Source organism: Vidua macroura, chromosome 3, assembly GCF_024509145.1.
Source record: "Vidua macroura isolate BioBank_ID:100142 chromosome 3, ASM2450914v1, whole genome shotgun sequence".
NCBI classification, from domain to species: Eukaryota; Metazoa; Chordata; class Aves; order Passeriformes; family Viduidae; genus Vidua; species Vidua macroura.
The window spans coordinates 43,849,015-43,921,103 of NC_071573.1; the positions used below are offsets into that span (position 1 = coordinate 43,849,015).

General features: G+C 40.8%; 2 protein-coding genes across 4 annotated transcripts in view; one reads left to right on the forward strand and one right to left on the reverse strand.

Moving 5' to 3' along the window:
• Positions 1–10,688: 10,688 nt before the first annotated feature.
• FAM120B (family with sequence similarity 120B) lies at positions 10,689–58,497 on the reverse strand. Of its 3 annotated transcripts, XM_053973527.1 has the most exons (10): positions 57,478–58,497; positions 52,946–53,126; positions 46,267–46,362; positions 41,093–41,265; positions 37,188–37,280; positions 21,836–22,042; positions 17,866–17,974; positions 16,487–16,600; positions 12,447–12,495; positions 10,689–11,606 (listed from the first exon to the last, which is right to left on the reverse strand). In XM_053973527.1, exons 1-10 carry the CDS (start codon positions 58,495–58,497, stop codon positions 11,519–11,521), a joined length of 2,130 nt encoding a protein of 709 aa, XP_053829502.1. In that variant the 3' UTR covers positions 10,689–11,518. The 3 variants fall into 3 exon arrangements, with proteins under 3 accessions (XP_053829502.1, XP_053829506.1, XP_053829505.1); XM_053973530.1 differs by lacking the exons at positions 10,689–11,606; positions 12,447–12,495 and adding an exon at positions 13,991–14,366; XM_053973531.1 differs by lacking the exon at positions 16,487–16,600 and having other exon boundaries at positions 11,515–12,495.
• An 8,148-nt stretch (positions 58,498–66,645) lies between these two features.
• Positions 66,646–72,089, forward strand: part of DLL1 (delta like canonical Notch ligand 1) — an 8,060-nt gene continuing 2,616 nt past the window's right edge. The window contains exons 1-8 of the mRNA XM_053973526.1: positions 66,646–66,728; positions 66,941–67,252; positions 67,458–67,518; positions 67,756–68,013; positions 70,435–70,495; positions 70,968–71,098; positions 71,244–71,413; positions 71,542–71,758. Of these exons, the coding sequence (XP_053829501.1) occupies positions 66,669–66,728; positions 66,941–67,252; positions 67,458–67,518; positions 67,756–68,013; positions 70,435–70,495; positions 70,968–71,098; positions 71,244–71,413; positions 71,542–71,758 (1,270 nt within the window). The 5' untranslated portion in view covers positions 66,646–66,668. The remainder of the gene's footprint in view (positions 66,729–66,940; positions 67,253–67,457; positions 67,519–67,755; positions 68,014–70,434; positions 70,496–70,967; positions 71,099–71,243; positions 71,414–71,541; positions 71,759–72,089) is intronic.

The following is a 72,089-nucleotide window of genomic DNA, read 5'->3' on the forward strand; positions in this document are numbered from 1 at the left end:
GTAGCTTGCCCCAAAACTTGCACCTTGAATTTTGACTGCGCTCCCCACCCAGGCGCAGGAAAGTGCAGGGATGGGGTAACCCCTGCCATGGCAGAGCTGCCATTCCAGAGCACAGATAAAAGTGAAACCTGAGCAGAAAATGTTTGCGGTGCCACTGGCAATAAAGGGCCGGGTTGTCCCAGCAACGGGAACACTTCATCAGCTCAGCTAACAGATGGTCAGTGAGCAACAGGCAGCATATGTTCCAATAAGCATTGACATCAGCACAGATGGAGGGTGGGCAGGAGGCTGGCCCTGAAACATAACCTGACATTTCCTTCTCATTTGGTGCTGCATTGTTATAACTCACACAGGAAGATTAGCAGGGAAAAGTGAATAGCATTAGGGAATCTGCTCAGGAACCGATTACTAACACTTCACTGCAGTTTGAGATTTTTACTTAACCAGAGTGCAACATTGTTAACAACATTCAGGGGCAGAAAAGGAAAATGCACTGGGTTTTAACGACGGGGCTTTATTTTCATCACAGACAGGTTTTCCCAAGAACACTAGTTAACAGATTGCCACCTTCTAGGAATCTAGATTTCCAGTTCCACTATTTCTACAGCTTTTTCTTTTACTCCTTCCATCCGTCCCCCAACAAAATGCACCCAAAAACCCCACAGAATTAAATAAAGCTCCACAACACATTGTCACAAAGGGCATAGCTTTCCTCAGCCCAAAATAAACTTTAATGCTTGCTACAAAAGACAGAAAAAACAGCCACAAAAGGAAAAAAAAAAAAAAGAAATAAAACATATATTCCTGCTGATGAACATTAAATAAAAATAGGATTCAAAGGAGACTGCAGTCCTTAGAATTAACAACAGATCAATCTGGGATTGAGGGGCAGTATACAAACAGTTTACGTGCAAGTTGGGTATTTATAGCCCTGCACTGACGATAGTGGGCAAGTATGCTTCATGGCTCCAAAGTGCCTCTTTGTGACAGACAGCAAGATGTCAAGTAGATACATCCAAGCGATGTAAATGTACAGCTGTATCACAGGCAGATATAAAGAGAGGCAGCATGTGCAGCCACAGCCTTCTGTTACCTCGTGAGATACCTTTAGAAGCCTTTTCCTCCACTAGTTCATGGGAAAGTTTAGCAGGCACCTCCCTTCAATGCTAATGGGACTCATATGTACATCCATCTCTTGTGTCAGCAGAAGAGCAGACCCTCCAGTGAAGCTTGTCTGCAGTCCTGGGGGACTGCCAAGCTGTTTTGGAAATGGCAAATGCTTCCATCTCTGCTCCTTGTGCCTTTCTTTGGAGAGCATGAATTTGGTCAGAGATTTGCAGCCTGGAAAACCCCCTGTACATCCTCCTGTTTATTCACAGTTTCTTCTCGGGAGCTTTACCCAGATGCTCTGCAGTTCTATAGCCCAATTCACACAAGGATCTCCTGCCCTTCTTCAAACTACAGTATCTCTGAGAGGTGAATACAGCTTTTTAGCAAAGAGGTGCACAAAGAGTCATCTGCTGATATTTTCAAGTGGCTCCTAGTTTTGCACAGCTCAGTATCTGGCCTCAGCACCACAGCATATTTGGGGTAATATTCCACACATTTAGTGTGGAATACACACTGCAGCAGTCACTTTCCATGTCTCTCAGCTTCCTAGAAACTTCTAAAGATGGATCTGTGCTCCAGCTGATGACAATGAGTGTCATAAGATTCTGGTATATCTTGAGCAAGGTCACAGGGTCAGTAAATGACAGATCTAGGAAGGTGCAGGGGAATCAGTCAGAATTCCTAACTCTGACCCCCATCCTAATGATTAGACAGAATCTTCTTACAGCAGAACAAATTAGATCCTCATCAACTCTGAACACGTGTTCAGTGAGAGCTCCCTAATGAACCATGTGTGCCAGTGAGTGGACAGACACACACACACTGCAGATCACTGCATAAGGAGCAAGGCGTCCCAGGACTGTGCTCTTGCTGCTAGCTGCTAGAGGCGAGCACTACAACTCTAGCAAATCCACTTAAGAACACTTTTAACCTAAGAAGAATGAGTAGCTGAGCCATTTTTGATAAATTTCAAGCACAAGGATGGCAGACTGCTGGAAGATGCTCATTTTATGCTCTGGGCTGTGTTATGCTTTATGCCATCAATGACTTTCAGTATCAAAAAGGCAATCTGCAAGTCTGGGACTGTGTTCTTGGAAGTCCACCTCTCTTAGTGCTGTTTGGGGAATGGTGTTCCAGTCACAGGGGATGTTTTGTTCCTTTCCTCCACTGCATGTACAACCAGAGCTGGTACATACTAATTTGGTGCAGCCTCACTCTCCCAGTTGCACCAAAGACTGTATTTCAGTCATCACCATTTGGTCCTCTGGCAAATCTTCACTATTTTTAAAGCAGTGCAGTTCACCTTTATGGTGAACAGTCTTCTTAAGTGGAAGTTGGAGATGGTCAATGATAGCCAAAGTCAAAATGAAAAATCCAAAGCATGTGTTTTAATTGCAGCAATAATACTGACTGTTTACAAAACAGCTGCAGGGTGAGCATATAGAGCCAGTTTCTGCCAGTTAAGAACATTTGGAATCACATTTAACAATTGAAGTCTTTCAGGATCCAGAAGGATTGGTTTGGCTTCATATAAATGTGCTCTTTATCAGTAAAAAAAAATTCTGTATCTCTATTTGCACTACATATGTTCCAAAAAATGAGGCAAGTGGGGCACTGGGAATATTTATCCAACAAAGCAGGCCCTGAGCGTGCTATTTCTGGACAGAGGTAGTTTTTTCTAGGAAAACCAGCAGCTGAAGGATGTTAATATTGCTTAGATCTCCAGAAGTTCCTGCCTCTAAGTCCATCAGTTAAGAAATCAACCTGTCCAAGGTATCTGAGCATTCCCTTCTAATGAGTCCCTCAGTTCTCTGAAGCAGCATGGATAATCTGATAGGTAAGGAGATGGGTAATCTGAGCAAGGAACAGAAAGAGGGGAGACTGCTTCCACCTTTCCTTCACTCTCCAACTTTCTGATCCTCAGAATGAGCAGGATATTCATGTTTACTGAAATAAGAAGACAAGGGACAAGGAAAGTTTTCATTTCAATATAGTAAATAAATTCTTTACAATGAGAACAATCATTCACTGGAACAACCTCTGCAGGGATGTGATATGGTCCTCATCACTGGAGGTTTTCAAGGTGTGAGCAGACAGGATGCTAAATAATCTCATCTGGGCTCCTTCTCTCAAGGAAGGTTGGGTCAGGTGATTTTACAAAGCCCCTTCAAACCTGGGCTGTTCTGTGATTCTGCTTTAAAAACCCACTGCTTAAAAAAACCCACCAAACAAGCTTTACAAAATGCTTTTGTGAAGCGAGATTGGTTTCGCCTTAATATTGAGCAAGTCCTTCTCCTAAATGGAAGGGAAGCTCCTGTGCTCTCTCACCTGCTTCCACCTACCACTGTCTGTCCCTTCTTTGTGCTGGCCACAACAGACAGATTAACTGATCAAAAACTCATTATCTGAATTTGTTGTTAGTTTCTTGGGGAGGTTAGCTCTCAGTCAAGCTGACTCCCTAACTCTGTAAACAAGGCATGAGCAAAGTGAGCCTGTGGACAGTAGTTTTCAATTAGCTGTAAAACAGATGACTGGAATTTTCAGGACAGACAAGAGTAGTGTCATTTGGCTTTGACTTCTGTGGACACACAGCAACAAATGTGACAGACGCTGGTGGGTCTTGTCTTCAATTCCAACCACTGAAGCTGCAGGCAGGACCTGTAGTGGATGTGCTGCACCCACAAGTAAAATCTCATTCAGGCAGAGAAACCAAGGCATTGTCAATCCATAAAATACAGAAGAGTCTTTACTGAGAGCATATGCTAGAGCACATCCTGAAAAAGCAGGGTGAATGGTGCAGCTTCTTCTCCTGATGTCCACACCAATATGATGGCTCCAGTGACAGGTTAGAGCTGCAAATAGAGAGATCCCAGCAAAACTTGCTCTGAAGCAGCATAAACAGAGCAGTTCTAGCAGGAATCATGCAATGTTAGGACCTATTTGTGCAGGGACTGGCAGTGTCTTACAAATAATTTCAGGTGCCTGATCTTAATGCTAGCAACTGCTTCTTTTTGTCTGTACTGTAGCCAGGACTTGTGAGCGTGAGAGAGATTGAATGCTTTGTAATGAAGGTATATTGTAACATTTCTCTCCAGGTGGCACTTTGTTAACAATTAGATCCTGATTCATCTTTGAAGGGGTAAATCTTATGTGGTTTGCAAGGGTCCTACAAGAAGCAAGTGTTGAGTGGGGGCACTTTAAAAGTATTAGTGTGTGTGGGGGGGGGGGAACAATAGTGCCATAAGAAATTTGCAATACAATGCCCAAGCCTCCTTTGCACCTCACAGTAATTTGTTCTTATTCCTGGTATTATCCTCTCGGGCACTAATGGTCACTTTATTACTTAGTTGAAAATTGCATTCTAGGTCAAATGGCAGCTTTTTTCCCTCCCATTGTTGCAAATTACTAGTGGTATGGCCCAGTAAATGACAGTGTTACTGCAAAATGGGAAAGATCCTTTGCTTTTCAAGATAAAGCCTATGGACCAGCTGCACTTTCCATGACATTTCTAAGCAGAGCATTTCCCCAGGCCTGCTTTTAAGCAGTTAAGAATTAAACAGAACTCACTGTCATTGTTAAGATTTCTAATCATAGGCTGTTACTGTATTTGCTCTCACTCTCCTCACCCTCCCCCCCCATTTTAATTCTAGCCGAGCCTGGTTTCTAAGGTGCATCTCTGCAGTGCTTAGCCCCATTTTCCAGCAAAGTAGGCAGTGTGTTTAGGTGCCTTCATTTCTGGTGCTCTGATGGAAATACTTTAGAGAAATCTGCTTTTGCAGAAGAGGACAGATGCTTAGCTTATTTCTGAGAAATAAGGCCATGTCTGTGGCCTCTGAAGTTAGAGTCACGAAAATTACAAATCACTTTTGAAAATGTTTGCTGGCTACTGAATGTAGAAATAGAACAAACCACAGTTTCAGAAAACAAAATGGAAATTACAGATTTTGTGAAAGTTTTTTCATAAAGAAAACTACTGGAGACAATAGATGTTTAGCCTTTAAACCAGAGGATCAGCCCACCAGAAGTGAACATCAAAGCAGTCTATTTCCCATTAACTACTTTCTGCAGCCTACTGTGCTGGATGCAATCTGTCATGCCAGCTTGTAGTCCAGCAGTCAGGGAAACTACCAGAAGTCAGAAGGCCTGGGCTTATTTCCCAGCATTGTCAGCCTAACACATCTAAAAGGACACAGTTCTTTTAGATGCATAGCCTTTTCGTTTTTCAAGCAACCCTGGCCTCATATCTGCTTAATTTTCTTCCATAAAATTACTTTTAAACTTCTGTTCTGGTACTCCCAACTTAAAACCAACAGAATTCAGGAAAAAAAAAAAAAAAAAGACCCTCCTTCTGGCCCTTCAGGGATCTTACTGAAGTCATATAAAGAGCAAGAAAAATTTTCATATGGGAGGAAAATGCTACCAAGTCCCTTACAGAAACTTCACACATGCTACCCTCACATACCTAAAAGCACAACTGTTTTGTGACTGAAACTATGTCCCCTCAAAGGATAGATCATATCTAGCACACAGAGAGGCATCTTATCCTCCAGCAGGCTGAACACTCATCCTCTCAAAATCTAAATGCTTGAGCTGGCACCAGCTGTAAGCCTCTAGTAACCATTACACACAGCAGTTAAAAACCCCCTGAAACACTGCACTCCTGGATCACCAGGACAGAGGAAAAGCTTTATTTATCTTTTTTCTTTTTGCCCTCTCCTCTCCTCCCTCCCTTCCTATTTTCTAACATCATAAACGATCAGCCTTGCTAAACTGAACTCTTTCTCCAGGGAGATGGGGGTGTTTATGAGGGAGAGGGATGGTGGAGTGATTAAGCAATAACACCTTAGTGTAAACAAATGCACAGTGACAAATTTGAGATTTCTTTCCTGCTCCCAACAAGGAAGTATTAAGACATGCAAACTGGCTCCTGTTAGCACTTAATATTTTTTCTTTGATGCTATTTTTTAACTTGCTTGGAGCAAAAGTTTCTTGCAGCACTATTTATTGCCAAAAATTAATATAGTAACCAGCAATGCAAATAAGCAAAAGAATTCCCACCTCAAAATGCAAGAAGGCTGAATTTGCAGGTTAATATTTCTTTTGTTCACAAACTTCAGGAAATCATGAAAATCTAATCTTTATTTAAAGCATAAACCACTGTCACTGCCTAGACTTGCACTGGTGTCACACAGTTACAAGATGAGTCTACATAGACAGGTAGTCAATAAAAACCACAAACAAAACTGCATTAAGTGTATTCCAAACCAGTATATGCTCAAGGTTTCTGATTTGTTTTTAAAACCTAGAAGTTTTGGTCTTGATGCACTGGCCAGCTTCTAAATGCTCTGTGCTACTGTATATCAACTGTATAGCTGCTCTCCCTCTTCTGTTTGGAAATGCAATTTCGTAGTGGATTTGTTTGAAAATCTCCTATTTACTCCTTTGTGAAACCCCCCTCCTCTGCACAGGGAAAGTGGAGTAGAAATCAAATCATATCTACAAAATTAAGGCTTTGTTAAAGAGAGGAGTATTGCAAGTTCCTCAAAGATGGTGAAGATTTGGGGGCAGCCTTATCACCCTATTTAAATGTGGTGTCTTTCCTATGTGTATTATGTAAAAAGAACTTCAGCCTTGTCACCAGCACCCTGCCTCAGACCTCCATAAACTTCATTGGAATTGAAAATGCTTCAGCAGAATGCAGATCAGAAGGACTGAAGGACCTGATGGGTAATTAAACTAGAAGACAAAAATAATTACCAAAAGGCAGCACATTATACACTTACATCCCTTTTAGATGAGCTGTATCATGATCACAAGTGTTAAAAAATCAAAGTTTTATCAGGAAGTAGATACAGAGCCTGCTGGTCTTCTGCTATTTATGAACAACCTCTTGCCTAAAATAAAGCTGAATGTGATGAAGGTAACTCCTGAATGGTTACCTTGACCTAAATTTTCCAAATGCCGTAACTGCCATGCAAGTTTCTCATCACTTTTCTAAAAACTATGATTGCTTTCACTAATTAATGAGTTTTTAAGCCACTTAAAGCATATTTAGGAAACACATCTGATATCAGCACAGCTCTTACAGTACAGTTTTACTCTTTAATATGAGTCCAAAAAACAGCTGCAGACTTGGCTACGTAATTTTTGAGACAGCACTATTTCCTATTAAAAAGCCTGCAGATATCAGGCATCTTCAGAGAGCTTATGTTCAGGATTGGTTTCTGTGCCTAACATTTCTTGTGTCTTCTGGCATGAAAAACAGAAGCTTAATACATTTGAAATATCAGTGTATTAATATAAAAATAATGCCTAGATTAACCATATTTACAGTTAATGTATCCATTTATCTATGGGTGCACTACTAATAAAAGGTCATTTGATAAGTCATCTAATGTATAACTGGGAAGATAAGAACTAATGCAAAGACAAAAGCCTCAGAATACTAAATTGATGGGTTGTGTGCACCCATATCTTGTATTCTGTCTTGTCCTTGCCTGTGTAACTTTCAGGTGTGTGCTTGTATCTGATCACCAAATCAAGTCCTTCATGTCCAAAGGAATGGTAAACAGTTACTATAAATGTCATCACTGAGAAGAAGAGAGTCTTTTGGTGAAGCTTATTGGCAAGATACATTTTGATATCAAACACCCAGTGCAGAATACAACACTGTGTGACTGAAATTCTGCAAGCAGAACAGTTCTTTGCCCTGAAGAAATGCCTATCTCCCTATTTCACAGAATCACAAAATATGTCCAGTTGGATCATTGAGTCCAACCCCTAGTCCTGCCCAGCATCATCCCCAAGAGGCACACCACATGCCTGAGAGCATTGTCCAAACTCTCCTTGAACTCTGCCAGGCTTGGTGCTGTATATTTGTATTTGTAGTTTTTAAAGGTATAGGAGACAGCAGTTGCAACTGCTACAGCTGATGTCCTGCATGCACTCTGATTTCAGGGGTGTTAGTGAGTTTTAAGCTGTGCACTACCATAGCTGCTACCCAGGCAATGAGCAGCACCCAGTACAGCATCAGTCAGTAACTGGTTTGGATTCCTTACCTGAACAAATATTCCAGACTCTAAGGTCGAGGGGTTTTAATACAATTAATACAATATTTTCCCAGTTGCCACAAGCAAAATCAAACATTAGACCTTAATTTTGTATTAAGATTAAATAAATTTAGGCTGATGAGCACTGAGAATACCCTGCCAGCTGCCCTTGTCTTTTACAGACCATTTTTCAACTCATCATGTGTTGCCTCAATGCCATATTTCTAGGTAAAAACTGTAGGCTAAACTTAATGACTGATCACCAACCTAGGGCTTCAAAAACAGTACAAGTCAGAAAGCTCTATGAGTATCGGTTTCAAGAACATATTCTAACAAATGACCTTCTATGTTCTGAACCAGCTTCACGTTTGTGGTGGGCACAGTTGAAACACAGTGTACCCATCAGCCTGGCTATGGGTGAGAAAGGTCTGGGTGTCAGCTGTAAGGTTTAAGAAAGCAATGAAAGCAAGGTCCTAATTCTGCAGGGATACACAAAGACACTTGGCTGGTTTGTAGCCATTTTCAGTTTTCCCAGCTGTTTTCAGCCCACAGGCCATATCTATTGTTTTGACACTATCCAAGTACTATGGTAGTTTCAGCCAAACTTCCTGACCCCCTGTGCTGTCAGGGTCTTAAAGCTGTCATGGAGCAGCAAGGGGGGCCTGCTCCACAAGGGAAGGCAAGCCAGCAGTGGAGGGGCAATGTAGGGCAGTGGCCTCACTGCTGAGGATGCAGTCCCATATTACCTGAAGAACAGCAGAGCAGGTCTGATGGTGGTAACCAGCTTCACACAACAGTCTTGTGATCACTGAACAAGTCCATGGGGAGGAGGGATGTCTATGTCACACAAGGAAGTCAAATAATCAAGGCAAAGGCAGAATCAGACAGGCACAGGGCTGAGTACAAAATAGATTAGGCAAGCACCAAGGGCAAGTACCTGGGCTTAAACATTGCTCTTGAGTCAAGAGTCTCATGAGATTCCCAGGAGGCTTCCCACAGCTCTTTCACACAAGTCTTCCTCACTGACCAGCTAGATCCACGGTCACCCAGCTGTAGGCAGTCAAACCCCTTTGAGAACCAGGAGGAGAGCCTGGCAATGCCTTCAGGATGTAGGCATGGAACTGTCAGTCACCTCTGCACCAGGGACATCAGGAAACACTGGTGCTTGTAATAGTCATCATCACGAGCCCCGTCCTGAGCAACCTCAGCCATCCTGAATGACCTGCACTGATGAGTTTGGCAGGCCATCAAGCATGTACCCAAGAGGGCAGCCTCACCAGGCTCACAGAACCCCATGGCATTCCTGTGCTCTCAGGCATCACGTGCCTTTATGGCAGAAACATACCAAGGTTTCTGGACATTTACTGGGCTGACCATGCTTCCACAGAACCAAAAGATGCTCTCTAAGAGAAAGAGGCTCTGCATCACAGAGAACTATCCCATCAAACTTCCAAGTGAAAGAGCACATACTAGCCTGTTTCCCAGTTTAGCTGCCAATGGGGAGTCAGTGTTTAAATGTGAACATGCAAACTTTTGATTTTCCTCCCCAGCATCTAAATAAAGATCACCTCTGCAATATAATACCGTATGTTGGAGTATCCTTATACTTTTTCTCAGACAGCATGGCACAAAAAGATCTGTAGAGCTTTAGGACAGCTGTTCCCGTCCATCCAAGCATAGCACTTGCTAAGATAGCAGAGCAATTAAAATTGTAGTCTCCTGTTTTATAAAAGAGGCATAAACTATATGTTTTGATACTTGCAGTGCCATAGCATCATAAGATTAACTTGTTGTTTCAGGGTTTTCTTCAGTCCAGATTCAGATTCCCAGTGTGATGGTGTCACAAATGAGCAAAGTAATTTGAGAGGAAGGACACATAAAGAGGAAAGCTGATAGATGTGTTCCTGTCAGTCACTCTCTCACAATGACCATGTCACAATTTCTGCTGAGTCATTGTTGACTAAGTTATTGATGTAATAGAATGTTCTCTGGATCCCCTTCTAGAAGGGAAACACATAAAGCTAATAAATCAATCGACAATTTCAGTGAATATTTGAGTCAGAGAAGACTAAGCAGTACAGCTGAACAAGAATGCTTTTCTTCACAAAAATATGTTCCTTCACTTCAAATCCACGTCTGTCTGTCCTCTGTTCTGTAACCATTCAAAGCAACCCTGTGGTCCACATAATAAAGGAACCCTATTAAACTAGAACCTTTACAGTCATGTTCTCTGATATTATTTCTTTCTAGATTCCATAAGATGTGTGGTATTGTGAACAATTCAAAGTTCAGTGAGACAGAAAAGTAGCACCTCTATGTTTCAACGTCATGCTTCTGCTTTCCCTCTACTATTCCTGGTGGGAAAAAAATCTTTTGGCTTGGAAATAACAATAATAAGCAGCTTCTGCTTATGGTCTAACATTAGGAAAAAAAACAACCTCACAGAGACGCTATCAATTCTTCAGTAATCAGGGTAATTATTACCAACAATTCATAGCACAGGTAGCACAGCAAAACTCCCACTCTGACTGTATTTAACTTTGTTTATTGAGGACAACAGACATCTTTTCTCATATCAAAGCCTGAAGAGGGAATTACCAACAAATTCTGCCACACAATCACATTCTTTTAAAATACACTATTATACATTATGAGATCCCTGAAACCAGTGAAGTTTCCATAAAATTCAGACCACATTATTTCAAAAGGTTTGGAAGGGAGGGATAAAAATGACAGTAAAAAAATTATGATAATACAATTACAGTCAGTGGAAAATCGATTGAAAAAGGAAGCAGGAATACCCCTATGATGACAGTGCATTTCCTGAAATGCAAATCAAGACACCGTGTTGTGTGAAATGGTGTCTGCTCAGACTTTTAATAAAATGAGAAATCCTTATTGCTTATTTATTTAGTTGGACTGTTGCTATATACAGAATATGAAAAATATATTTATTGGGTTACAAACAGAAAAATACATGGGAGGAAACTGAGAATGGAGTTATAGATGTCTGACAATGCTATTCACTTTGACATAATATGGATACTAAACAGGAATGAAGGTCCACTGACAGTTGACTCAAAGGAGTCACCTGCACAAGGCCTAAGAAACAACATTACTGAATAATCACAGAATCACAGAATGGGTCAGGTTGGAAGGGACCACAGGGGGTCATCTGGTCCAGCCTCACTGTTCAGTCATGGTCATCCTAAAGCACATGGCACAGGATTAAGGCCAGGTGGTTCTTGAACATCTCCAGCAAGGGAGATTCCACAACATCTCTGGACGATATGTTCCAGTGCTTGGTCACCTCCACAGTGACGAACTTCTCCTCATAGTCAAGTGGAACTTCCTGTGCATCATTTTCTGCCCATTGCTTTTTGTCCTATTGCTTGGCACCATCGAGAAGAGCCTGGCTCCTCTCTTGACACCCCCTTGATTTTAGAACTAAACAAATACATATATTACTGAAACTGAATCACAAAGTGAAACATACCAATTTTTAAGAAATAATTTTAAAGGTAAGTGTTTAAATTAGACTTCTGGACAGAAAAGAAATATTAAATTCTCATATGTATTATTCATTACAGAATATTATAGAAGTTTATAGAAGTAGAGCATGATAGATTCTTTCCTCAGTTGAAAAAATTATTAAAAGTTGCTTAACTAACAGTATCAAATGTAAAAGCAAATTTTTCCCTTTGTAAAAAGGTGTTACATTTTACAAGAAGGTCACATTGTTTCACTGGCAAATAATGCTTGCATCAGTGATGTCATGTTTCAAACTCTTCAGGGTTTCAGTAACAATGGTATAACCCTTAAGACACAGATATAATCCACAATCAAGACATAAACCACAATACAGCATAGACATGACATATTATTCATGGTGAGGAAAGTATTGTAATATAAACAACTATTACAAAAATATGCCAAAATTATAGTTTAAATCTTGAATTTACACTCAGTAATATCTCACAATGTTATAAAAAACAATTCAGACTTTCCCTTGTCAAATGGACAAAACAGTGTACCCATACTGGGAAGCTACTGTGCCTCAGGTACCTGTAACTTAAGTTTTGGTGATTCTGGTCTCATAACAAGCTTAGACCTAACATGGTAAGTGATTAACAAGCTAAACAGCCTCAGCTTTGTGTGATTTCCTCCACAGTCACACTATCTAATTACTCTGCAAAGTTCATAAAAACAGGCTTTCATAAACAAAAATTATCCCAGTGGCAACTATTCCACCATCCCATTTGCCACTTGTAGACAGGAATTCTTTACCAAGGAGGAAGGTGATGTCTCCTCCAGTGTGGATGTCCTGATCCTCCACCTGGAGAGAGTAAGAAAGGAATTAAATACATTATTATTATATTAAAAACAAGGGCTTATTAAGATAGCGTGCAAGAAGAGTTACAATTATACATATCTTAAAAAAAAAAAATATGTCTCTGTCCAGTTGGTGTGTAATTATGGCTAGTATTCTGAGATCCTGGAGGATAAAGTGCATGGTGGCTCTTTTTAAAACTCTTGGTGACTGTAACTTTTAAACCTAGTCCAATTAATGGGTTGGGATAATGAATCTCATCTGTGGCTGGCAGATATGACTGTGTGAATTCAGGTAAGGATAATATGCTGTTTAGAACCAGACATAAGCTATATTTACAAATATTTTCATACTGGTTTAAGTGTGCCTGTGCACACAATACTGCTTTAGTTAGAGAGCCCTATTAGCAAAGCAGTACTCACAATGTAAATTAAATCATTTCTCAGCACTGACATTCTACTAGGTCCCATCTGCATTACAGTTCTACCAAAATCCTATTAATCAGAAGTATGCTTGAAAGCAACACCAGTGTGGAAGACTTGACTAAGTATCTTGCAAATGAGAGGCTCTTTGTATTATCAGCAGTTATGTGTTTTGCAGTGTGCTAAGACTGAAATGAATGTACCCTTTTGATGCAATTACATTATGTGAAGAAATGGATAATTAACAGTGGTTTCCATGTTCTTAATGCTCAGTTTATTTTTAGGTTCTTACAGAATGAGTTAGCATTGTGATGTAAAACAATGTATTAGTGGTCTTAACTTCTAATTAATGAAGTTTGTTTACCCATACGTTATATGGGCTGTGGTGTGGTGCTGCAGCCACAAACCTAAAATCCATAAATTATCAAACAAGAAATATTAAGGGAAAATCTACCTTCCTGAGGCTTAGGTGTCCTGCTCTGAGTAACAGGGGTGTGATTGTATCCATTTGTAATACACAGCCAAGAAATTTATGGAGAGCAAGTTAAATGAATAAAATCAAACAAAAAACTCCCCAACCTTCCTAAAAAGCAAAAAAAGCCACAGCTGAATTCCCTGCACTCAAAATACAGTTAGAGGATGAGCTGCTTATTACAGCAGCTGGGTAGCTCCTATTGGCCATATAATGAAGGATGCCTGAGTCCAGTTCTTGTTCTGCCTGAGGGGATTGAAGCCATCCTCTCAGAGAAATACCACTGCTTCTCGGGTTGATGCTTTCTTGATGGAGGCACTCTTTCCTCCACTGGTGAAGCTGAGACATTGTCACAGAATTCTTAAACATTAACTGATAAGAGAGAGCAAAGGCTGTCTTATCACTCCTGATACAGAAGATATGGGTCCCACGGTTACTGTTCCATTACTTTTTACTGTATTTAATCCAATGATTTATATTGAAGCGATACATGGAATAAATAAATAGACTCCATAACTTGGGGTAGTTATGAAGTGGGTATGTATGTCAGCGCCCGGCACAAGTGAGATAGCTCTCCAAAACTTGTGCTCCGAGCCTCAGTCTGACCCACACCTTTATTCCTAAAGATGTTCCATATGCAATACATTGCACAACTTTTTCATGCATATTTAACCCCTGGCCCCGCCTGTCCTCGCCTCTCATGCTAAATAAGTCCACGCCCTTCTGGGCACGCGTGGTTTGCTGTGGTGGTCGTACAGGGGTCTCTCGGTGGTCCTGAGGCTGAAGATTGTGGTCTTCCTCATGACTGAACTTTTGAACTTTTCCTCTCTGCGCGTGCGCTTTCGGTCCTTTGGTGCTTATCTGAGTACGTCTGTCAGTCTTGATAGGCTTGGAGACAGAGGAGCTTCTTTATCTGGGTTCTTTGCCTCTTCTGGTATTGTCCTTTATGCAAGAAGCTCTAGAAATTTGCATTTTCCTATGCCCTTTGTACCAGGCAGAGGTTTCTTAAGTAAAAGGTTAAAATTCAATACATATTTCTACAAGCTAAATTATAAATATTTAATTAATTTTGTTAATTTAACTCTAAAAATCTCTGTTTCAATATATTATATGTAAAAGCGGGAGCCATAACAGTGTACCATGGAAAGGTACATAGAGGATGGGATAGACAGATATCAGTATTATTACTAGGGAGTTTTATCACATAAGCTACCATGAACAGAAAATGGCTACTTTTTTGTTCTTTTTTTCTCTCTCTTTGCTGAGACACACATATAACAGACAACAGCTACATAGAGAAGTAACCCAAATACCTGTGCTAATATTAGCAAACTTAGGAAAATAATTTTGCCAAAATGAGTCATGTTGGCAGATCACTTTAAAAGGAGCTCTAAAACATTGCAGGGCTCTTTTATAAGGATAGATGTATTTTTCCAATAAACCTGTTTTACCTATAACACAGGCAATTTAACTGCAATTACGGGATCATGCTTTAAGAGTGTCCTGAGGGTAAGAAATAGGGATAGTGTAGAAGAAGCCAAGATGTTTAAATAATGCTACTGAAAGACATTTATAACACAGCAGCACAGCTACTGTGGAACATACTTTGTGGAATACACTAACCATAAGATCTCTGGAGCTGGTCAGAGATTATCTGACCCCTGAATATCAGGTTTCTTCAGATGGTCAAGAACTGGTAACAATGACCAGTTTGGGTTTTGCTTGTGGTCAGCATACATACTCTATATTTTAGCTTTATATTTTACAAAGAATATTATTTGTGAATCAAATTATATTATCTTTCTCTGAAGCATTCAACAGTGGCAGCTGAAACACATTAAAGACTTCACTGTATCTATTTATTATTTATCTTTCCTAATCACATCAGCAATCTTATTTGAAAACCTCACCTGGAAACATAAAAGAAATTCAGGCTCTGCAGACTTAATAAAATAATTGATGTTTCTTAGACACTTCTCTTCCTTTTGCTTATTTTCTTTAATCTACATGTATGTGCTTCAACTCACAGTAATGAGGAAGTAAAACTGAATTAAGTCAGCTCAACAGTGTTATTCACTGTGGCATTTCACTGAAATGTCTGGTCTTTTCAAGAAGTGAGACTGGTGAATGACTTAAGATTAATGCCAAGGCAAGACAAAACTTGCATTTGTATCACTTAGGCAGTGACCTGGAAGCAGAGCCCTGATCTAGAAAACCACTTAAGAATGTGTGTAACTTTATTCATATGCTTGAGGGTTTTGTTGAAGTATGAACGAAGATCTGCAGCTAAAGACTTCAGACACATTTCTGTGCAGCTGTGCCAATTTGTTTTAGAACTGTTACAATTTTAAACACAGTTCAGCTGAGACCAAGCATAAAGATTACAAATACCACATGAAAGCTTATTTCCCAGAACATTGTGAATAGAAGATGACTGCAGATTACAATGCTACACTCCATCTCACCCTGCAGAATTAGTTTTTGCAAGTGGCAATACACAACTGTGTAACTGATGCTGATGCCTTGTGAAAGATGACCTAGAACAGAGGCTAGAGAGAGTTAAAGAATGAAGTAGGTATTTATTAAAAGGCCTCAATGGATACACCTTGGGCAGTACAAGAGCCCAGCCAGGGCTACACCCAAGATGAACCAAAAATGGTCACAAAAATGTTCAACCGGTCACGAGGTCTCACATTTTTATAACTTTTGGTCCATTTGCATGTTGGAGTTAATTGTCCAATTACAGCTTTAGGTTATGAAGTCCCATCCGTCTTGATTTTCTCTCTTAAGTCCACTGTTGTTTATGCTCTTGGGCCCGAAACTAGTATGGGTTGTCCTTGGTCCCAGGCTAGAAAAGGACTTGTTCTGTCTACCTACTCTGTGAAGAGCGCTTACCAAGACTTAAGATGAAGCTCAGAACTACACACTAAAGCAGCCCAGAATCTGAAAAATATAAAAGCTAAAACTTAAGGCATCAATGCAGATTTGTTGCTGACTGCTGTAGGGTTACTACACACATAAACATGAACTGCAGGTAGACACAGAGCTGTTATACTGGTGATAGGGACAATTCCAAACCCACAAACATGTACCCATTTTTTACCTTGGGATTGCAGATGTCTTTGTGTGAACCCCCTCATCTGGTTATGATATGGAGAAACAAAATGACTTCTGTGTGGCTGTTGGAACCTGGGATTAAAAACTCTTTGTTCTCTTCCTGAAAAACAGTATTCACTAAGCAACTCTGACAATATGTAAGCTTAAATGGAGAAAAAGCGAGACAGTGTATTCTTTTCAGGAAACAGTATTTCTTAGTTTTGTGCCAAAATACTCATGCAAATTATGATCTTTCCAAGCTAAAGTCAGCCTAACAAGCATGGCTCTTGTCCTTATTTCCATCTATGCACATCATGATTACAAGCTGTTAACAAGTGTATTTAGAAACCAGATCAAAATTTTATTACATAAATTTGGAGACTGCAGTCATTAAAACAAACAGAAATCTCTCTCCAAATTGGAATCACAAATCATAATTAAAATGGTTAAATATAGCTCTCAAGGAAAAGCAGATGCTACCAAGGTCTGGTATTATAAATCACCAACAGTCATCTTCAATTTTGAGTGTCCAGCATGAATTTGTTGTAGAGCCACATCAGAAGTATTGCTGCCACATAATGCAAAATACTGAACTAGCAGAAAATCATTCTGTCTGTTGTAATTTCTCAAGGAATTCTGAAGGGGTAATTTTTGTCCTCACAGACATTACAACTGATCAGGTATTAAGCAGGTAATAAATATAATATGAGCATAAACACTGAGATTCACTGTAAATTATTTCAAAGTCTCAACGCCTCAACATTTAGGTTGATCTATGATTGATGTTAAAAACCTTTTAGATGTTTTTTACCCTGGAAGTCAGGCAGCTCAGGTAGGGAAAACAATTTCGCAAACTGAATTCTTTAGCAAACTGAGCCATAAAGTTGGGGGGAAAGAGCAAGATATTAAGCAAGAAAGCACAGTTTTTCAAACTGACCAAAAGCTCTCTTCTATTTTGAAATATGTCAGCGAATCTAATAAGAAGTAGTTTATTTTCATTGTCTCATTCCAACCTTCAACTATCAATGTTAAATAGCTCCTCTGAGGGATTGAAAGAAAAAGCTGAGCCATTTAATTTCTCCTATAAAAATATCTTTAGCCACTGAATAAATAGTGATGTTTCTGTCAACTAATGACATTTATTGCATATATCTCACTAGCTATGTACCTAGATGGAAATATTATTCTATATAAACTTCAGTAATCAAATTCACATAAATTGCTAAAAAGAGTAAATATTTTTTTAGATCTATTAATTGCTTCTTGGAGAAAGAACTTAAAATTTACTTAGCTTGATGGGCTGCCTATGTAATTGCTGCTGCTCTTGAAGAATAATTTAGTTTATCTATATATTAACTTTATAGAGAAAATTCACACAATGCCAACCTGTGTTAAATCCATTCCCTCTTGGTCTGCTCTGTATTGTTCTGTTCTTTGCCATGCAAACCTTGCAAATGAGAGACTTCAAATTCTGGAAGGGTGTGTACAAAGACTCCTGCAGAAAACACAGTTAAAAATCAATTACTCTTCTGCTCTTCTTTCTTCAGGTGTAACACAAATTAAACACAAACACAACAACTCTAAGACTTGTCTTAGCCACACTTGTGCATGCCTGAAGCTGGTAGATCTGATTCACACTTTTACAGGAAATAAAGTTTGAAAATTTAATATTAAATGTGGATACCTGGAGGGATGAGTAGGGGTGCAGAAGAAATGCTTTCCCCTTTCTCAGTGAAGTAGTTTTTCCTTCTCTGCTCACATCTGCAGATCCCTTGCTGTCCTATTCTATGACCCTGCACCTGTAGATACACTTAAGTAGACTTCCATCTGCAATACCTCAGGCAGAGATGGTTAAAGCCTCCAGATAAGGACTGATGAACTCATGGAAAATACACCAGTTAGAATCAGTCTCTTAATCTCATACATTAGAAACAGAACATACCCAACAGTAATACATCTGCCCCAACTCCTGACTATAAAACATAACTAAGTCTAAAAACAAGTGGGGGAATTAAATTCAACTGTTTACCTTGTGGTGTGATGAAAAATTCTACTGTCAAAAGGTCAAGCTTAAGCTATTTAAGGATGCAATATTGAGAGATGTGATACATCCTTAACTTCCTCTGATTTCTGTAAGCTTTGAAAAAGTGACAGTTCTTAGTGTGTATTTCTTTTTTTCCTGATTGGTACTGGGCATGTGGGATTTACTACACGATGAAGAGAATTAGGAGAAGAGAGAGATTTTAGAATAATAGCATAATTTGTTATTTTCATAAAATTGAACTGATTTTTACAGGATGACATTTCCTTTTGAAGATGACAGGATAAGCTAAAAAAATCTAACAGGTAGCAAGACTGCAGTAACTAGAGAGGTTTCTTAAATTAAAGGTAGAGTCTGACTCCCTGCTGAGAACTTCCCTAATACATTTCTTGAGTTAACAATCATCTTTAGAGAGACTTAACTAAAACCCACAGATTTTTAAAAAAAATTGTTTTACCACACAAACTGGGTCCAGCCTGTGAAGAGCACAGAGAAAAACCTTTCATTTTATTCCTGGGAGAATAAATTCAGAATGTATGGAGGTTGGATGAAAAGCGAGATCAGAAAAGAACAAAACACATCAATTATGCTGACCCCATGATGTAATTTGGTTTTAATTTAAAAAAATTGACCATTAACATACTCATTAGTGAGAAGCACAATAAAAAGGCTAATAAAGTGACAATATCATTGCCTCACTTCTTTATGAGACTATTATAGCCAATTTTCTGTGTGGATAAACAAACTAATGTGATTACAGTTTTGAAAAACAGAACTAGCATAATATGAGCTTAGCATAATTTTGTAAAAAAACAAGATGGGTCTATTTTTGTTCTTATCAGAAGCTGTCCATTTTTTTATCTTTTAACAGCTGTTAGGCTACAAAGAGCTGAGCTACACAAAAAACTTGCCCACAAAAATATCAACTGTATTTAATGTACACATTTTCTTCTTTTGGTATAAGAACCTGTAGTAAGCAAACCCTAAGATGTTCAAAAATTTTGATATAAATGTAAATATTTAACGAGGATTGTATTTCCACTGTAATTGTCAGAAACCTATCATCTGTATTTAAGCCTATCAGATTCAAAACAACACTGATTCTGAGATTGCCTCAAGTCCCTGAAGTAATGCAACTATCCAGATAATAGAGAAGGGACCCTAGGAGTTAGGAGACAAGCACTGAACAACCGAAGGAATAACTTTTTCCTATTATTTTTCTTTTTCATAACAAAATGTACCATGTAGAATAACTTCTTTTCTGAATACAATACTGTGACTATCACCAGATTAGATTTGTGGTGCTCAAGTTTAGATTGTTAACAAACAAGTGCTAAAAGATCTTGGCTTCCAGCAGTATATTAAGCTCTGCCAGGAACTAAGTACCATTTTTATTTATTTTTTTTAAAGTTGAACTTATAATAAGAGGAATAACCAATCACATATACTTGTTGCCTTACCAGTGTTCCCAGCTAAACTGGCATCCCTTGGCAATTCTCCCCAAAACAGATTCCTGCCTCAAACTGATAAGCTGGAAAGCTATTTTATTAGTCTGGGTACATATCTCTGCCATATATGTACCATAAAATTGTACCAAAAAAAGAGAAAGGTATGTAATCTACTCTGAAAGTTCACATAGCTAGAGTATTTTTCCTCTCAACAGAACAGTTTATCTGGGGTTTGTTTAAAACAGAGCATCAGGCTTTTAAAAACCCTAACCTGAATATTTCAGTTGACCAAGCATATTTCTAACTCTGTCCTAGGAAAGTAAGATCTTCATTATAAAACAGAATAATACAGAACTCCAACACAAGATTTTAAAATGTTAGCTAAAACATACTACATAACACATTTTAAAATATCTGTATCAATTAATATAAAAGTTGTACAGATTTAAATTTCTATTGTCAAAGTTATTCACTAACCTGAATTCTACCCAAGAGGAAAACAAGTATCAATTTCACTTTGGATATTTAACATTTTCCCATTTTTTCTTTAAACCCTCTACTGTTTTGTAAAAGTCCTGTATGAAATTCCTGAATGAACCATTAGCCCAATCCAAAATCTACTGAAATCAACAGACCAATTAATAGGAACCACGGGATTTGGATAGAGGTTATGGTCCTAATCATATGATTGAACACATATGGAAAGGATTATTCTCCTCCTTCATGCTAAAAACATGTTCATTCCACCCACCCACAAGAGCTGCACTCCTCACTCCAGACCAGTATGGTATGCAGCTGGACACAAAATCACAAAAGAAAACCAGTTTTACAAAAGCAGCTGGCATTGATGCGTAAGATCAAAATAAATCAAAACTGAAACCTTTTTTCTCTGTAATTACTTTACTTCAACCTCAAGTGATACATTTAGTAGCAGGTAAAAGAATTTTGAAGGTAAGATTTTCAAAAGTAATTAAATGATACAGGCTTTTCAGACATATAAATTGAGAAAGACACATTAATTGAAGGTCTTTAGAGCTACCTTCCCAGATGGGTACAGATTTACCCAAGCATCTCTCCACATATTCTGTGCTGGTGGGGCACAAGGCAGGTCTGGTTTGAGGCTTCACCAGTGCATCAGCACAGTCTGGCACCAAGTCCAGTAGACCCTACCTCTGAGCCTGGACATGCTGTCCCTGTGCAATGCACAGTGCTCAGCAGAACCTCCCTGCCCAGACATGTCTGAAATCACACTGCTCTTCTGGTAACAGAGCATGCAAATCTTATAAATCCCCAGATTTGTAAGATAAATGTGACTGAGAACTAAATAAGTACTTAGAGCTACAGGAAGGTACTTGGTGAGATTCTAAAAGAAATACCCATATTTACCTATTCTAAAAGAATGTACCTGTTTCTTATTTGCAGTTCCTCTTTGAATTTGCCAAACCTTCATCTCAAAATTTAGGTTCCTTAATGCCTTTAAAAATATCACTCTTAAACTTTTGGTTTTTTTAAAGGTGTTCTTAATATGTTGCTTAAAATCTTATGGGAGAAAGATCTCATTCATATCTCAATACTAGAAAACTACTGTAGGCATTTTCATTTTTGAAATTGACAACTATTTTCCTTCTATTATTTTCTGAGTAGTGGGAACAAAAATAAAGGTAAAATTACAGCTTCCTTCATAAGCTCAGTATTTCTACTCTTTTTTAAAAAATTATTTTTTGTGGAGAGAATGAAAAAGGAATAAGAAAGAGAAGAAAAATACAAAGAAAGGGGAAAAGTGTAAACATTAATACAAAAGCAACAAACAAAATGCACAGGTACATTTTTACAAAGAATGCAGAACTAAAAGGAAGCGATTACTTACATTGCCTTCCAAAAGTTCTTCCACAGAGCAACCTTGGTGTGCCTTCTGGTATTTTTCTTGAAAAAGTTTTCCATCAAACACTGCCCAAGGCATCAGATCATCCATCCTGAATGGAAAGCCGCAGGCACTGTTGGCCATGAGCAAAGTTGTAAGGCCGCGGATAAGGACAGCACCCAGATGTACAGCCCTGGAGTCTACTTGTGCAAGCTGTGAACACACACACACACACAAAGGCAGGTCGCACAAGTCAGGAAATATGAACCATCTTACCATCACATATAAACACACAAGCAGCAGAGAAAATTGTCAGCTGTCCTGATGTTGTGACAATGATGGCCCTCTACTCCACACCAGAATTTGTCTGAGGGTTCTGTATCTAGTTTTATTCAGTGAAGTAGAATAAGTGAAGTTTAACAAACACAGCATCTCATTCAAGTTTTTAAGACAAATACATTCAAAATGTAAATGGAAAGACAAAATAAATGGCTCCATAGCATTTTTCAAGTATTAGCAGCTCTGCAGGGAAAAAAGTTCTGTTAGTGGAATGCAAAACATGAACTGGGAGTACAAATTAATGTGTACAGTGATCCACTGACCTTCCAGAGTTTTCTTACCCCGGAAATGTTACAGTATTTAGAGATCATTTAAATTGCAGCATTTGACAGACCAAAGTTTATTGTATCCTAGCTTTTATTTTAAACACTCCAGAATTTCTTTCTACTGTAATCTGAAAGTCAAATTATTTCACTTCAAGCTGGATGTCTCCAGAAGAAATACTGGAATTGTGTGACAACATTTAGAAAATGCAAAATGAGAAACTCAACAAGACAATTAAAACTTACGGCCAAGATAAATTCCATGTGTGAATTTAACATCCTGTTGTGGCAGAGGACAGCAAAATATAAAAACCTTCAATCCAGTATGGGGGAAACTCTGATTTTAAGTATTGTTTAAACAAAACAAAGCTCTCAATGGGCAATGCCTTTTGCAGTCTGTTCCACAGCAGTCTGTTAGGGTCAGGAGAGATTCATAACAGTGCGGCCATCAATACTGTAATCCCTTGTAGCTGGTGTACCCTTATGGTATAAATTATACCAGAAATGGAATAGTATCCAAAATAGTCCAGAATAGAAAGGGCAAAAAGTGACTCAAATTGTCTTAGCTCTAGTTCCTGCAGAGTTGTGAACTGTTTGTCTGAAATGCAATGGAAAGGGTTGGCCATTATTACTACATCTTACATCTTGAAAGATCTCCAAAAGACTTAAAGGTATGAACATACAGCATCAGTGCCTTTGTTTTAAAAAAATGACAAGTAGTAGCAAAATCCATGAAATGTAGTACTAATGAATCAGAACTTTTCCTTCCTAAGGTCCATATAACAAAATCTGGAAACCTTTGCTAGCAATAAAGAGCTACAAAGCTTCTTCCAAAAATGAAAATCATAAATCACTTGGAGAATAGAGCTAGACCCTGGTGAAAGAATTTGGTTTTCTGCCCTATTATGCAATTTTCTGTTGCAAAATTTGTCTAGGTGAAGCTGACTTCTGTGATGGGGTTCTCCCTAACCACAGACAAGGGGCAGTAGGGTTCTGTTAAGCTGACTTGTAGATACGAGGTGCATCTCCATGGGCAGCTTTCTGTAAAATGTAAAAGCAAAAGAGGACTCAGATATGAAGATACAGGCAGGGAGATGCAAGGCAGGGAGGTTCAGAGCCCTCTGGGAAGAACTTCTTCTGTCTCTAGTGATTCCTGGAAAGGCATCAGGCTGGCCACCAGGGCATTGACCCAACATGACAGTAGCTGAAATTCATCCAGTGCAGACAACTGGAAACAACCACTGACATCCAGACCATTGCAGACAACACAAGCTAATTTCACAGAACTGTACAATGGTTTGGGTTGAAAGGGACCTTAACATTCATCTAGCTTCAAGCCTCCTTCCATGGGCAGGGACACCTCCCACTAGAATTTGAGCAGTCATTTAGAAAATGGAAGGTCCATATTTTTCTGATTTTGACACTTCATATTAGAATAAGGAGCCCTCCCTTTAAAACAAATGTATTTTCAGTAGGGGATCAGGCCACTGAGTTTCAGAAAGTTATTGCCTCCAGATGTCAGCTACCATTTTACCAGCTGAGACTAGTAACTACACGCACACTCATAATTCTCTTGCTCTGGCAAGTAAAGCAGGGGTTTGCAAAGTGTTTAACAATGCTGAAGGGTACTTGAAAGAGGAATGTGGTTTAAGTGAACCAGTATTTGTACTAAAGTAAACTGCTAGAGTGCACACAGTCACTTATCATGTTGCAGCTGAGATTCTTACATTGCATTTACTAGATTGTTTCTGATCACCAGATCAAACCTGAAGATCTGCTAAGGAAGATACAACCCTAGCTGTGTTCTTTTCAGTTAAACTTGAGACCTACTGACCAACAAGATAAAATAATGTTGCTGGTGACAGGCTCTACAGTTAGAAGACTTCATTGTCTTCTAGGGATATTAGTCCAGGACTTTCCTAAAACACTTTAGTATTGGGGGGTGGAGTGTTTGTGTGTGTGTGAGGGATATTAGGTAAGGCTTGGTGTTGTAAAGGAAATTAGTATGAGCAAGACCAATGCAAGAGCTATCAACAGTGATTTCTTTAATAGGATAGGAAATACATTCATTAAAGGGTAGTTTCTATTTTCCATGTCTGGCAATGAAAACCAATGAAAATGAAAGCACAGTGAGTCTGTAACAATGAGGCTGTACACATGGCAAACCACAGAGTGGCCTTGCCATGGGAATGCTCACAACTGCTAGTGTCTGCAGTGTTAAGACGTCATGATGAGACGTGGAAAATTCCAAAAGAAAATAAGTCTTGTCTTGCAGGGCATTACACCCAAGAGATTACTTCCTTTTGGAAATTGTGTCTGTTCTTTTTACCATATCTATAAACTCAGGACCCCAGTGAACCACGTGAGATGCAGCCCTATGATATCACTGATGCTACTCCTACCACCAGCTGATGACATTTGTGTGAGAGACATAGGGAATGTGTGAGAACTGCTCCTCCTGCACCAGTTGCCTCTGCTGTGGCCCTGCTGCTAAGCTTACCAATGGCAGCTCCCCACCCTCCCAGCACTTGGGGAAAAAGATAAATTTTTCCTATTTGAAGACTCAGAACTCAAAAGTTCACAGTCCTCTAGTATCATTGCAGCAGAGGTTACTGATATCAGAGGCCTGATCTGAACTGGGTAAGCTACTTGAAAAGAGCAAGAGAAGTGCTACAGAATCCACAACACTATGCATACATAAAGTTTTTTCCTAACAAATTTCAGAAATCTCTTTGCTAGAAGACTTATATTACTGAGTTCAGACCAATCTCTGCGGCTGTGTGCATGTGCATAGGTGACAGAAAGAGGCTTGGCAGGATGGAAGGTGTTTGCTCACAGCAGCACTTTTCAAGTCTAGACTGAGACTGCACATCCTGCTGAATAGTTTTAACTTACAGGAAGAGAAAATACATGGATCTTGTATATGAAATGCAAATTTCCTGTTCAAATTTCATCTAATGAAATAATAATTAAAAAATAATCAGGATGTAAAAATACCTTTATGTTTTAAGGAAATACTAGTAGTCCTCTGACTCTTCTTTGTAGGTTCAGACGGGATTTTTTGATAGAGGTCTAAACCTTGTACTATGCATTTTTAAAGCTGCACAAACTATTTCCAGGAGCATACAAAAAAAAAAAAAAACAAAAAACCCACAAAAACTTTTGCCCCTCAACTGATTGCAATTTAAAAGCTTCAAATTCTGCCAAAATTATAAAAAATATGTTCTACGACATTTGAAATGTGAGGGTGAGTATCTGAACATGCTAGATGTCAGCAGACACAGCAAAGCCATCTCACCATCTGAATGTCTTGAAATCAAGGAGAAAATACATGATGACAATTTTACAGTTCTTTACTTGTGCTGCTTTACATGTCCTCTCTATATCAATGTACTAAATACAACATTTCATTTTAAAAAGTGTTCCTTTAGTAGGATTTTCAACAACATTCTGGGCATGTTCTTTTTCAATGTAAAAAGTCTGTATTAATAGTTGTTACTTAGGTTAGAGTTTACTTTTTTCCTGTTCTGTTGCCTTCTTCCTGTGGTGAAGTTGAATACAGAAGACATGACTATGGCTAACATTTTGACATAGACATTTAGAAAGAAAAAGCTTTAAAATTACATAATTCATTTCTCCACTCCTCCCTTCCCCACCTTCCTCACCCACCTACAAAAGAACACACCTGTTTTTGTGATAAAATGGAAAACGTAACACTCAAGGACAGGTTAGTATTTGATGATTTCTAGTTAAAATGAATCAATTCAACAACTATAGTTATAAATCAATGTAATTTGTCCTATGTAATAAACTGCTGGAATTCAAGTGGTAGTGATCAAAATCTGTGTACTTGTCTAGTTTAACCAGCTCCTTTTAGATCCATTTTAACTCAGTCAGTATATCATCGGTATTGCTGCTTCTTACATTAACTCCCCTAGCAGCCACCTGTATCTTAAATGATCAAATATTTAACCATAGGCAATTTGTGCTTGAGCAATAAAGGCAGCAGGTAGATCCTATCTCAGGAACTTGTCACTAGAACAGTAAGGCTTAGCTTTGCCTGAGTGCTCTAAGGCACACTGTGTTCTAAATATAGAGAGATGAACACTCAGCTGATGACAAGTCTTTGCCATGGAAAGCATCACTAAACAACCTCAACCCAAAGACAGAGACCAGATTGTCCTGCCTTCAGCCATTAGTATAAATTCCCAGTGGGAGCTGGCAAAGGATGCTAAAGTCTCTGCACACTGGACTCTATTATCTGTTCTTGAAAAAAAGATAACCTAAACTGGTGCAATGTTGGTAAATTACAGCAGTGTCAACCTGCAGAGGTGCGCTGGTGAAATAGTGCATTTACTAGGCATCAGTCAGCTTTAAGCAATAAACTGCCAGGCATTGTCAAACTGAGGGGGGAGAGGAGCACCAGTATTTTGAAAACAGTCTAAGGTTTATTCTGATGAAAGATTACAGCTTAAATTAAGCTCTTCCTGCTTAAACAAGGTAAACAAGGATTGGAAAGAGATCCTATGAGGGCATTGGCTGCAACAGAAACTAGAAAAACCAGTTTTTAAATACTTCTAAGACTTTGAAGTAAATATTTAGCTGTAAACAACCCAATTGTTTAGTATTTATATGTTCAGGAAAGTTTATTTACTGGGTTTTATCAGGACTTTGATGTAAAATGATACCTCTCTGTGGAACAACACTTGTATTTACATTAAACCAAAACCACCACTGAAGTAAACTTTAAAAAAAAATTTAAAATTGCTTTCACCATTAAGCACCATTAAGTGCAAATAATAACACAAAAGTACTACTGCTAACCAATTTTCAACTAGAAAAAATTTCCTTCAGTTCCAAAATGATTACATCTCATTTCTTGTTTAATTTTCATAAACAGTTGCTTTTATCAGAACTCTTATCATATCCACAACAAACCCCAGCATAAATGACACTTCTGCAATAATTAATTTCACAATTAAAAACTTTAGTCCTCTCAGCTTATTTATTCAGTTCTGCAATAGACAGCACATTAACACCTGCAGAAAGACTGAAACAACATTACTTCCCTTATTTTAGCCACAACTGCTCAGCTCTGATCTAAAGTGCTAGTGACACTCCACAGTACCTATGACATCTACAGAATGCTGACATCAATTCTGAATTATAGTCACCACGCTAACCATCTGACTGTAGCCCAGACTGCAGCCATGTCCCTTCTACAAATGTGAATGATTTTAACTTTTAGTGTCTTAAATATTTATTCATGTTTTTGGATACATACTTATCCTCGAACATCCTAACCTTTCCATCACATGTATAATATTGAATTTAGTTGGTAGGGAAACACATTTTAAATTTTTGGACTCTGAAAATTCTTGTAGCCCCCTGTAGTGATGTCCCCCTCTCACATGGATGCCCTAATAAAAGTGATGCCACAATAAAGTTTTGTCCTGTTGGGCAACTTAGAGTGCCTTCTCCATCTTCCCTGCTGTCTATTTAAAACAACCAGCAGTAAGTACTACTCTCCCAGACTCCTACATTTCTGTCAAATGCAGCTGCAATTGGTCAACACATTCAATTATTTATTAGGGGACACAGAGAAAAAATTTAGAAAGCATGCAAAAGGTCACTTCTCTCCTAGTAACCTTCCACTGTAAGCCTTCAAACACCAAACTTTTCCCACTCTTTTACTTTCTGAAACTCACTATATATTTCTGTATTCTACTTTACACTGTCTAGCTCCATTACCAAAATCTTCAAAATGAGGGTCGTCATTTGCTGCTGCCTCATCCTGACCATACTCCTGAGCTGAAGTCCTTATCCAGACTTCAATCCAGCACTATCCCTTTGTTTAATCATAGGACTGGTCCATGCAACACAGTTTTAGGTGTAAAAATTCTGCCACCAACAGAACTACTGGATAGTGTGCGCTTCACTGCCTTTGCTAATGCAGTCTGTCCTTCCACAGCCTCAGACTCTCTTGGCAAATGACAGCTGCTTAGGCCTGCAACTGCTCAGTTCACTGCTACAATTGTGCCAGACTTAATTAGCCAAGCTTAAAAATCAGTATTCTTTATTTTCCTCCCTAGATTCAGAATGGAAATTCAAGATTTATTCAATTGTCCTAATGTAAGACCATCCCCTCTCTTAAGATGTTTGAGTTTGTATTTCTTAAGGGTCTGTTTTATTTCGCACTGCAACCAACAGAAAGATCAGTGAATCTCAGCAGAATTAGATCTGTCAAAATTTATTATGTCTGAAGCACTGCAGTTTCCAGAAACATTATCATAACTGTTATTAATGTCATAAGCACTTCAAATAAAATTGTCATTGAACCAAGATACTTTATGTAGAGAATTCCAGTAGAGCAAATATTGCTTGCCAGTGTAATATAGGTTTTGTAGGTTTTTTTTTTTTCTCCCTTTGGTTTCTTTGTATTGCAAAGCAGCTGCACAGTAAGATTGTTGATACTGCGGTTCACTCTTTGAAGTGATATGGTCCGTGATACAGTCCACAGTAAACAGTTCTGGCTAAGGAATTTTCTAGGTGTTAAGTCCACAGGTTGAGGAGGAAAAGAAGAACTTGTCTGCTTCTATTTCATGACAATTCCGAGCTCCAAGAGAAATCAAATGAGTCATGCAGCAGCATTTCAGATGACCTGTGAAGGGAACTGACAAACTGTAACCTGTGATCAGGGATGTTCAAGATAGCAGGATTCCATTTGAAACTAAGCTACAATAGAGTATCCACTTCCAGAACAAATATTCCTTTCAAAATGGAAAATAGCCATACACAGCTTGAAATTTGCTGCCTTTTGACATAAGAATGCCAACCCTGTGCTGTGGTTTAGATGAATGCATACAGAGAAATTAGAGAATCCTTGTTTGGTGCACACAGCTGTTGCATAAAGATGGTCTTCTGAGCTATTCAAGGACTGACTAAAAATTTAGGTTTTAACAAAAATAAAATTATTTACAGGTAGTATTCTACATTTTCTTGTGTTAGCACTATGTCAGAGCAAATTAAAAAAAAACACAGAAAGAGTTTATGTGAGAGTAACTTGGCCATTTTTAAAGACTTATTGAATACAAGAGAAGAATGCTGTTTTAAAGAAAATGCATGCTCTGTAATAAGCCAAACTTTGGTATTGCGGCCCTTCAGCCAGCATTGGACTCTGCAGGCACTTTGCTGATAACATTTCACATTTCAGCCTCAGGAACTGATCCACAGCCATTTTAAAACAAAGGATACCTTTTTTTTTAATGCAGAAGGTGCTGTGCCAAAATAAACTTCCTGCAAACACCACTATGCTTTCAGCCTCCTGTAATTGAAAAATACTACTTACTATTGCTCCTAGCCTGAACTATTCCTCTATTGTACTGGAGCCTCAGGGTACAAATACAACATACAATTGTATGATTTTGCTAGGAAGTTAAACATGCTGACATGCTGATGAGATTATAAACAATTGACTAAATCTCTCCATAAATCACAAATTTTCTTCGGAGGTAATACACAACTACCTGTACACATTTGGTGTTTATTGTCCCTGTTTGTTCTTTCCTCACATGTAACATTGGGATTAGAATGTCTTAACAAGTGATGATGTCTTTGGATGCTAAAAAATAATGCTGGTAAGGGATCTTATAATGTACTTTCATCACTTTTCTCTTAACACAGTTCCATTTCTTTATAAAAAGTTCCTTCAACCACATCTCAGCTGTTTCTCAGTGAACATCAAATGAAATAACCCCAAAACAAAGATGAAGGGGAGAATATATGTATGACATCAATATTAATGTTAACATATTAAAAGTTCACTTTCACACAGCACTTTTGGCTAAAATACTTATATTCTTGAGATTACTGTTACAAGCAAGAACTAAAATACAAGAAAGAACAGAACAATTTCACCAAAGTCAAAGAAGCAACAGATAGGAACTGGACACTGTCTTAACTTTTAACCCCTGGACAATGGCCATGTCAATCAAGAATACACTTGAAAAGAAAGGGAACAAATCAGTTCTTGCTGTTTCTGGTATCTTCCAGATGAACATTTCTACTGTAGTAATTTGAAAAGCTCCAGTACATCCAGCAAAGCACTGTAACCATACACCTATAAAGGCATCCACCTCTAAGAGGCTCATTTCAACGAACACTTGGCTTCTCTGAAGCTGCACACAGCCATCTGCTTCTTTTTCCAGGGACAGATGTGCAGCTCGCATTCCTGCTCGGGCGTGACAGAGGCGTGCGGGCAAGTGCAGGCGGCCCCGAGCAGGTGACGGGCAGGTGCGCGCGTGCCACCACTTCCCGACAGCTCCGTTCCCTCCCTGCTCCAGCCCTGGATGTCACCTGCCCTGGGGGACACAGGTCAGCCCTCAAAGGCAGCGGGGAGCAACCCCACCTATGCCATGCAAACACCATCTCCAAGCCTCATGGGCTGCTGGATCCTTCCAGCATACAATATGCAAGGAAGTGAGAACTATTGAATTCAGAAGTAAACGTACACTTTGACCAACACAAACGTGGCAGGAAAATGCCAGGTGATACCAGAAATATTTATTTTCCCCTCTCTATAATAAGTTATCTCTGACTTTTTCAAAGCTGTCAGTTTGCTTGATATTTTGGGAGAGCTTTATTACCCTCACTACTAACAAACATGTTTCACTTCCTGCAATATTATTTGGCATGGATTAAAAATTAACAGCAATTTTGTTATCTGAAATTCCAGAGTGCCTTTTACCTTAAGCATCCTGAAATATTCTTTAGGCTATATACAGTCTAAAAGCAATTTGTAACTGAAACATTGCTGCTATTTCCATGTTCTTGAAACCTTGCTAATTATGAGCTACAGGACAGTAAAGGGGAAAACTCACAGAAATGCACAGCAAACTTAACACAATTATGCAGAAAAATGCAAGACCATCTTCCACAAAGAAATAAAAATCCTCTTTTTAAGACCCTTGCTGAAAACCTTGCGCAAGATTTTCTCCCTGGGCAAACTGAATCCATCTAAACAAATGAATTTTTTTTCACAAAGTGGAAGAGATGACCTACAACTCAGCTCTCTACAACACCTGAATGGAGGCTGTAGTGAGGTGGGGGTTGGTCACTTCTGCCATGCTTCAAGTGAAAGAATGAGATAAAAATAACCTTAAGCTGCACCAGGACAGATAAAGACTAGATTATAGGAAATTTTTTTTCACTGCAAGAGTGGTTAGGCACTGGAATAAGTTGCCCAGGGAGGTGGTGAAGTCGCCATCTCCGGAAGCGTTCAAGCATCTGAAGGTGGCATTTGGGAATGTTGTTTAGGGGTAGTTATGGTGGTGCTGGGCTGATGGTTGGACTAGATGATCTTAGAGGCCTCTTCCAGCCTTGACAGTTCTGTGCTCTAGTTATGCTGTGGTTTGTATTTGTGCCAATTTTATATAATAGAATTTACACAGCTATGTGAATTCTGGCATTGAGGCTCACAACAACTGCAAAAAATGTTCAGGGAAATAGACTCTAATAATACTAATAAATATACCAAATTTTGTCAAGAAGAAAATGGGAAAATGGGAAGAGTGGGGCAGAACACCAATCTTGTCTACAAGTTGAATAGGTTAGTTAAGCCCAAGATTTCTTTTTAATATGCCTATGAACCAACAGCAGCAAAAAAGGTAGAGCTAGTTGTCAGTGGACTAAGAAAACTTTTTTCAGAACTTCAAAAGATGCTTATGAAAATAGCTACAAATTTAGAGATGGGTCTTTGAAAAGTTCTGTAAGCAGTGAGAACTACAGCTCCTGAAACAATTGTATTTGAACTAATGCTTGACCCATGTAAGTGCAGTGGAACTTTCTATTTGGACTGGTTCATTTAAGATCTTGAGTATATGAGAAGAGTATTTCTAATTTTGAACAGGGACTGAACCAATACCAACTTGAAATACACATCCCATACTGGTGAACTTTAGTTCCAGATTAGCCCAGAACACTGAAGAAACCTAAAGACCGCAGATGAGAAAATGGGCTGGGGAGCACGCCAAGATCAGCAAATCACCTCAATCCCCCCTGCTCTCCACCACCTGCCAGTTACAATCTCGCCTATAATTTTTAAAACACTTTTGACAGACACAAATTTTGAGGGAATATGAACCCTGATGCAGTAAAGCATCTGGGACTGCACTCAAATTCCATTTTAGTTAATACTAATTTACATTACAGAAGCAGGTCCTTTGTATATAAGAAGGGTTTATCCCTAAGATCTTTACAATATTCTTACTTGCATTTTATGTTTTACTCAATCCAATTAGACATAAAGCAAATATTAATTAGGAAAGAGTCACACAGACACAATACACACTCCCTGGGGGAGAAAAGGATTTTTTTTTCAATAATCATATTTTGAAAAATACAGATAGCTCACAAAGGCTGTTTGGGGTCTTTTTGAAAAATATCACACATAGTGGTATTGACAGAGCTGGGCTTGGTTGGCTTCATCAGGAGATTGAAATTATCGAGTGTTCAGAATCTGGGTATTATTTATGCCTTTCTGTCTGCATGGCACAGAAGAAAAAACACATCCTTTAAAAAAACAAAAAAGAAAAAACAGCATCCTTTAAATCTGAGGGATCCCAACCAAGACACCTACACTACTACTTATGACTCTAAAACATACTGCTGTTTTGCATGGATGTGGCCAAGTATCCCTCAGGAAAATATTCAGAGAAAAATACCTTGTGTAATATGGTATAATACCAAGGTAAACCAAGGTATAAAACCAAGATAATTTTGCTTCCATGACACTGCACAATGAAAACTACTCAAAAGTTCTGTGCAAGTGAAATTCTTGCTAAAGCTATTTCCAACTTTCAAGCTAGTTAACTAGTTTGCTGAGTACTTCTTCTTTTTCTTCTACTTATTATTATTATTCTTATTCCAAAAGGTAATTAAATAATACCTAATACCGATTGTGTGAAAGTTCATTTGCAATCAAGTAGCAAAGACTCTCTGAATCTTATAATTTAATCTAAAATGATTGTGCTCATTTCACATCAGTAACAATTCTGAATAACAAAAAGCTCTTAAAAAATTGAAGGAATATATTTCAGCATATTACTGTCTTATACCTCATACACAGCCAAACTGCTCCTTTTACAAGTGGCACCAAAGATGCTATTATTAAACAGATATTGCCAAATGAGACATTATAAAGCAAAGATATCAAGGGTTTGCAAATGCCCTAAATTCCAGCAGTGATGTGTATGTCCACCCACACACCTGCTATTAACTTTGATTTCCTATTTTCTGACATACATTTTCACTTTAAAAATAATTTATCAGGACACAAAATTTATTTACCAATTTCCTTTTTAACCAAATGTTTCCATTTCATCTTTGGTCACAACTTTCAGAAAAGATGTGATTCACAGCTTTAAACCTCCAACACAAATTTTTCATATTGTCACATATTTAGGGTAATCTTAGAAAAAAATGTAATTGTGTTTATAATTCATTATGCTTTTTCCTCTTTGGGCAGTATTTTACACGCATTACGGTAATTGCACTTGTAAACAACCAAGGCAAGCACAATATAAAAAACAAGTCTGGAAGCACAACTGCTGGTACCTCTTTTTCTCTGCAATGGCCTCAAAGTTAGACTGATGGCTCTCTGGGCTTTTTGCCAACACCACACACCAGATTAAAATAGAAAGAAGGGAACTAGACAACCTGGGGTCCAAAATTTAATTCTGACCTTACATATAAGCTCTATGGGAGGCTCAGGCAAAGTAGAATGCTAATCTACCATGTAAGGGGGGGCACCACAAAAAAACTAGAAAAAGTCTAACCAGAAAAATGTCTTTTTTATCATGTGCACATTTTGGTATTTTGAAACCATCGATCTTGAAAAATAATCAAATCTTCATGTATAAACATTATGCTATTCTCAGAAAGTAATATTTAATGTATAGTGTTGTTACATGTTCACAGCCTACTTTCTTTCAGCATGAGATAAACTATATTTTTTATGGCTTTAACCCACTTTATCCAAACCATAGACTTTTCTGTTTCATAGACTTGTGGGCTTATGAATCTCATTAATTATGAAATATGGACAGCATATTAGAAAGTAGATTTGAAAGTGAAGGCTGAAACACTCTCTTCATTCCATCAGAATGGGCTCTATTTATATTTCCTCTCATATTTCATAGTGGAAGTTAAGTATTCTGCTAAAACATATTTGCTAAATGGCTTCTTTACAGAAAGAGATAATTTTTTAAAATCAAATTAGTGTTCTTCAAAGAAATATTTAAAAGAAATAAACATTTTTTTCTACATTTAAATAATATTATAATGTTAAATCCAAAATGGCAAATGAGAAAATATCTTCATAAAATTTTGCAGATGCTGACTAATTTTACCATTGTCTTTGGAAGCTCTGTAATTTAGGTGTTTCTAGGGATTGCTTTTAACTTTTCAATGGAGAACAAAAACTATGGTAAACAGATTAAACTCTATTCCTGATTTCTTGTAAACTCCATTTAATAATCAACTGCATGTTAGTGTAATTCACTGCACTTGGATCTTTGATTTTAAACACAAATATCTAGAAAATTAAGCTATTAAATACCTATTGATACTTTATTCACTATTAAAATAACTCAGTAACTCTATTGAGCATAACTCAAGCTTGTAAAATGACTAAATAAACACAGTAATGAGTAAAAATAGTTTAAGCTATTCTGAGATGGGATCTTGAAAATTAGATGCTTGAATGGTAATTCTCAGAAAGCTTCCTTTATTGATCATTATTCTTAGAATATTTGTATAAAATATTCTACTTATTTAGTCCCCTGCCCTTTTAAGAGAGAATTCTTAGAACATTATTAAGTTCTCTATTCTTGATACAGCTTGACACGACACGGATACACATACAACTGAGAAACAGCAACTTTTTTTTCTACAGGGAAATTCTGGTCATTAAAACCCAGGAAAAGAGGTTAATTTGAAGTCAATGAGGGAAAGTTTTGAGACTATTATTTATGTATTCACAACCTCAGAAGAGAAAGAGACCAAAATCTTTCCTCACTATTCCCTTCAGAAGGATTTATTCTGGCTCAAACTATTACCAAAGGCACTACCATGAATTTTTATATAAGATAAGAAGCTGATCTACTAAGTGGCGTGATACAAAAAATTTCAGCTATGTTACATGGATCTTGTGTTGGTTTCTAGCACAGCAGAAGGCATTGTGGGACAGTGCATGAAGTGCTTATATAAGCAGCAGAGTGACATAACTTTGCAAAGGAATTGCCAATGGCATGCAGAAGTCAATTCCAACAATACTCTGTCCATTTCATAAAGTGATACATGACACAGTGTAAGACCAGCTTCACACTTCCTGCACTTCTGTATGCACAGCTGATCTGCCATAAGCTTTGTGGGTAAATAACAAAATCTTGTGAACAACTTTCAATCAGCACAATGCTGATAAGTAGCATACATTGATTAATGTTATGCGTTTGGATGCAGATTTGTATTTCCAAAGAGCCACAACACAATGAATCAAACAAAGACCTCTAATTCAAGCAGAATAAACTTAGAAGCACTTTAGAAACTTACATAATAACCCCTGGAAATGCATTTATAAAGAAGTTGTTTCAACACTTCCTGCTTGGGCTTGATTTCCTTTACGCTGTTGCTGAATGACTGCCACACAGACTTGAAGTACTGATCCTCCCAACGCTGAGTGCAACACTGTGTGCAGTAATGTATCTGACAGAAATAAATCCTACATTTCTGCTGTGTTCCATATTGCCTTCATTTCATTGCTTCCTTTTTGTTACACAGTCAGCTACAAATCAAACTTGTAATGACTTTGAAGAAACTTATAGGAGCCTGGACTTCATCTGTTGTAAGGAACCAAACAATGGAACTGGGATCACACTGGTTTTGTTATTTTGGTACTTGTGCACTAAAAACAAATGGATAGTAACAGGAGCATTACCTTGAGATCAGCAAAAAAGTACTTTCAAAATTCTCTCATGGACTGTTCAAAGAAATGGAATTTATTGGAAATACAAGCAAGATTTACAGAATGAAGATACATTAAGGCTCTAACCATTCAATTTCTTTGAACAGTCCCACAACTCAAAATAGCAACTGACGTAAGAATTTAGGAACCTTCAATCCACATGTGGAAAGGCAGAAGATAAGAAAAGAAAAAACAGATTTGCATGGAATATATATAAAATATTTAGAAGAACATCCAAATACTTACAGAACAGTGTAATCCAAATAGTTTTCACTGCAGTGAATCACATTAGGTAACTTTTTTCTGGTTAGGTTTATATTGTTTATATTCTCCTTCAAGCAGTAATACCAAAATTTAATTTAACCTAGAGATTTTCATACAACTCACATCCAAAACCAAAGTCCTCCTCAGTAAAAAAAAATGAAGCAATGTTTTATGACAGGATTCATGTTACCAATTTTTCAACAGATGGAAGCTAAGGAAGGAAGATATATGAGAATAATTTGCTCACTCTAGGATTGCAAACACTACAAAATGTCCCTTCCATTTTAATTTTTTGTGTGATTAATAAATATAAGTATTCACATAAAATATAGCACATGAAAAACCTATATATTTACCCTGATCCTTAGCTCCTGTATCTGTAAAAAAACTAATGCAGAATTATTTACCCCCAAAACATTTATCACAATGTTTCCATGAATATTTCATGCTGCACAATTATTCCAGTCCATACCTGCAGGCCTGTCAGTTGAGCTGCTGATTTCCCTTTGAGACAGATAATGAGTGCCAGAAATGCATTTAAGTCCTCCAGAGAGAGGCTACTGACCTAAAACAGATGAAAAAATGCCACATTATCTGAAGGCTCTGAAGAGGACCTAAAACATATATATTGAATTCTCTTGCTCAAGCACATCAAACTTGGAACAGTGACCTCATGTAATGATGACCACCAGGAATGCATCATCTAGGAAAATGCACAGGGAACAAAATACTTTCTTTCACAGCTTGAAGCAAGTGCATACATACCCCAACTCTTTGGTATAGTGTATACACATGGATTTCCACACACCAAACAAAATACCTACCCTTCATTTTTCCCTTCTCTACTTCCCTTGGAGTTTCTTAATAACAGGAAATTTCTCGCTCTCTGTTACATCAAGCACAGTAAGAAAAAAAAAAAATTTAAAAATCCTTTATAATCAAGACATAGGATAAAAATCAGCTCAATCAGCCCCAGATATGCTGACCATTGGGAATTAAAAAAAAAATGCTTACACATTTATGTGTTAGAAATTTCAAAAATATTCAAAAATTTTTCAATTACCTATTTTAACCTAAATTTCAGGATTTATCAAAACATATTTGATTTCTTTCAGGTTTTAAGGCTACATATGGAAGCAGGGAAAACTTAAAACTAAAATCTAAAATGTTCAAGTGGGGAAAAGGAAATGACACATCCAAATTGATGTAACAGTTCAATTCTATCAGTAAAGGGGGAATGGACAATTCTTCTGCTGTGAAAAGGTATTTAGAGATCTTGCAGAGGCACATGATCAGCTCAGAAGAAACGCAGCACCTTGACAGCAGCTGGCATGATTCCATGACAGTACCAGTCGAGTTCTAATCCTTTCCTTCCTCTTATAAAACATTGTGTATCAACACAAGTGCACCAAGACCACTTATCTGTTACAACAGTTGATATACAGAGAGCTCCAAAGTGAGATCCACAGATCATTACAATTTCTTATCAATTGGAACTTGAGGAAAGGTTTCTCTTGCAAAATGTGGAAATGTGCATCGTAGACGTACAGAACACTTAAGAGACTGCCAAAAACTCTGCATTGCCTTTCTTTTAATAGGATAAAAATCATGCAACCACTATTCGGGATTTTTTTTTTTTTTTTTTTTAATCAAGCCCCACTGCTTGTCGCACTGTAAAATACTTTCTCCTCTATGATGCTGTAAAGTCTTGCATAAGGCACAAGAATGTAGGGGATATCAGAAACATTTTAAGCTTTCAAAACGCTCCTTGGTATTCATTAACTCCACCTGTCTGCTAAGATCTGATAATGGCCCTACTTTACCCTGTAATTCAAGTCAGGTGCCACCTTTGTGTAGATAGCAACAAGAGAGGTTTACTAAACCTGCACATTTCATACACTGAAGTAACAGAAAAAGTGACTTTTATCTACAAACGTTTCTTAATACCTGCAAAATTTTGTCCTAAGAAAAGGAAATCAAAGATTGCTTGCAAGGACAACAGCAAGAAAATGCCTCTAACAGATCAGCCAAAAATGCTTATGACTATAAAAACACTTCTTCAGAGAAATATTTTATTCAGTAATCAAATTTGGTGAGTTATCACAGTTCCACTGTCAGATTTAATCCAAAACTGTTAGAGATTGAAAGAGAAAATTCCCCTTTGTCTGGAGGCTTCTCTTTTTGATTTGAACTCATTCACTGCTTTGCCAACTTTAAAGACAGACCTAATATTTTGTAATTTTTTCGCTATTTTTGTTCTTAATTTAGAGAATATTTGAAAGGTAGCCTTGAAAAAAACCATTTTTCATATTAACATATTTTTAACATATTGTTTCTTTACTTTTTTTTTTCTTACTTAAAAAAAATGCATCTGAAGTTTTCATTACATACTTGCACATACATTCTGAGGAAGCCAGATGGCTTGCTTAGAATGCTGGTTCCTGCAACACCCTCACTTTTAGCTTAGATTCAATTATAAGTAATGAAATTTTAAAGAATTTTATTTTCCCTCATATGAGCTGAAGGAAGACTTCAGGCCTGCTTCAAGGCAACCTACAATTTTCTCAACTTAAATAATTTCTGTGGAAACAATTCACCTTCCTTCTCTAATAAAAGTTTAAGACCAAAGTGTAAATACAAGAGTTAGAACACAGCTAGACAAGCCTTGTTTTCTCAGCTATAAAACAAATGGAAGCAATATGGCCAGCTCAAAGCATGGCTACTGACACTCCTGCCCCATATGTTTTCCTCTCAAACATCCCAAGAGAACAAACAGACAATAGCAGAGAAATAACCAAAGTTTAAAATAACTCAAACCAATTCCCCAGTCTGGTTCCCAGGGTAAACTGTATCAGTGCAACTCCAAGGGCAGAAAAGAACCAGGAAAATGGGGCAGTTCTTGTGAAACTGGCACTGCCATGAAAACCCTTCCATCAAACTAAGCCCTTTGCATGATCTCTCTGCTGTTACTCCTGTTGAAAGCAAGAGCTGTAAATCTGATTTCGTCTCTGTTTATAATAGTGGCCATTGGATAAACAGTTCTGGAAACCATTTTCCTGACAAGCTATTTTTTTCTATTTTATTAATATCCTGTGATCAATGTTCAGTAAATCCACATTTCTGTAGGTGTTCCATCCTGTTACTCCTCTTCTTAATCCCACTAAAGAAACCCTTCTCAAATAATTTAGTTGTCATGCTATGAAAGGGTGCACAGAATAAGTCAATAAATAAGTGAAATAGTGATAAATGAAGCTGCATTTTCACATTCTAATAGGAAAAACACTTCAAGTATGTTAAAATGTAGATATGTGATATATATCCTGCTGACTTGAAATTGCAAGGCATGAAATAATGTTTAACAAGTATTAGCTTCAAAAAAAATTCAATTTGTATTCTGTTATACAAATATTAAAGAAAAAAAATTACCCATACGGATCATTTGTGTAATTCCCTTATGTACTTCCTCAATATGTCATCTAAGTTTGAGTAAACACATGAAGGGAAATGAAAGGAAAAGTCAGGGGGAACTTGTTTTCATGTATCACACACCAGTACAAATCTGTTATTGAGGAAACTGAAGTCTAAAAAAACAAAACAAAAGACAAAATGCAGTTCAGTTTAATTACAAGTGAAGCTGAGCTTATCAGATTAGATAAATGCATCATTTGCTCATCCTCAGAGAGGAAAATCTGCTTGTGAGATCACCATTTGAAATGCGGCAAGTACAGACAAAATATTAAATACCTAAGAGAAAAGTAAATAATGAAGCAATATTGTATTTAATCTTGTGTCCCTTTTTATTACAATTAGGGTAGTCTGCAGTATGCCAAGTCTTTGGAATTATAACAGAAGTGCTACCTAATGATCCTCTATTACTCAGAATTTAATAAGAAGAGCTATATCCTCAATTCTGGCTTGAAAATTAGTAGACTGACAAGAAGGCATGAAAAAGTAGCGAGAGCTGACTAAATATTTATACTGTCTGCTTGCACAGTCTGCAAAGTCACCTGAGGGGATGTCTCCTTTTGATGACACAAAGGAAACACAAAAGGAGCAACTTTAATTTGCAAACAGGTACCAAAGAGCAGAGGAAATCCCTCAGTTTATACTCTCTCTGCTAGACTGCCCGAGGGGTTTTGTCATGGGCACGTGAGAGTTATGAATAGCTACTAAAAACCCCAAGTATTTCTTGAACAGGATGGTGCACGCTAAGTGGAGTAATTAAAAATACTGTAATGCAGTACTATTATATTTGATCAGCTATGCCTACAGTAAGGATTAAGAGAAGTACCCAGCACAGGCTAGCAAAAAACAGTTTATTTGTCCTTCACACTTACCAGGGCTGACAGCTGACAAAAAAGCAACTGTCCCTCTTACCTGCATCATAAGATAGGCCAGCAAGCAGCAGAATCCTGCAACAGGTGCTTCCAGAGCCTGGAGTTCTTCCATCTCATCTTGAAGGTGAAAGCATGCCAGAAATGTACTATACCGTTGCTTCTCCACGTCAGGCCCTTTGGCAAGCCACAGTGTTTTCAAATTAGGTGTTCCACCTACAAAAGAAATCCATTATTTTATTTTGGCAGCGACAAGATGAAACATGTCTACCTCATTACAATCTGAAAGGAAATGACTGCTCTGGCAGGAAAGGAAATGAAATTCTTGGCACTTGCCAGGACCACAGAGTCAAAAATAAAATGTATTTGACAAAACTTGTATTTGACAAAAAAAAAAATCAACGAAAAAAATGGCCTGTAATTTAAACCAAATTTATTGAATACAGGCATGTTTAAGCAGAGTGGACTGAATTCAACCCTTACAATAACATAGACAATCTTGAGACAGCAAGCCTTTAATCTATGCAAGGGCAAAGTTTGCCTGCAAGTGTGTTCTTTCCCTTGGGGATGCACAGCATTAAATGAGACTCGCTTCACAGTAAAACAGTGATTCAGCAGAGAACCACCAGGTCTGTTTTCCTCTCTCTCTGCTGGAGTTAACATAGCAGGGGTCCCTGAAGGATGCTCACACTGTCTCCCTCATGATCACCTGTTTCAATGAACACCCATGCCACTTGGTGGTGAGCAGGCACTCTCCACTAGGCACTGTGTGGGTTTGGCTCCTCTGCAGCACATTCCAGTTTGGGAACAAAAACCACGGCGATCTGGTAATTTGCACTTCCTAGGCTACTGTATGAAACACTGTTGCAAACACACAAAAAAGAACTGTCATCAGTTATGAATAATGGATCTTTCCAGACCTTCTCTAGCATCATTCACACTTGTGTCTAAATCCTTAATATTTACCCCATGCTGCCATCTCCCAGCTTGTGACACATGTGGGCTAATGCAAAATTTGCTCCTCATTTAAATTACATTTAATCTGTTATCAAAATAAACACTAATGCACGTGAAACAACAGAACAGTGAACTGGTTATGCCTGAGAATCTCAATAAAAGTCAGAATCGTACCATAAAGTACAGCTGCTTCTGTAGTTAAATAAAATGAGGTGTGAATTTTAAATGTGGACTTATTAAGCTACATTTGGTAACACCTCTTCCTTTTTAATGTGAAATGCATCAGCTGCAGACCAGTTAGGAACACTTGGTGATAATAAATGGCTAAAGTGACAGAGTGCTGAAATCTGCATAGATGATGTTTATTTAGCCAGGAAAGCCCATTAACCAAATGGTACTAATTCTTTGGAGAGGGGGAAACTAGAAGAAAAGTTAGTATTTTCTTTCTTTATCTCCCTGATGGATGTTTCCTTTACTATTTTTAAGGCTAACTCTTCTGTCAAAAGTTTTAACCATAAAAAGAACTATCATATAATCCATAAGTTTCTAACCTTATTTCTAAGGGAAATGTATTATTAAGAAAAAAAAAAACAATTGCTTGATTGGAGGTAGAAATGCAGGTAAGAGATAACATAAATAGTGGCAGTGAGTGAGGTAGTACAGACAGCACAGTACAGACTCACATTACTGGTTTTGATATTGGAAATTGCTGCCTTAAGTAAAAAAAGAACAGCAGAGACTGACTTCCAGGAAGAAAATCAAATATAACATGCACGAAACCAACAAAGTGCCAACTTTTGTTGCCAAGCCTAAGCAACCCTGATGTGTGAGACAATCTGTATATGGGTAAACTCAAATAGTTTTGATGGTTTCTGCACACGAAGAGATACACCAAGAATCAGTTAAAAGGAAAGTTCTCTTTTGCATCCAGGGGCATATGTAAAAGCAGAAATCCTTTTCTTCAGAGTAAAACCATTAACTTTGCCAATATTCAAGATTTTAGATCTATATTGAGAGAACTCAACAAAAAACTCAAGACATCTCTTCCATAAACAGTTTCTTACACTTTCAGAAATATCTAATTGTGCCTGGGAAAAAAAGTGAGTTATTTACTCTGGGAAAGAAAATTAGATGCTGTCTCCTTTTGGAACACACCAACAAAAAGGGCTTTTTTTCTGAAGGGTTCTCTTCTTCAAGTAATTAAATTCCATGTAATACCCAAGGCTAATCTATTAAATCAAATGAAATGAAAGATAAGTAAAACAAAGAAACAAATATCCTAAAGCTTAATGACTGTCCCACCATACATGCAGTTCACAGCAGATCTAAGATTCATCTATGGCAGATCCTCAAAATGCTCTCTGCTTTACGTACATGCTCATTATACTATTTACAGTAATTAGAAAACATTTCTGAAATAGAAATTTACTTGGATGGGCAGAAGAAATATTTTATTTTCTGAACATGTCTATATATTTTATAAATTAACCTGAAAAACAAGCAAAACTGAGTAAGAAAAGGAAAACACACCAAAACATATTTCTATGTATCTAACTGAAACGTTGTTACTATAAAGACTAGTAATGATAAATTTATCTGTTGAGGTTGTAGGAACCACAATTTTCCATGAATTACACAATGTGTGTAAATCATGATCATATTCATTCAACTGAAAAGAAACATTCGAGAAAGAAGAAAGAGACACAGACAATGCAAGCAAGCACAGATGCTAATTCAGAAGCCTGTCTCTCAAAAATAAAAAATATAGGTAATACACACTATATTATAAATATATTTTAAGTTATTGTCTTACTTACCAACCTGCCTTTGGGATTTGATATTTCGTTTTTAAAAAAAGCTAACATTCAATCTATCACCTTCAACCTTTCCAGATGCAAGGCACTACTGCTGTTTTATACACACACACAAAGTTAGTAGGAATTCTACTTTTATTTTAAAATATCAATGCAAAATTTAAAGTATTTATCATTATGTACACTACAGTTTAAAGTTTCTTTAGACTTTTTAATCTAAATCAAACTGGAAGAGAGTCAAGATTTTCCATATATTCTCAGTACAGCTCTAAAGTAGTTTTGATGATCAGGTTATCAGGTTTTTTCAAAAAAGATAAAGAGCCTTCCCAAATTAATTGCACTTTTGATGTTTGAAATAGGTTTTTGGTAAAATTCTCTTTTGTTTTTTTGAGTAACCTGATCTTGATTGACAGCCTTGAACTCTAACTTCCTAAAACAACTTTAAATTTAGCTCTAAATATAATCCCTGTCTGAAAAAAATGTGATGTGCTGTTGAGAACCTTATTTGGTGAATCAGAAAGTCATGCTGTGGAAAATCAAAGATGCATGAGCAAATGTAAGGCATACAAATATGGACTGCAAAAATTTTAGAAAAATATTTGTCTGCTGAAGGAATGACAACAGAGCACTAAAAATAAACACTAAAAGTCCTCCTCCCATTTTTTAATAGTCTGCTTGAACAGCCTTTCATTACTGAGTTTGTAAAGACTGTATCTGAGAAGATCCTGTTTTTATAAACTCCACTTATGTGGTTGCTATAAACAAACACACTTAAAATCCTGTTTATTGTCAACATGAAGGTGGGTTCTATGTGTTGTATGTTTGCAGAGCTATAGAACCAGAGTACCTGAGATTAAGTGGATTCTCCAGAAAGGGAGGAAAGAAGTATCCTATCTGGGATGGAAAATTTCACAACAATAAATACAGTATATTTGCCAGACAATTTGAAATGTAACTGCATAGGTACAGTTTGTACTTTGTTGAGTTTTGTTTCCTTGTTTTGCAGCACGTTCCCAGAATGTATGCTGAAATAAAACAGTTGCACAGGACGAACTGATCAATTTTCACTCTGAATATTCATATTAATTAATTAGTTGGAAAATTTCAAAGCAATTTCATGCTTTTATAAAGCCAGTTAGATAATCACTCTCCTAATATTGTGTCAGGGGTACTGGACAGTGAAATATATACTGGACTGTATAGCAAATAAAAACTCTTTTGTACTTTATCTATATAACCTATTTCTTTCTGAACTGTCCTTTAAAAAGGATTTTGAAAAGGCTGATATCTCAAAAGCAACTGGTTTTCCTTCATCTTCGAATTCAAAGACTCTCATTAAATATATGAGTTTCAAATATGAATATAAATATGCAATCTTTTTTCATATAGATATGAAAAAGAAAATTTATTATAAATTTACAAAGGAGTGCCTGCATTTCAGCTTCTGAATTTGGATTTAGACCAGATCAGCACAAGAACTACTACAGAAGGCTCTGGATGCCAAGGGAAGATGCACTGGTAATTACTCTCCAAAAGCTGAGTAGACAGTAACTTCTCTTAACAAGATATCAATGCTATTGTGTATCACTGGAACAAACACATTTCATGTGAAAGACTAGAGAAATCTCTGAGTTCCTGATCCATTTGCTAACAGACGATAGAGAGAGCTGAGAGCTGTGAGATCAAGGATGACTACAACTGCATGGACAAATGAACACTTAGAACAATTTTCCCCCTGACATAATAAAATTGTTTACTTCCCATCCTAAACTTATCCTGCATGATACAATTGTATAGATATATACACAATTATATATATACAGTGCTCAATCTTTTCACTGAAATGTATGATACTTCCTCATAAATGTAACACATTGCTCATAACTCAAATTTCACTAAGAGTGCTCATTAACGTGTTTTTTTACCAAAAGGAAGAAGATAAAAACACGCAAAATACTTAAGGTTTAAGAGAGCAGAAACAGCTTCACAGAAACAGATAGCCCAATTTTTTTTTTTTCATTAAAAGCTGGAATCTCTCTCTGGGTTGTCAGAGACGATATAAAAATTACTCCTTTTTCCATTCTCCACTGTTCTCATTAACACAATTTGTCAAACAGCTTAATGGACGAGTTTTAATATGGCCCTACACACCACTTATCCTGGCCTCAGAGCAGTATTTAGAACTTCTAAGAAATTGTCTGCATTTTAGAATGGATGTTTGAATTAGCACTGGGTTTATCCAGAGACCCAACAAACACATGTATCTCAACACTGAATCCTATTATAATTACAAAGGGCAATTAAAAGCAGCTACAAGCACACAGCTCTTTAGCTCCTTGTTCTCCACAGTCATCCTGGATTCTGTATCAAACATATGATGGATTGTCCAACCTGTTTTTAGTGAAGTGGTTCTTTCAGTTTAGATTTATACACATTTTTATTCTACCTGTAAGAGAAGGTTGTACAGGTTGTATGAGGTCCGGCTGCTTGAGAGAATTTCCAAAATAGACAAACCACTCTTTTACCAAAGGATAGGTTCCACCTAAAAAAGACAGAATTGGATCAGTAAGTCAAATGCAAATATTGACACTACTGTAGCAGCTGGAATAAGCTGTAATCAGGATTCTAAATAGAAGGCACTTATTGATAACTTGTTTGCTCAGCTTTAGAAACAAACCAAGAAAAAATTGTTTCAGTATCTTTATGGCAAATCGTCAGAACAAATAAAGAGAGTTTCAATTATGTACTATAAACATGAGTTTGGACTGGGGAACTGCAACCAAAACTGTAAATACAAGAGTCTGTGGAAAACATTCTCAAACAGGTTTAGGTCTTCCCAGCCCAAGGCAGATCAGGAATCTCTGGAGGCATGTGGCATAGCTCAAGGACCTCCATGAGCTACCTCAGTCTCTCAGCACTATCACACTGCCACATATCCAGGCAGAGCTTAATATGATTCACCTCCCAACTTGCCCTGACATTTCCTGTGTCAGGGTTTGAGCCAAAATCTTAATAGGGAGGCCTTGATGGCATTTTGAAAGCTGACAGCAATGGAGTCATCCCACCATCAGATGTAGAGCTTTTATAGCCCATTGTTCCAGACCTTTTATCGAGCATAAAGGAATTGTTTATATATAATACTTCAGATGGATTTCCTAGTCCCTAACCTTAACCCTGCTCAGCCCCCCTAAAGATGCCCTTTAAATTAAAAATTTCACTACAGGCATTGGGCATCTAACTACTTGATGCTTAAAAAAACCCAAACAAGCCAGTCCTCAGAAAAAAAAATCATGCATTAAGAATTTTTGAAATGCAGACTATCCAAGTTAGAATAGTCAGCTCAAAATAATTCCAATGCAAGTGTACATTAAAAAAAACAAACAAACAAAAAAAAAACAAACCAAACATAGAATCAGTGTTACTATCACTGTGTTTTGCATTCTATCCAGATTTTTCCTTATGATACCCATGTCATAGTGCCCTAAATTTCCTCTCTGTAGTCTGGTAAACAGTATTAATTAAAGAGGTTTAGCTAGTCCTGGGCACTTGGAATAATGTTTTCAAATATTTTCTTTTTTTCCTTCCCTTGTCCCTTTCCAGATTCACAGGATTGCATCTCTAATTTCTTCCAGCTCACAACCAATACTGAAGCCACTATCCTTAAAAATTCCTGTCTTTTATCACGAATTCCAATCTCCCTGAAATTCAGCGCACAAGTATTTTTGATGCCATGTTGTGAACCCTAATCAAAAACTTCCCCTAGATTAAAACAAACCAAACAAATCTTTCAAACACTGTCCTTTCCTTGTCCACCCAAAAAGATTTTGTCAGACAGTTTCCTGATCTCACTCATAGCTTAATGCTGGAGATAACTGTTGACATGAATGAAAAAGTAGTATGCTATGGTGCAAGGGCAGAAATTCCTCAGATGAATTTCTAATGTCAGAGAAGGGAAAAAGAACACTACAAAATCTGCTTTACAATCTCCTTCCTTCCTTCCTTCCTTCCTTCCTTCCTTCCTTCCTTCCTTCCTTCCTTCCTTCCTTCCTTCCTTCCTTCCTTCCTTCCTTCCTTCCTTCCTTCCTTCCTTCCTTCCTTCCTTCCTTCCTTCCTTCCTTCCTTCCTTCCTTCCTTCCTTCCTTCCTTCCTTCCTTCCTTCCTTCCTTCCTTCCTTCCTTCCTTCCTTCCTTCCTTCCTTCCTTCCTTCCTTCCTTCCTTCCTTCCTTCCTTCCTTCCTTCCTTCCTTCCTTCCTTCCTTCCTTCCTTCCTTCCTTCCTTCCTTCCTTCCTTCCTTCCTTCCTTCCTTCCTTCCTTCCTTCCTTCCTTCCTTCCTTCCTTCCTTCCTTCCTTCCTTCCTTCCTTCCTTCCTTCCTCCCTCCCTCCCTCCCTCCCTCCCTCCCTCCCTCCCTCCTTCCCTCCTTCCCTCCTTCCCTCCTTCCCTCCCTCCCTCCCTCCCTCCCTCCCTCCCTCCCTCCCTCCCTCCCTCCCTCCCTCCTTCCCTCCTTCCCTCCTTCCCTCCCTCCCTCCCTCCCTCCTTCCCTCCTTCCCTCCCTCCCTCCCCATGGACCTGCAGCATAAACTCCCAATAAAGGTGAGGGACTGAAGAACCAACACATAGAGTATGAGGGACAATATTACACATGGCTCGCCATGCTTATTTGTTCAAAAACTAGTGACATTAAAAATAAAACTAAAAATGCCTACACTAGAGGTGGAAAAATCCTTATATGGTACATTCCAGTAGCTGAATAATCTCACATCTTGATTATAAATAATTGTCTATGATAATGCTATTTCATGAACAAAACCCTTCAATTAAATAACCCAAAGTCACTTTCAGAAATATTCTGATGTTTTAGCATTTGGTTTTAAGATTTAGTATGTGGATTATGCTGCTTTATTCAATTTATTCAGCTCACTCAGACTCCTAAATTTTAGCCTGGTTTGTTAAGGAGGCAAACCTAATACAATTAGGACATCTGTCTTACAATTAATTCATGGATGCACTGCTTTGCTTCAACTAAATCTGTCAAAGGAGAAGTGATTTCAAATGGATTAAAGTCCTACACATTTTGTGGAACTGAATACTCAGCTGACAGAGGGATCCTACTAGGGCACCAACTGAAAGAAAGGCAGGAAAGTCAACTTACCTGTTGTATCCAAACAGACTGAATGGCAAATCAATACACAAATAGCTGTAGAAGAGCTAGAGATGAGAGAAAAGGTAGATGGGATTTGGGAAGGGCAGGAAGCAATAGGGAACATGCTTAGGAACACCATATACTGCAGGAGGGAGTTGTCAAGGACATGAGGAGAAGTTAAGATGGCATAAAGAAGCATGGAAATAGAAAAGCTTTGCTGGTGGGGAGCGTTGCTCTTTATGAGCTCCACAAATTACAGAAAAACATATCAAAATGTGCCTTGATTCTAAATACCAGTGAGAGATTATTTTTGACATCAACCATTGAACTCATGCACACTAAAAAGGGAAGTTGATAGGAAGTCTACAGTTTCATTCTTTTAATGTTTGTGAATGTAGGTATAGGACATAGCACCAAATCAGCTGAGTGCTTTTCATTACTATAGCCCATTAGTAACAAACATATATTATTGTTCACATAAACAGCCAAATAAATATAGCTGAAAGGAAGGTCCTGCAAACTGATATACCAAGAACAAAGTGGATATATGATTTCTAAATGTCAACCCTCTCCGCATAGAAATGTTTTGGGGGAAAAAAAAAACCACTAAGTTTTCAAACATTTTTCCCCACAATGCATATAAAGAATAGCACCAACTAAATTTAAAAAAATAGCAGTTCCTTTGTTTAAATAGATTCTGAATGACCTGTGAAAGCACTGCTTAAGCAGCCTAAGGACAGCTTCAACTATGTGCAAACCACAAGACAGTTGGAAAATGTTGTTAAGTGTGTTCCTCTATACCTGCAACAACCTCAACTCTCCTGAGCGGTCACTGGTGATAACTGCCAAAAATTCTGCTAAGGGACTGTTTTTGACAGAGTCAAAGCAAGGATCAGTCTGGCCTGCTAATGTTAGAACTGGGAGTGATGCCAGGACTTCGAGGAGCTGGCCACAGGCTCAGGCTACATTACATAACCTCCTAATTGGCAATGGACATGCAGGTACAGGTATTTTCATGGACTGCACTAGTGCCAAAACCTGCTGGCTTTGTTCTGAACTCTTTGCACACATAAGAAAGCTTGGCTGGCTTATCTGAGTGTATGATTTACTGTTATTTTCCCCTCCTACTTGAATTTTTCCAGAAGTACTTTTTCTCTGAAAGATGCTAAAGCATTGACAATTTCTATCACTCTATGCAATATTTCACATATTAATCAGAATGGCTCAATTAATTATAAATACACTTTTGAAATACACAGACAACAAATGCTGTGCTGTCAGAATCACCATCAGCCCCTTATTTATTTCTGTAGGATCAAAAATAAGGCTGTGATTCTCCAACATTCCCATGAGTAAAGGTACACACACCACACACCAAACTATATCAAAGGCAATGTTATATAAGCAATTCTTTCAGGAGCTCTGCTATCTTTTACAGGTAGGCACTGATCTGCTCATTCCCACTCCTTGCCATTCCCTTGGGGTGTTTCACCACAACTGCTTGCAGCTACACAGAGCCAGATAGGGAAACAGACCAGGTTAGTTACCTGACTACAAGAAAGGCAGGGAAGAGAGACAGAGGCTATTTTCAGTTTCTCAAACTAGGTCACCACACAGCTGCACAAACAGCTGCAACAGCACAACTGAGACGATGTGCAAGGATTGAAATGAGTGGCTGTGCAAGGGAATTATTTAAAGTGGCACTGATAGCAAAAGCAACACATCCCACTATGGCTTCAGGCAGTGGCATGGTATGGGCTGATGGTTTCAAAGGATATGACATCCTGCTCCTATGGATTTGTGGGTCTCTTAGACACCCTTGGAAATCACAACCTAGACATTCAAAACTAACAGTCTCTTGCTTCAGAGTAGGGCAAACAGTTTACATTAGCTTTAACCTGTTCTTACTAAAACTGTAACCGCTGCTTTTACTAAATTTTGGGTGCTTTGCCAATTAACAGTAAGTAAGCAGATCTGCAAAGAGGTCATTTTCCACCAAATTTTAATTGACAATATTAAGGAATGAAAAGGAGACTCACTAACGCATGTATCACCACTGCAAACTGGAACAAACATTGTGTAGAGTTAGTTGACTTAGCTTCAAATGTGCTACATCAGCAGCTGCATAATGGTGGCAGATTCCACATGGACTAATTTAATTCCTTGTCTTGTTCCAGTAAGCTCTTTTATAATGTTAATCCAATGTCATTCTACATTTATACTACAACCTATGGACAGTGTAGACTACTTCTTCCCATCCTATCCCTTATCAAATTACAAAAAACAGTCAACTTGACCACATCTAAGGGAAACTGGCAAAGGATTCTACTTTGTAAAGAACAAAGCTTCTTTGTAGGTCTAGCAGTGAATCCATAAAAAAATAATGCTTACACATACCTATGCATTCCAACACAGACTGTGACTAATGATCTACACTCCTGACTTAGAAGCAACTATACACTGGAATAAAAAAAACAACTCATGAACTACTAGGAAGTGACATGGTTAAAGCAGTTAGAGGTAAATACATGCACTGAAAACGCAGATTTAATAGAGGCACCCATGCAGACACAATCTATCTACCTTTCTGGAAGGGTTAAGGATTGATTTTCTAAACTATGATTTAGTTTAGAAAATTATCTCTGGAACTGTAAGCCTGAACTAAGAATAAATAACACATCCTATCTGTGGTTTTATTCTAAAATCACTTCCTTAAAAGAAGACAACTTCCACATTAAAATTTCATTTTCAACATGACTCTAAATAAATGTTTTTGTATTTCAATCCTAATCTTCTTTGAGTACTTCTTTGAGTAACACAAATGCTAACCTGCCTACTACCCTGCTGTCTTGCAGCAATAATTGTTAATTAGGAATTTTGGTTTGGGTGTTTCTGAAAACATCAGTGAATATCCTGCTGTTTAGATGAATAAGTAAAACCCAACCAAGCTAAAATTATCTACAAAATTTGGAGGCAGTACACCAAAAAATGAAAAATGAGAGATGTGCATGATTACTACTGAGATTTTTGTTATTCTCTCCAAATTGCTATGTAAACTCTGATTCAATTTTTCCTATTATGGCACAACTTCAACCTCTGGCTGCTGAGGGAGTCATGTACTTAATTACCTTTTTGTGCCTTTCTAAGCAAATAGTTTGAATATTAGGTTTGATGGCGGTACACTTTCATCAACAAAATGTAAAACGATTACCACGGAGAAATCAACACATTCAGTACACTTTTAATTTTCAACTCACTGGCTGAAAGACACTGTAAAGATAACATTTAACTAAAGGAAGTCTTAAGAACAGGAAATTGGTCCAAGGATGTGAATAAAGAACTCTCTGTCTTCAAGGAGATGAATGCAAGCACAGATATAAGAACCTGCTACCGAATTTGTTTATACCACTGGATAAGGAAATCATATTTTCCTAGCACTTCGATGAAAGAACTAATAATCGCTGGCATGACTACTTGCATTTGTATTATTACAGTAACTGTATTTGACTGCTCTGAAAATTGCAGACTTAAAATCAGCAGAAGGTATAACTTTAACAGTGCATTATTGTTCTGTAAAAGTGTATTACTACTCACTAATTCATGCAGAGCCACACTTATCCAAGCAACATTAGGTTTCATGTACCTTCAAACATTCAAAAATTTCGTAAAGACCATTGCTTTGCTCAATCTTTTGATCATTAACAACTTTCACAACTTCCCATTTAGCAAGGAAAAAACCTCAAATTTTTAAAAATCACTTTAAAAGCACTGAAATGAAACAGCATGTAGAAAAGGCCCCACAATTTCACTCTCACATTTTCTCTTACTTCCATAAGAATTACATTTCAGCTGCTCAGAGTTTTTTATCCTAAATGCATTTTCTATCCTAAATGCTGATACAGCCACTGAAGCAATGAATTCAAGATTTCATATTTCAAAATTGAAAGTATACTTGAATCACGGTGTAAGTAGTTTAATCCTTACCTTTTCCAGATTCCAACAAGATAGAATAAATATGCTGACGAGCAGGGCGGTAGATAAGTGCCTGTCCAGGAATCTCTGTATCATAGTCATCTTCCAAGGAGTTGCTGCACTCAATCTCTCCATGACTCAGGATATTGAAGATCGAATAATTTTCAGATTGGATATGCTGTTCTTTAGCTAACTGTTTGTTCAAAGAAGGAAGAAGGCATTATCTCCAAAATTAAGAAGAATCTAAAAGTAACAAAATGTATTCACTATTTGAGAAAATAGACATTTCTCCATCAGTAGAAATTGAGGGAATAGCCAGGGAGGGAACAAGTGCTTTTTCAAATAACACCAGTATTATAAGTGTATATATACCAGTATATATAAGTATATAAATAACACCTTTTCAGACATCCGTCTTTTTGTGGACAGGAATCCCCAGGAAAACTATCATTACCTTTCTTAGCCTTTCCTTTAATTCTTAAAATTTAGGAGCTTGAACAACAGTTTTTTAGAAAGTAATTATTCTTAAAATTAATTCTGTATTCCAGCATAGCTGCCCTCCTTTGGTCACCTGAAAATGTATCTTCTTTCTTTAAACAGTGAGTGAAGTAACAACAAAATGCAAACTTCCAATTTTATTGCAAGATGAACGATGTAAGACAGCTGTATTTCTTTCCTGACCTGACTTGGTGTAGTTTACATTCTGGTAAAATTAGAACTCTTCACCACACTTTTACTTTGCAATAGCTCTACACTGTGAAAAGAAATGACATCTACTCTAGTGAGGAAAACCAGGTCTGCAGGCATGTTGCTAAAAAGCAGAATTAAGATCATCACACAGTCTGCACATTAACCACGCACAGGATACAGATACATCTGGCTACAAGCAGCCTCAGTACCAGCAGGGTCTGCTGGTCTGGAACAGCCTAGGTGAGAAAGCAACAAAGATGCTCTCAGGCAGCACAGAATTCCAACCAGTAACACTGGCAATCTGTATTGGCCAAGTGCACAGCCAGACAGACTTTCTACTTCACAACCCCAGACCAAAACTCGGGGCATTCCAACAGCTGAGCGAAATGAATAGTTCCATGGGGTGCCACTAACAAATTCTCCAGGACCTGTGCCATATGGTGAGCAGGCACTGATGCTTCTCTGCTCTGCATTCCCTGCATGTGTCGTGCTAGCTGTACTATTTGGGCTGTGTCATCCCTCTGCAGCTACCACAGATTCTTTCACCAGGAGATACTGGACCACTGGCTGGAAACAAATTCACCACTTCTGCAGAATTCCAGTATCTGCAAAACTGCAGGTCAAAGCTGCAGGTCAAAGCTGCAGTCATTCACTGGGTAATTAGTGATCAAAACTAATTCTACTAAAATATCATGCTTTCTGTGTACAGTGCCAATCAACAGAGCACTTACACAATAAATTAAAGGTTTCCCTGCAAGAAATACTTCAATATTCCTAATATGTGTAAACAATGTAATCCCCCCAAGTATACTTTCTTATAAAATAAAAACAGAGCATCAAGTGTTTCTAAGCATGATTTTAATGAAACACTGAACTATTGCACAGAAACCAGCCACAGATGAGACCATCAACAATGCTAGTTTATTCCAATTTGCTAAAAATCTATACATCCTTAGGTACTGAAAAAAACTACAAGCTGATCCCAAAAGTATTGCTGTATTCAATGTCTGTGTCTTGAAAAATATTTCTGATTAATGCCTATAATCAGCTAGAAAGTTATGCTCTTCTGAGAGAAACAGCAACATGAGGCTATGCCGTCATGGTGGGAATTGAGGTTTGTGTGCCATTTACATGAAGTTGAGATAGTGTGCAAGGTAAGCGTAACTACATATGGATTTCAAAATATGAAGCAAAGCACACACATTACATATACAAATATTTGAACACTTGTAACAAAAACAAAAGAGAAGTTAACGTGTCTAACATTTTTACTGTAATTTCCTTGGCCCAGGGAGTGGCTTCATGTAGGATTCTTGCAGCAACAGGGTGTTCTTCAATGGAGTTTCTAAACATTATTATTTTATTAGAGCAGTAGCTCAGCATGATGCTTCAGAACTTCAACCCTTCAAATTAAAGACCAAGCCAAGAAATAATGACCATTTGTCATAAAGACCACATGGTACATTCTCTTAAGGAATAAGGATATTGCCACTATTGTCCTGGCCATAATCCAACCTAGATAATTGCATTCTGGCTATTTTTTCCTTGCACTTCAAGCAGAAAGAGGTTTTTCAACACCTTATTATGATGTATGGCTGCTGATTTTTTAAAATATCTTCTATTTAACTACAAGAGTCAAAAGTGATATATATTGTATCTATGTGTGGTGAATATAAAAGCCCAAATATATCTACAGTTTAGCTGAAATGAGCATTGCATAGGTTACAATGCAGTTATAAAATATTTTATAGTCTTTTTAGAAAGCAAAATGTAAATCATATTGTTACTTTAGAGTAATATGAGGAAACAGAAAAATTGTTTTAAAGAAAATGCTCAAGATAAGAAAGAGAAAGAAAAAAACCTCTGTGTTTGAAGTCTAAAAGGACCTAATAAAACAGGGAGTAACAGATGGCTAATATAGGGTCTAAAATACACTTCCTTGTATAGATTTTTTTTTTTTAAATCTCAATATGTTATCTTAATTGCCATGAATTGACAGAATTGTACTCTAGACTTACTAGTATACCATAAACTCTGATGCACAGTAGCACATTTTCTTTTAGCCAGGTACACCACCCTAAGCTAATATATCTAAATTCCCAGAGTGACTCAATCTGACATATCATATCTCACCCCAACACCAGTGCATCTCTGTCCGTATGGGATGCCATAACTAACACTTGCTACTGCACCCCTGCCATTTGGGAATTACTAAACCCATTGAAGTGCTTTTGGGTCATTTTTGGGACAATGAAAACAAGGGTAATTTAACCTGAACCAAAAATGACAAAATACAGACTTATTGCATTTGACACTGTCCTGTACAACATCCTTGTCCCTGAACTGGAGAAGCATGGATTTCACACATGGACCTTTTGGTGGATGGGGAACTGGTTGGATGGTTGCACAGAAAGAGTTGTGGTCAATGGCTTGATGTGCAAGGGGAGGCCAGTGACAGGTGGTGTCCTCAGGGTCAGTACTGGGACCAGCACAGTTTAACATCTTAGCCAGGAACATGGACAATGAGATCGAGTGGTCCCTTGGCAAATCTGCTGGTGACACCAGGCTGTGTGGTGCCATCGATGTGCAGGAGGGAAAGGATCCGTCCAGAGGAATCTGGACAGGTGGGCCTGTACAAACCTCATCAATTTCAACAGGGCTGAGTACAAGATCCCACACTTGGGTCGGAGCAATCCTGGCCACAAATACAAGCTGGATGGAGAATGGATTGACAGCAGCTCTAAGGACTTTAGGGTGTTGCTGAATAAGCTGCTTGACCTATGAGCTTGACCAGCAACATGCACTCACAGCCCAGAAAGCCAGCTGAACCCTGGTGTGCATCCAAGGTAGTGTGACCAGCAGGGCAAGGGAGAGGATTCTCCCTGTCTACTCTGCTCTGGTGAGACCCTACCTGGAGTGCTGGGTCCAGCTCTGATGTCCTCAGCACAGGAAGGACTTTGACCTGTTGGAGTGAGTCCAGAGGGCTCCAAAGATGATCAGAGGGCTAGAGCACTTCTGCTATGAAAACAGGCTGAGAGAGCTGGAGTTGTGTAACTGGAGAAGAGAAGGCTCTGGAGACACCTTACAGCAGCCTTCAAATACCTAAAGGGGGCTACAAAAGAGCTGGAGAGGCACTTTTCATAAGGGTGTGTAGTGACAGGATGAGGGGAAATGGATTTAAACTGACAGAAAGTAGGTTTAGATTAGGTATTAGGAAGAAGCCCTTTGCTGTGAAGGTTGTGCCACTGGTCTAGGTTGCAAGAGAGGAGTTGGATCATCCCTGGAAGTATTCAAGGCCAGATTGGATGGGGCTCTGAGTAACCTGGTCTAGTGCTCAGCACAGGTGTTTGGAACTAGGTGATCTTTATGACTCTATGAGATGATTCTGGAGTTTCCATGCCTCCACCACAAGCAATTTCAACTTCTGCATTCTTAGCACAGCTACCTTTGATACCTCCACTGAGAGGCACAGCCAAGCAGATCACTGAACAGCTTATGGCTGACCTGTGGGTTGTCAAAGTAAAAACCAAGTCACTACACAAATCATATAAACATGGGAAATTACATAATACATGGGAAGCACATTCCTGTGCCCAGCTACTAGCCTATACAGGAACTGCTCCCCATTATTTGACCTACTTGACATTTCAAAAAGAAAGAAACTACTTTTTATTAAATACGCTGCATCTGTGCTCATATTAATGCATGAAATAGTCTTAACTGGGGCTCTACTTAACAGAAAAAAGATATTTGCACAAGCAAATTTAAATCAATAGGATTGATGTACTCATTAGTAACTTCCACTAACTAGTCGTGGCAATAAAGTGATCACTAAACTTTAAAAAACAAGTTACCTGAAAGATTTCTTTATCTTGACAGAGAGCTGATTGTTGTTGAAGGGATAACATTTGACAATTTGTTTCATTGGGAGGAACCCATGGAGACTGCTGCCCAGGCAAAAGATAGGAGTTCACTCCTCTACAAAGCAATGTCTTGTCTGATCCCAGAGGTAGAATCTCTTCCAAGTGTTTCAGGCTGCTGTACGAGCACGGAATTTTTGAGATGTAATTTGCTACAGACAGCAGTATGTTTGTTCTTCTGTTGTAGCTGTTATTCCTGTGGGGAGTGGTGGTTAAACATTTGTGCCAAAAGCCTTCCAACATGCTCTCTGGAACAACATCATTGCCAAGCAAGCATGCAAAGAGAGGAAGGTGTGTTAAACTAATACCCAGCACATGGCAAAGAACTTCTCGAGAATACATAACAGTGACCAGTCTGTCCAAACAGAGGTTCTCAATGGAAAAGTAGGGACATGTGTTATAGATGAGGTAGTCACTATCTTGCCCCAGAATTCCTATACAGTTGTGCTGCAAACCATATGCAGCCACCTCAAAGTCTGCCTCTTGCAGTGTGCAGACTGTTTTTTGACCGAGTGATTTCAGGGCATAACGTGTAAAAGTAGGCAGAGCTGAAGGAAGAACAAACATTTCTCTCCCTGGTTGTTTCCTGTGAGTCTTGATAAACTGAAATAATCTGGCTATTTCCTCAGTATTTTTCATCCTCCGTTTGATCCACTCATCTCTCTTTTTCTCTTCTACCACCCCGTCGAAGTAAAACACCAACTTGATACCAGCTGCCATAAAAGCATTGATAAAATCCTCTAAAATGGCAAGGTACTCCCGCCACTGGCCACCGCACACCCAGGATTCTGGTGTGTACCAGCGTCTAACGCAACTCATGGCATCTACTACGATAACAGGTGGGCAATCAGGATGATCAATGCGATGCTTTTCTGCCATTTCTCTCAGATCTATCGTTTGGCATGCATCAGGGCAAACTCTTGCCACAAATCCCTGCAAGCCTCTAACACCCATGGCTGATCTCTGAAACGCACAGCAGTCTGAAAGAAGAAAAATAAAAACAACGTTCTAAGATGCAACACTGGAAAACAATGAAATTCTACAATAATATTTTTTAAAAGCTGCTTGGAAACAGTACTGTTATTTTTCTGCTTTTGCTGATAGTTCATCACCATATCCCAGTTTTTAACAATTTGAAACAGTTTACTTCCCCTCTGCAAACCGAAAATATTCATTTTCCCTTCTACTTCTTTTTATAGCAGTGAAAAACGTAAGTATCAAAAGATTCTTGTAAGTATGACCAAAAAAAATTCACTCCTTCATTCACATTGAATGAGTAAGGCTGGAAAGAACCTCAAGTCCAACCCCCCATCCTAGAGCACACAGCACAGTATTGAGTTTGGACGGTTCTTGAGTATCTCCAGTGAGGGAGATTTCAGGTTAATAACGTATAGAGAAGTACACAATACAAGAAAAACAAGGACAGATTTTGGTTTTTTATTAAGAAATATACATGCTTATGGTATTCAAAAGGTAAAGAAAGGAAAGTGAGTTTACAAAGTACAGTAAATAGACAGCTTTTAAAAGCATTCCCGAAACCTATCAGTTAAAGACAGTTCTGAATACCACCCTCTTTAATCACAGTTTGGTTTGCAAGGGGCCTTTCAGAACCTCGCAGGATGCGGGGGCCGCTGCACGCAGCCCCGGCAGGGCCTAGCACCCGCCCCGGGGTCCGTGCGGCTCCCTCGCCTCGCCTCGCCTCGCCTCGCCCCGTCCCGTCCCGTCCCGTCCCGTCCCGTCCCGTCCCGTCCCGCCCGGCCGGCCCCGGCCCGGCCCGGCCCCAAGGAGCCCCCAGGCCGCGATCCCACCTCCCGGCACTGACCCGAGCACCGCTTCCGCTTCCCGCGGGGCGGGGCCGCGCCTGCGCCCGGCGGCGGGGCGGGGCGGGGCGGGCCTGTGAGGGGCCGGGCCGCTGGCAGCCGTGGCTGTCCGCGCCCGTGGGCTGTGGTCCCTCGGCTTTGTACGGCCACAATGGGGCTGGAGGGGCCATTGTGCCCCCGAACAAACCTGGCCGGCACGGGGGGGACGGGGCGGGGGACATGAAAGTGTCGCGCACTGAAATTGCTTCAGCCCGCCCCCGAGTCGCACTTGGGAGATTTATGTCCCCCCCTGGCAGCTCGACCTTCGGCGGGTGGACGGGTTCTCTTTGTCGTGCCCGACGATTGCCAGCGGAGGGGAACCCCCGTTGTCCCCGGCCCGCACATCCCGGGTTAACGCCTTGGGTGCGGGCCGGGAGCGAGACCCGCTCGCAGCCCGCCGGCAACAGGTGGGGACTTGAATAACTTCACATCTTTCCGGGAGGGGAAAGAGGGACACGAGGGAGCCCGTGGGAAGATTAGATCAGATGTTATTGACAGTGAAAAGTTAAAGAGAGTGGTGCTCTGGGGAGTGCAGATTAATATATTTGGTGACTCCGAGTGCACAAAGCCTCACCATTGTGGCTGTGTTTGAATGCCTGTGAATAGGATGGAGCATATGTGGCCTGTCACCACAGGTGCCCACATCTGTTCGTCTCCGGGCAGATGCTCTCAGAAAACGGGAGAGCATTTCCAAAAGCTCAGGCCCGCCCCATCCATACCCATCTTCTTTCTCATAATCACCTTCTGCAGAGTAGTTTTTGCCCCCACCTTCTCCCACCCCCTGCCTACCCTGAATGTGGAGACATGCAGAAAGAAATAAAAACTGCACAAATTGGAAGTGGTTTGGAAAGCTCTGGAAGTATGTAATCAAAATGCTGCCCCCTCTCCTCCCCCATAGTTTATAAGCAGCAAGTTTTGCGCTGCAGCCAGCATACAGTGCACAAGATGTACACACTGTGCAAAGCGGGGGAACACAAAAACCCTTCAATGCATGAAATGCAACACAGTACAGCAGCACTCTGTGCTGTCAGAGGGCTCTAGAGAGCGACCTGTGCTGGAGTGGTGGTTTGCAGCTACTATTTATAGTTCTGGCTTAAGATGACGATTAATAATGCTGGGCAAAAGAGGGAATTTTCCTACAAGAACTCGCAGAGACAGCAAATATTGCTACTGAAGCTGATAGCAGAAAGGGATCTTTCCAGCCATACAGCAAAATCTCATAGCTGTGATGCAGAACGTTTTTTTGAGGAGTGCCATCACATTTTTTTATCACCTGTATGTGATCTGAGTCCTGTCACTCACCCTCCCTCTCTGTGACACTGCTGCCAAGACAAGCCAGGCCTCAGCACTGCATGGGGTTACACTGGGCTTGCTTGACAGGGCAATCTGTCTGCTGGGGCGCAGGATTAATATCAAGAACAAGGGATATTTCATGTGGTAAAGCACTTCAGAAGATTATCTAGTTCAAATGTGTTCTGTGGCTTCTGGTGTGGTGAAGATCTTGAGTATCCTTGAATTTAAAGGTGGGCACCAGTACTCCAAATGCAAGGCCGAGGTGCTCTCAAGGTGGGCACAGGCAGAAAGAGCATTTGAAACTGCGTGTCCCAGAGCAGGGGCAGGGGAAGAAATGGGACCTGCCCATTTCAGAGCACCCACGGGATGTTTTGGGAAAAGTTCACCCACAGACCGGGGACAGGGGTGGAACCCGAGGGCTGAGGGAGGGCAAGGAGGGGGAAACCTTATTTCCCCAAACCCCTTTTGTCCTGTCGTTCCCTGGGGGGTCCCGTGGTTCTGGCCCCCCGGGCGGAGGTAAGCAGCCCTTCACCCTTCCGACTTCGGGAGCAATGACAGCTCACGCACACGAGTGATCAATTTTATCCTTCTTAGTTTCCCACAAGCTAAATCCCGTCGGAAGCGAGCCAGGGAGCAAACCCAAACAAACAAGTAGCGCAGAGAAACGGGGCCGGGGCGGGGGGAGGGGGTATCTGGCCTTCTCGTGTGCAATCAGTAAAACACATATAGGGGCCACTTCGGGATTTGCCCAGGGAAGGGTTGGAGAGCAGCTGGCTGCGGTAATCTCCTCGGGAGACAAAGGAATGCCCCGTCCCAGGATCCCAGGTAAACACACAACCATTGTAATGAAAATGAGGGGCTAGGGTAGGGCCGGAGCAGATGATTTGCGATTTCAAAAAGGGGGCTGGGGGGAAGGGAAGACCCAGAGCTGCTTATCTATCATCTGGCCTCGCTGTGTGCCAGCTGAGCCACGCGACTGTCCTTTCTTATTCTAATCAGCACATGCCTTTGCAACTTTGGGCTAACCTACACGCTAAACTTAATCCTCCTCCCTGCACACGGCAAGAGCGGCGGAGCGCCCCTCCGGCACCGCGGCCCCTCCGCGCCCGTCACGCACCCGTCTCGGGTCGGGGCGCCCGGCGGCAGGGCCCGGGGCAGCGCCAGCACCCCCGGTCACGCCGCCGAGCCTGGGGCCAGCGGGGAAGCCAGAGCCCCAGCCCACAGGCACCCTGCCTGCCCTCCCCCCGCTTCCCATGCCTTCCCGCCCGGCCCGGCCCGGCCCGGCGGAACAGGTGAAGGAGGCGTGCGGCGGAGGGGCAGCAGCGCACACATACCTCCATAGGGACTATAGATCTAATTAAAATATTATGCACACTCGGCTACACATAGCTCCACACGTTCACGTCCCTCCGCCGACGCACCCTTCGCCATATGCCCGAAGCCCTCCATCCCGGGAAAAATCAGTGTTGCACGCCAGCGATGGCAGCGCGTCTCCCTAATTAATACATACACATATCCCACCTACCCCTCTTTTTAAAGTGACTTTTCCCATAATCTCGCTTAGAAATAAAAACTGCAGCTGATGTGGAGCTCTCGGCCGCGCTGGTGCGCGACGCGACCGTAAATACTCGCCGCAGCAGGAGAGGGGGGCCACCGTTGCGGGAAGGGTATCAATTAGGGGCAGGGAGGGAGAGCACAATACCCCACCAACCCCAGCGAGCCGCTGGCAGGCGGGGCCGGGCCCGCCGCGTCCCGGCCGTGCGGGGTCACCGCGCCCTGGCAGGACCCCACTCTCCGCGCCCGCCCCCGGGGGTCCCGCCGCCGGCTCACCCGGCGGGGCGGATGCGGCCGCGCAGGGCGTCGGGCGGGACGGGACGAGACGGAACAGGACAGGACAGGAAGGGAAGGGACCGTCCGTGCCTGGCAGCGGGGGCCGGTGGCGGTGCGCGGGCACGGCGAACAGCACGGGGGCGGCGGGGGACGGCGGGGGGCGGCGGGCGAGCGCGGTGTAGAGACACGCGGTTGGGAGCGAAAAAGCGCCATTTGGTTGGGAGCAGATGGCTGGCTGGGGGGCTGATCGCGTCTAAAGGCGTGTCATCCCCCTTCAGCGAGAATCCCTAAGGGCTCCCCTTGTCTTCGAAATCAATGAAAATTAAAGTGCAGAGAATGGATGAATAGTTAGACCTCGAGTCCCTCCTTTGTTCGCCTCAGCTACTGGTGGGCAGGAGTTAAACTACAACAGCCTCCTATAGAAATACTTAAGTTAAACAGTCTCCCCGTTAGTCCAGCATCTGAAAGACAGAGGGAGAGGGGGGAAAAAAAGCAGAAAAAGGAGCTTTCTGCTTGATTTCCCCAATACAGAATCGCGTGGCATAAATTAAGCCAGAGAAGAATGAGCGCCGTGGGCAGGATCCTGCCGGCTCTCACGGCGCCTTTCAGTCACGCTCAGCAGCGGTAATCGAGAAATCTGTGCCACGTCAATTTAACAAATACCCGGTACCGAAACGGGGTTGTTAAGGATTTGGGGGCAAGTTTTTTCGGTTTTTTTTTTTTTTTCCCTATCGCTAGGTTAAAGCCCTCGCGCGTGTAACTTTTTATTTCCAGTTTTTTAAGCAAGGAGATGCTAATGGACCAACTTTCTCTCTCTCGTAGATTAAAAGATCCGTATTGATATATCACTTCTCGCCTCCACCGACGGGCCACCACCCAAATTTCAAGACAGATATTGCCGCTCACCCCGGCCCCCCCCGCCCCACTAGCTTAGTAAACCTCATACGAAGTGATGTTTTCCCCCTCTCTCTCTTTTTCCTGGGGATAACGCCGCAGCAAAGTTTGCGAAGCAGCGACAAGCCATTTGAAAAGATGTTGACGCTAGGTGGCAAAAGTAATGTGCAGTGAAAACCGGGGCTGCTGCGGGATGCGTCCCGCCGCTCCCCGCTGCTGAGGCTGGGCACGGCGGGGGCGGGCGGCCGGGCCTCCGGGTATCCGCTGCCCGCTCCGCTCCGCTCCCTCCTGGCCGCCTTCCATACGTCCTCGCATGATGCCTGCGGGATCGCTGGTCCCCTCCCTGTCCAGATACAACTCCGGGGTAAAAAAAAAAAAAAAAAAAAAAAGTCAAACCCAAACATTTCTGCACATTTTAAACTTTTGCTTATACGTCGCGGGGCGGGGAGAGGTGAGAGTAAGAGCACCTGGATGTAGATGGCTCGTTCGACTACAATTAGATGTAAAGGGCACATGTTGAGTGGCAAAACGTTGCAAAGATCTGGATGCTTGTACCAAGGGTTGGAGTAGGTGGCCTGGATTTGGGGTAGATGCCACAAACCCCTAGTAAATGAATGTGGGCAGCTACAGTCCTGGAACAGTCAAGAGCTGGGCTGAATGAACTCATTCAGTGATTTTATTTTAATTGGTATTACTCAATGCTTTTACTTTAATAAGTCTTTAAGATTTTTTTTTTCCTAGCGCATTGTAAGATAATTTGTGATCAAGACATCTGCTTCAATGGAAGCTACATTTTGCCATGCAAATGCACGCTTCAACCCAATAAAGCCGCCATAATAAGGCTTTTAGCACGGCATACCTACAGTGAGGTTATTGTAGCCAAATCCTCTCCTTTTGCACACAAGCTTAATCTGTGCTGAAATGATCTGTTACAATTAAAATGACATTTACAGAGGCAGTTACACCTTGCATCCTAATGAATCCGCCTGTGCCTACCAAAGGTGTTTAAACAGAGTGCCTAAACAAAGTGGAAAACTTTGATTCGAGTGACATGCCAGAGTTGCCCTCCAACTTTTATCCCCTGCTTCCATCCATCATTAAGAAACTCCTCAAATGGTAATAGTCTCTATCCCTTTTTCACCGCACCAGTAAACTCCTTTCCATATTTTAAAGATCAAAACAAAAATTGTACTGTCTGATGGGTACGTTAAAAGATTTATAAAGGTGACGACTGGGCTAGTTTATTTTGTGCGTGTATGTGAGTGTGTGTGTATGTGTGTTGCGGAGGGGGGAAGTGCTGGAACGGATTTCTTTAAAAAATGTGCGGACATTGTTGTAGAGGCAGTAGCGTGCGCCGAGGGGAGCTCTTTCTCTCCCTCGCATTGTGCAGGGAGCAGGTGCTGTCTACATTACCATACAGCTGACAGCACAAAGAGCTAACTGATTCAGCCCTCACACAATAACAAACGGCCTTAATGACAGCCACGCGAACAACACACACCAAACTCACTTTTTACTAAGCTGAAGGACGAAAAAAAGAGAGAGGGAGAGAGAGAGAGACGGAGAGAGAGGGGGAAAGGTTGCTGGTGATTATGATAATAATCATAGAGGGGTGAGGGACCCGGGCGCAGCGAGTGGCTCTCTCCAGCAGCGGTGGTGGTGGGGACGGGACCCGCGGAGGCCCGCAAACGGGTCCCCTCCACGAGTCCCCGGCGCGAACCCGCCCGCGTCCTCCCTCACCGCCGGACCCCCGGGGATCCCCCGTGCCTCCGCCGGCGGGATGCGCGCCGTGAGCGGAGCCAAGGGAAGAGCGAGCCCCGGGTCACTTCGTCCACGTTCGTTGTCCCCCTCCCCAATTACCCCGGTTATGCCAGGGTAAATGCGGTGTGAATTTCATGGGATGGGACTCCCCTCGTTATGGCTCGATGGCTCCCACCTCCTTCGTCCCTTTAACGCCGGAGAAGCGCCTTGGAGTAGCCACGATCACCGAGTCACTTTTTGGGGTCACGGCGGCTCCTCTGAACGTTCCAAGAGGCAATTACAGCCCGCCGTCCCCGGGGCTGCTCTCTGGCCGGAGCGTGTTGCACTGCCTCTCCCGGCGCAGAGGGGGTGTTACCCTCTCGCCGGAGCAGAAGGGGGATTCTTGCGGTTACCAAATTTGCAGGAATGTAAATGAACACATTTTGTGAGCGTGAAGGGGAGGGGGAGGAGGGTTGCACATTTTACAGCTCACTGACCATTTGGCGATCCATTGAGAGGAGGGTTTGGAAAAGTGGCTCCTTTGTCACAGCTCTAGCCAGATTGGGGGGCTGCTCATTTGCATCTCATTAGGCATGCAGTCGGCCGGCGGGATATAAGGGCGGCAGGCGCCCAAGGAGAGGCAGATCCTTAGTGCTTCACCCTCGGAGAGCCGCCGAGCCGAGCCGAGCCGCGGCACGGAGCGGAGCGGAGCGGAGCAGAGCAGGCACCCCCTCCCCCGTAGGAGCACACCCGGTCACGCTCTGTTCGCTGCTGTTGAGACACGAGCTTATTTTTGTTGGCTGGGATTCCTCTAAAAACAAAAGTAAACCCACACAAAAGGAAAGAGAGCTTCGCTTCCTTTGAAAAAAAAAAAAAGGAAAAGAGAAAAAAAAAAAAAAGAAAAAGAAAAAAGGCGATCAAGGCTCCGACGTGACCTGCCCGCCACCGCTGCTGTTTGACACCCGCCAGCCCCGACGTGCGCAGGGCGAGCGCAGCCCCGCAGAGCCGCTCCCGAATCGCACCGCCCCGGGAATTATCGCCGCTGCCTCCGCCGCTGCCTCTGCAGGGATTTCCAGATCGCCAATTTTTAATCTTCCTTGGGAAGCCTTTTCTTTGCCTCTGTTGGGAATTAAGTTGCTTTTATTTTATTATTTTTATTTTTTTCTTCCTGGAGAAAAGGAGGAGCATCGTGGATTGCGAAAGAAAAAGAGTTTAACAGATAAATATTTTTTTTTCCCCCCCGTCCTCTTTTCCTCTCTTTTTCTTTTGCCATCCGAAAGAGCTGTCAGTTGCTGACAGGCTACATCTAGAGGTATCGACAAAAGGGAAAAAAAAGTCAGAGACACTCCTGAAAGAAGGAGACCGTGACACTAACTCTTCCAGCTCTGCTGGGACGAGCGGCTTTGGCCGCTGTGTTTTTTCCCTTACCTCGAGAGACACTTTCCCCTTTTTCCTCTGACGAGGAGATAAGGGGGAGGAAAGCGAGGGCACCAGAGCTGCACCTCCAAAATGGGAGGTCGGTTCCTGCTGACGCTCGCCGTCCTCTCGGTGCTGCTGAGCCGCTGCCAGGTAAGTGCCCGCGGGGAGGGGATAGGAATGCCTGCACCGAGGGGTCCCTGCACCGGGGAGTCCCGCGGGGGATGCCAGTGACTGTCGCTGCCGGTTGCAGCCGTGAGGAGCGGGGAGGGGGTGGCCGCCGGCGCCGGGGTCGGGGCCGTGGCCAGGGTCGGGCTGGGGAGCGGGCTGCTCGGTGGCTGACGGCCGCTGTCCCCGCTCCACAGGTCGGCTCCTCCGGGGTCTTCGAGCTGAAGCTGCAAGAATTTGTCAATAAGAAGGGGCTGCTCAGCAACCGCAATTGCTGCCGCGGGGGCGGCCCCGGCGCCGGCGGGCTCCAGCAGTGCGACTGTAAGACCTTCTTCCGCGTCTGCCTCAAGCACTACCAGGCCAGCGTGTCCCCCGAGCCGCCCTGCACCTACGGCAGCGCCATCACCCCCGTCCTCGGCGCCAACTCCTTCAGCGTCCCCGATGGCGCGGGCGGTGCCGACCCCGCCTTCAGCAATCCCATCCGCTTCCCCTTCGGCTTCACCTGGCCCGTAAGTGGGGGGCGATGATGGAGGGGGCAGCACATATCCATCCCTTCCCATCCCGTGCCATTCCAAGAGGCCACCAATCCCCTTGAAGTGTCAAGATGGGAGGGGGACAACCACTGATAACTCCTGGGGACTGGTGGCACTGCCCCTTGGGCCTACCTGCTCTCATGCTCTCCTGGTGGGTTGTCTCTGCTTCTTCTTTCTACAGGGCACCTTCTCGCTCATCATTGAGGCTCTGCATACGGACTCACCTGATGACCTCACCACTGGTAAGTGTCCTGAAACACACTTTTCCTCGTAATAATCGCAGCCCTGCAGCCCTATTTGACCCCTTTCTCTGCAATGTGTAGCACATTCTCCTCTACAGTAGACCTGTGGCAACAGAGGCCAACCTGTTGGCATGCAGCCATGTCATCCCGCCTCTGCAGTTCCCCTCCCACCAGAGACCCCCTTATGCCCTGCCTGCTTTGGGCTCTCTAACCACTCTCCTCTCCACTTTCACACAGAAAACCCTGAGCGCCTCATCAGCCGCCTGGCCACCCAGAGACACTTGGCAGTGGGTGAAGAGTGGTCCCAGGACCTGCACAGCAGCGGCCGCACTGACCTCAAGTACTCCTATCGCTTCGTGTGCGATGAGCACTACTACGGAGAAGGCTGCTCTGTCTTCTGCCGCCCCCGGGATGATGCCTTTGGTCACTTCACCTGTGGAGAGCGTGGTGAGAAAGTCTGCAACCCGGGCTGGAAAGGCCAGTACTGCACTGAGTGTAAGTATCCACCTCCTTGCCTCCTTGGGTGCCCCTTGCAGCAGTGTCTCCTGAGCTCTTGGGGTTGGCGGAAGGGTCTTTCTCTGACATCAGTCGCCATGGGGAGGGAGAACCAAGCAATGGTGGGTGGATGTCTGGTTCCTTGCCCAAGCCTTAACAGTGTGAGGGATGGGAGATCTCAGCGTTGTCACAGAAAGTTAATGCAGAAAATTAATGCAGCCCCTTCTCAAGACAACAAAATGTCAGTGCCAGCACTACACTCTGGTACCAAAATGTTCAGCAGTTGCTTGAGGATTTATTAAAATATGTCAGGACTGTTTTTTATACCTATCCACCCTCCAGCCACGCAACTTTGATATCATCACCTATAGGGTATGTAGCTTCAGGGGAGGTAGCTAGGCTTTGGCAACATCCATGTGACAGCCTTGTGCATAGGCTTGCTATGGTCCGATCCTCTGTGGCCTTGTATTAAGAAGAATATCAGGAAGTCCAAGACATTCTCTATGGCTTCTAGACTGTACATTTCTCATTTAGGGTACTCATATGCTGCCACTAACAGAAATTTCTGCACATGGGGCCACAAGAACATTCAGCTTATTCCCCAGCTCACTTCTGACCCATTGCCATGATAATTAATACAAATAAAGTAGTGAGGGACATGAAACATATCCCAGATCTTGAAGTTTTTGAGGAATGTGGTGTGTTGATACAGCAGGAAAAGCTGGGACAGTAAGCAGATCACAGACAGGATAGTCCAGGATGTCAGATACTTTCCGGTTGTATGAGATTCCGCCCTTTGTAGATCCATAGCAGTGTACACCCAAACGTCCACACAGAGCCCCTGCTGCAACCTGTGATGGCATTCTCTGTGTCTGTACATGGATCTGAAATATGCTGGCAGATGACGTACTGGGCCAATGCTCTTCTGTAGTTATCAAAGGGCCAGGCAGGCAGGAAGAAAACAGTTCCAGGCTGCAAAGCAGCCTCTCACCTTTCTTCTTTTTGTGTTTTTGTTTCTCTTTAAACCCACCTACACTGTGGTCTCAGCTGAGCTGCTATCAAACCATTCCTGATTGATTATTCACACTTAGTGACTGCTAGGATGCTTTAAGCGGTTCATGGTATACGATGTTGCACAATAAACAGCAGGCAAAGGGGCTCACATTTTCTTTGATGGTGTTTTAAATAAGAGCTACAACCTTTCCTATGATCAAAAGTACTTAGCTCAGTTGTGTCAAGGGGTGGGGAAAAAGGAAACATTTTTTTTTGGCTCTTTTGGGGCTGTCAGCACTTTTGAATGCCTGTACATCTCTGCTATTCCCACAGCGAAGCAGAAGGCTGTCCGTCTTTCTTAACTCATTACGTACATTCTTTGCTGTGTTTTCCCTCAGCAAAAAAACAGCTTATAGCACTGACACAAACCTACTAGGCAGGGAAGATGTGTTTATGTGTGCATGCAAAAAGAATGTTTTGCTGTTAGTGAGTGGAGCTGCCAGCTGCAGATTGCTTCCCGTTGCCTTGCCCCCAGCTCTATTCTTTCCAACTTGGAGGCGATCTGATTATCAGCACTGATTCTTTCTTTCTTTTTCTTCCCCCCTCCTTCCCCTCGCATGCCATTGTCTCTGGCTGGCTTTTTTGAATTAAAACTTTGCAGTGCCTGCTTAATGAGTTCCATAACCAGGCAAAGTAATGAGCAGAAGTCCCTTTTTTCCCTTCTCTCATCCTCCCTCCCGCTGGCCCGCTTACCTCTTTTACCAGGGCTGCACCCACCCGCCCGCCCCTTTTTGGAGCAGGGTGGAGGGGGGAAGGAGGGAGGAAGAACTTTAGACTTATTTATTTGAATAAGAAAAAAAAAGTTTTTTTGCAGCGAAATCACGCGCGTGCCATAGATTAGCTGTGGGCAGGGATAGGCTGCCCAGTCGCCGGCCACCGGCCCCATTGGCTCCGGGACCAGGGTATTGTTGCAGTGGGGCAGCTGCTGGGAGAGAATAGACAATAGAGCAGCTGTCTTGCACTGGCACCCTGCACACCAGCTGTCCACTCTTATCTGCACACACACTTTCGGGGGATATTAAGAGGTGGAGCTGTGTGCATAGAATTGGAAAAAAGGACTTCTGACCCTCACTGGGAAGGGAAGAGGGGTGAGGGGCTGTGGGGAAGGGAGCAATTGTGAGCCCTCTTTTGTCTGTGTGCAACTGTATTAAGAAGAATGCTCATCCCTGGTGATAAGTAAAGTGCCCAGTTACGGGGCAAGATCAATACTCCTTCAGACTCCAGAGATTAATTCAGCTGTGCTTAACTGCCCCAACCTAGTAAAAGGGACTCACTCCCCACCCACAAGGTGCTCTCAGACTCAGACTTGTAAAAGAGAGTTGTTTTGGCATGAGTGTTGATGTCTTACCCTGCTTGGTTTGTTTACAGCAATTTGTTTGCCTGGATGTGATGAGCAACACGGCTTTTGCGACAAGCCTGGGGAATGCAAGTAAGTTTTCCATTCCCTTCCTGCTTCCTTCTTTGTCTTTCAGTGTTGATGCTCTGGTGTTAAATAAGCCAATGGACATGTGAAGGGTTGGTTTAAAGGCCTTTCTTCATATTAGATGGAAATTTGAAATACCTGGTTGATGCCAGATCAAAGTATTATTCCATAAGTCAAACATCAGTGCCATTAATATTAACCTAATGGGTTTACAGTGCCGTGTGAAAGGTTTGGCTCTTTGTTGTTAAACAAATTAGCTATAAGAACCATGGGTCTATCTAAGGAAGTGGAAGAAATAGCTAGGACTGACGAAAGCTGATGCTATGGTTGGACTTTGTGACTTTCTCACATGAAGGATCACCGAGGGCTTTTAGGAAACTTGATCCCTGGCATCAGTGTGCTTGCAAAGTTTGTGATAGGGTTTTCAACTGTGAGAAGTCTAAATCAGATGAGACTTTTTTGTTATCTTTTATTTCAGATGCAGAGTGGGCTGGCAGGGGCGATATTGTGATGAGTGCATCCGATACCCAGGCTGTCTTCATGGTACCTGTCAGCAGCCGTGGCAGTGCAACTGCCAGGAAGGCTGGGGTGGCCTTTTCTGCAACCAGGGTGAGTTCTCAGTCCTTGCCTGAGCATCTGATTTAAAATGCAGAGAGCAGGCAACTATTTTCAGCTCACCCACTGTCTGCTAGTGTTGCAAAGTAGTAAGCACTGCGGCTGCTCTCTTTAAAAAAAGAAAATATATCTTTAACAGACCTGAACTACTGCACCCACCACAAGCCCTGCAAGAATGGTGCCACGTGCACTAATACTGGTCAGGGGAGCTACACTTGTTCATGCCGACCTGGATATACAGGCTCCAACTGTGAGACTGAAATCAATGAATGCGACGCCAACCCTTGCAAGAATGGTGGAAGCTGCACTGTAAGTTGTTTGTTAAACTCCTCCAAGGGAGGAGTTAATGTCAGTTTTACTAATTTTTAAAATCCCTTTTTGGATTTCAGAGCAAGTTCAGACAAATGTTTTGATCGTTTCTCATTTCTTCCCCCCAGGATCTCGAGAACAGCTATTCCTGTGCCTGCCCCCCAGGCTTCTATGGGAAGAACTGTGAGCTGAGTGCGATGACTTGTGCAGACGGACCATGCTTCAATGGTGGGCGCTGCACTGACAACCCTGACGGGGGCTACAGCTGCCACTGCCCACTGGGTTATTCTGGGTTCAACTGTGAAAAGAAAATTGATTACTGCAGTTCCAGCCCTTGTGCTAATGGTAAGGCCAAACAGCATACACTTACTTTGGCATCTGGTCTGGAGTTCCTAACAAGTCACACTGATCAAGGCATGCTGATCAATCATAGAATCATAGAATGGTCTGGGTTGGAAGGGACCTTAAAGGTCATCTAGTTACAAGCCCCTGCCATGGGCAAGGACACCTCTCACTAGACCAGGCTGTTCAAAGCCCCATGGAATCTGGCCTTGAACACTGCCAGGGATGGAACATCCACCACTTCTCTGGGCAACTGGTTCTCCCACAGTAAATAATTCTTTCATAGTATCTTATCTAAACCTGCTCTCTTTCAGTTTAAAGCCATTTTGCCTTG

Coding starts and splice junctions, on each gene's coding strand:
- FAM120B (XM_053973527.1), bottom strand. CDS start 58,497: ATGGGTGTTAGAGGCTTGCAGGGATTTGTGGCAAGAGTTTGCCCTGAT. Junction 41,266..46,266: donor TGTACAACCTTCTCTTACAG/GTAGAATAAAAA, acceptor TTTCTTTTGTAG/GTGGAACACCTAATTTGAAA. Junction 17,975..21,835: donor AAGAACTTTTGGAAGGCAAT/GTAAGTAATCGC, acceptor TGTTTTCTGCAG/GAGTCTTTGTACACACCCTT.